General features: G+C 37.7%; 2 protein-coding genes, 3 non-coding genes and 1 pseudogene across 5 annotated transcripts; 5 read left to right on the forward strand and 1 right to left on the reverse strand.

The window, feature by feature from the left end:
- The first annotated feature begins 5,922 nt into the window (after positions 1-5,922).
- LOC112724564 (small nucleolar RNA R71) lies at positions 5,923-6,030 on the forward strand. The gene has a single exon (XR_003163721.1). It is a non-coding gene; the product is annotated as a small nucleolar RNA R71 (small nucleolar RNA).
- A 7,729-nt stretch (positions 6,031-13,759) lies between these two features.
- LOC112726124 (small nucleolar RNA R71) lies at positions 13,760-13,867 on the forward strand. Its single transcript, XR_003165190.1, has one exon. It is a non-coding gene; the product is annotated as a small nucleolar RNA R71 (small nucleolar RNA).
- Positions 13,868-39,848: 25,981 nt separating this feature from the next.
- LOC112721321 (serine/threonine-protein phosphatase 7 long form homolog) lies at positions 39,849-40,626 on the reverse strand. Its single transcript, XM_025772392.1, has 3 exons — positions 40,163-40,626; positions 39,969-40,059; positions 39,849-39,878 (listed from the first exon to the last, which is right to left on the reverse strand). Exons 1-3 carry the CDS (start codon positions 40,624-40,626, stop codon positions 39,849-39,851), a joined length of 585 nt encoding a protein of 194 aa, XP_025628177.1.
- A 4,663-nt stretch (positions 40,627-45,289) lies between these two features.
- On the forward strand, positions 45,290-45,830 carry LOC112721322 (uncharacterized; annotated as a pseudogene).
- Positions 45,831-52,208: 6,378 nt separating this feature from the next.
- Positions 52,209-57,257, forward strand: LOC112720789 (uncharacterized). The gene is made up of 4 exons (XM_025771875.3): positions 52,209-54,046; positions 55,739-55,885; positions 56,157-56,273; positions 56,467-57,257. The coding sequence occupies exons 1-4, from the start codon at positions 52,496-52,498 to the stop codon at positions 57,073-57,075; spliced, it is 2,424 nt and encodes an 807-aa protein (XP_025627660.1). The 5' UTR covers positions 52,209-52,495; the 3' UTR covers positions 57,076-57,257.
- A 12,548-nt stretch (positions 57,258-69,805) lies between these two features.
- LOC112724372 (small nucleolar RNA R71) lies at positions 69,806-69,913 on the forward strand. Its single transcript, XR_003163537.1, has one exon. It is a non-coding gene; the product is annotated as a small nucleolar RNA R71 (small nucleolar RNA).
- The last annotated feature ends 2,176 nt before the right edge of the window (positions 69,914-72,089 follow it).

Genomic DNA, 72,089 nt, shown 5'->3' on the forward strand with positions numbered 1-72,089 from the left:
TTCAAGCATTCATTCAGAGAACAGAAAGTATTGTCACCACATCAAAATAATTAAACTAGTTTCAAGGATGAATTCAAAATCATGTACTTCTTGTTCTTTTGTAATTAAAACATTTTTCCTTTAAGAGAGGTAATGAATTCATAGGGCATTCATAACTTTAAGGCATGGACACTTAAATATTAATGATCATGTAATAAGACACAAACATAAACATAAAGCATAGTAAACAAAAAACAGGAAAATAAGAACAAGGAGATTAAGGAACGGGTCTACCTTAGTGAGGGTGGCGTCTTCTTCTTCTTGAAGAACCAATGGTGCTCTTGAGCTCCTCTATGTCTCTTCCTTGTCTTTGTTGCTCCTCCCTCATAGCTCTTTGATCTTCTCTAATCTCATGGAGAATGATGGAGTGCTGGTGCACGAAATTGTGATCTCCAAGCTCGAACAAATCCTGGTAATGGCTCCAAAGCTTGGTGCTCTGATCTTAATTCATAATTGTCACAACTTCGATACAACTAACCAGCAAGTGCACTGGGTCGTCCAAGTAATACCTTACGTGAGTAAGGGTCGAATCCCACGGAGATTGTTGGTATGAAGCAAGCTATGGTCACCTTGCAAATCTCAGTCAGGCAGATATAAAGTGATAATGGTGTTTCGAATATTATATAATAAAATAGGGATAGAGATACTTATGTAATTCATTGGTAGGAATTTCAGATAAGCGAATGGAGATGCTTTTTGTTCCTCTGAACCTCCGCTTTCCTGCTATCTTCATCCAATCTGTCTTACTCCTTTCCATGGCTGGCTGTATGCAAGGGCATCACCGTTGTCAGTGGCTACATCCCCTCCTCTCAGTGAATAATATGCTCACGCACCCTGTCACGGCATGGCTATTCATCTGTCGGTTCCCGATCATGCTGGAATAGGATTCACCCTCCTTTTGCGTCTGTCACTAACGCCCAGCACTCGCGAGTTTGAAGCTCGTCACAGTCATTCAATCATTGAATCCTACTCAGAATACCACAAACAAGGTTTAGACCTTCCGGATTCTCTTGAATGCCGCCATCATTCTAGCTTACGCCACGAAGATTCTGGTTAGGAGATCTAAGAGATACTCATTCTAGCTTAATTCATGTAGAACAGAAGTGTTTGTCAGGCACGCGTTCATAAGGGAGAAGGATGATGAGCGTCACACATAATCATCACCTTCATCACGTTCTTGGGTGCGAATGGATATCTTAGAAGCGAAATAAGAAGAATTGAATAGAAAACAGTAGTACTTGCATTAATCTTTGAGGAACAGCAGAGCTCCACACCTTAATCTATGGAGTGTAGAAACTCTACCATTAAAAATACATAAGTGAAGGTCCAGGCATGGCCGAGATGGCCAGCCCCCTAAAACATGATCAAAGGATCATAAGGTAATCCAAAGATGCCTAATACAATAGTAAGAGGTCCTATTTATAATAAACTAGCTACTAGGGTTTACATGAGTAAGTATTTGATGTATAAATCCACTTCCGGGGCCCACTTGGTGTGTGTTTGGGCTGAGCTTAAGTGTTGCACGTGCAGAGGCCATTTGTGGAGTTGAACGCCAGTTTTTGTGCCAGTTTGGGCGTTCAACTCTGGTTTTGGATCCTTTTCTGGCGCTGGACGCCAGATTTGGGCAGAAGGCTGGCGTTGAACGCCAGTTTATGTCATCAATTATTGGCCAAAGTATAGACTATTATATATTGCTGGAAAGCCCTAGATGTCTACTTTCCAACGCAATTGGAAGCGTGCCATTTCGAGTTCTGTAGCTCTAGAAAATCCACTTTGAGTGCAGGGAGGTCAGAATCCAACAGCATCAGCAGTCCTTTTTCAACCTCTGAATCTGATTTCTGCTCAAGTCCCTCAATTTCAGCCAGAAAATACCTGAAATCACAGAAAAACACACAAACTCATAGTAAAGTCCAGAAATGTGAATTTAACATAAAAACTAATGAAAACATCCCTAAAACTAACTAGATCCTACTAAAAACATACTAAAAACAATGCCAAAAAGCGTATAAATTATCCGCTCATCACAACACCAAACTTAAATTGTTGCTTGTCCCCAAGCAACTGAAAATCAAATAGGATAAAAAGAAGAGAATATACTATAAATTCCAAACTATCAATGAAACATAGCTGCAATCATATGAGCGGGACTTATAGCTTTTTGCCTCTTGAATAGTTTTGGCATCTCACTTTATCCATTGAAGTTTAGAATGATTGGCATCTATAGGAACTTCAGATTTCGAATAGTGTTATTGACTCTCCTAGTTCAGTATGATGATTTTTGAACACAGCTTCTTTATGAGTCTTGGCCGTGGCCCTAAGCACTTTGTTTTCCAGTATTACCACCGGATACATAAATGCCACAGACACATAATTGGGTGAACCTTTTCAGATTGTGACTCAGCTTTGCTAAAGTCCCCAATTAGAGGTGTCCAGGGTTCTTAAGCACACTCTTTTTTTGCTTTGGACCTTGACTTTAACCGCTCAGTCTCAAGTTTTCACTTGACACCTACACGCCACAAGCACATGGTTAGGGACAGCTTGGTTTAGCCGCTTAGACCAGGATTTTATTCCTTTAGGTCCTCCTATCCACTGATGCTCAAAGCCTTGGGATCCTTTTTATTTGCCCTTGCCTTTTGGTTTTAAGGGTTATTGGCTTTTTGCTCTTGCCTCTTGGTTTTAAGAGCTTTTGGCTTTTTCTGCTTGCTTTTTCTTTTTCTTTCTATTTTTTTTCGCCTAATTTTTTTTTTCTTCTTTTTTTTTTTCTGCAAGCTTTGTTTTTTTGCTGCTTTTTCTTGCTTCAAGAATCATTTTTATGATTTTTCAGATTATCAAATAACATGTCTCCTAGTCATCATTCTTTCAAGAGCCAACATATTTAACATTCTTAAACAACAACTTCAAAAGACATATGCACTGTTCAAGCATACATTCAGAAAACAAGAAGCATTGTCACCACATCAATATAATTAAGCTAAGTTCAAGGATAAATTCGAAACTCATGTACTTCTTGTTCTTTTGAATTAAAACAGTTTTTATTTTAAGAGAGGTGATGGATTCATAGGACATTCATAACTCTAAGACAAAGTTACTAACTACTAATGATCATGTAATGAAGACACAAACATAGATAAGCACATAACATAGAAAACGAAAAACAGAGGAAATAAGAACAAGGAATGAATCCACCTTAGTGATGTCCTTGAGCTCTTCTATGTCTCTTCCTTGCCTTGGCTGCTCCTCCTTCATTGCTTTTAGATCTTCTCTGATTTCATGAAGGATGATGGAGTGCTCTTGATGTTCCACCCTTAGTTGCTTCCAATAATTGTGTGGAAGAAAATGTATCCCCTGAGGTATCTCAGGGATCTCTTGATTTGCAGTCAAATGTTCTACCACTGAGCTATAGACCCTTGATGGAAGCTTTTGTCTTCTCTTTCCTCTTTCTAGAGGTTTCTCTGGCCTTAGGTGCCATCAATGGTTATGGAAAAAACAAAAAAGCTATGCTTTTACCACACCAAACTTAGAATGTTGCTCGCCCTCCAGCAAAAGAAGAAAGAATAGAAGAATAAGAAGAAGATATGGAGGAGATGGATGGGAATGTGTATTCGGCCATATGGGTGGGATTGGGTGGGAGAGAGATGTTGAATTTTGAAGGTAGTGGGTGTATGGATGTGAGTGGTAAATGGAAAGTAGAAGGGATGATCATGAATGAGAAGAGAGATGATGAGGTAGGTGGGGGTACTGTGGGGTCCACAGATCCTGAGGTGTCAAGGCATTTACATCCCTGCACCAATTTAGGCATGTAAAATGCCCTTGCACACAACTCTGGGCGTTCAGCGCCAGGTTGGTGCCCATTTTGGGCGTTCAACGCCCCTTTGCTGCCATTTCTGGTGTTGAACGCCAGAACCATGCTTGTTCTGGGCGTTCAGCGCTAGGATGCTCCCATTCTGGGCGTTCAGCACCAGAACTATGCTCTGTTCTGGCGTTTGAACGCCAGACAGATGCTCCTCCAGGGTGTGATTTTTCTTCTGCTGTTTTTGATTCCGTTTTCAATTTTTATATTTATTTTGTGACTCCACATAATCATGAACCTAAGAAAACATGAAAAACAATAAAAATAAGAATTAGATAAACATTGGGTTGCCTCCCAACAAGCGCTTCTTTAATGTCAATAGCTTGACAGTGCGCTCTCATGGAGCCTCACAGATGTGCAGAGCTTTGTTGAGACTCTCCAACACCAAACTTAGAGTTTGGATATGGGAGTTCAACACCAAACTTAGAGTTTGGTTGTGGCCTCCCAACACCAAACTTAGAGTTTGACTGTGGGGGCTCTAATTGACTCTGCTTGGAGAGAAGCTTTTTCTGCTTCTTCTCCATAGTTGCAGAGGGAGATCCTTGAGTTTTGAATACAAGGGAGTTCTCATTCCATTGAAGGACTATTTCACCTCTGTCAACATCAATCACAGCTCTTGCTGTGGCCAAGAAAGGTCTTCCTAGGATGATGGATTCATCCTCTTCCTTTCCAGTATCCAGGACTATGAAATCAGTAGGTATGTAAAGGCCCTCAACCTTTACTAATACATCTTCTACTTGTCCATAAGCCTGTTTTCTTGAGCTGTCTGCCATCTCCAGTGAGATTTTAGCAGCTTGCACCCCATAGATTCCCAGTTTCTCTATTACAGAGAGGGGCATGAGGTTTATCCCTGAACCAAGGTCACACAGAGCCTTAAAGAGCATGGTGCCTATGGTACAAGGGATTATGAACTTTCCAGGATCCTGTCTCTTTTGAGGCAATGTCAGTTGATCCAGATCACTTAGTTCATTGATGAACAAGGGAGGTTCAACTTCCCAAGCATCAATGCCAAATAATTTGGCATTCAGCTTCATGATTGCACCAAGAAACTTGGCAGTTTGCTCTTCAGTGACATCCTCATTCTCTTCAGAAGAGGAATACTCATCAGAGCTCATGAAGGGCATAAGGAGGTTCAATGGGATCTCTATAGTCTCTAGATGAGCCTCAGAGTCCTTTGATTCCCCAGAGGGAAGCTCCTTATTGATCACTGGACGTCCCAGGAGGTCTTCCTCCTTGGGATTCACGTCCTCTCCTTTCCCCACAGGTTCGGCCATGGCACTTATGTCAATGGCCTTGCACTCTCCTTTTGGGTTCTCTTCTGTATTGCTTGGGAGAGTACTAGGAGGGATTTCAGTGATCCTTTTACTCAGCTGGCCCACTTGTGCTTCCAAATTTCTAATGGAAGACCTTGTTTCATTCATGAAACTTACAGTGGCCTTAGATAGATCAGAGACTAGATTTGCTAAATTAGAAGCATTTTGTCCAGAGTTCTCTGTCTGTTGCTGAGTTGATGATGGAAAAGGTTTGCTATTGCTAAACCTGTTTCTTCCACCATTGTTAAAGCCTTGTTGAGGCTTCTAATCCTTCCAGGAGAAATTTGGATGATTTCTCCATGTTGAGTTATAGGTGTTTCCATAAGGTTCACCTAAGTAATTCACCTCTGCTATTGCAGGGTTCTCAGGATCATAGGCTTCTTCTTCAGAAGATGCCTCTTGAGTACTGTTGGATGCAGCTTGCATTCCATGCAGACTCTGAGACATCATATTGACTTGCTGAGTCAATATTTTATTCTGAGCCAATATGGCATTCAGAGTATCAACTTCAAGAACTCCCTTCTTCATAGGCGTCCCATTACTCACAGGATTCCTTTCAGAAGTGTACATGAACTGGTTATTAGCAACCATGTCAATGAGTTCTTGAGCTTCTGCAGGCGTTTTCTTTAGGTGAATGGATCCACCTGTAGAGGTGTCCAGTGACATCTTTGATAGCTCAGATAAACCATCATAGAATATATCCAGGATGGTCCATTCTGAAAGCATGTCAGAAGGACACTTTTTGGTCAACTGTTTGTATCTTTCCCAAGCTTCATAGAGGGATTCACCTTCTTTCTGTCTGAAGGTTTGAACATCAGCTCTAAGCTTGCTCAACTTTTGAGGAGGAAAGTACTTGGCTAAGAAAGCCGTGACCAGCTTATCCCAAGAGTTCAGGCTGTCTTTGGGTTGAGAATCCAACCATAATCTAGCTCTGTCTCTTACAGCAAAAGGGAAAAGCATGAGCCTGTAGACTTCAGGATCTATTCCATTAGTCTTAACAGTATCACATATCTGCAAGAATTCAGTTAAGAACTGAAAAGGATCTTCAGATGGAAGTCCATGAAACTTGCAGTTCTGCTGCATCAGAGAAACTAATTGAGGTTTCAGCTCAAAGTTGTTTGCTCCAATGGCAGGAATGGAGATGCTTCTTCCATGTAAATTGGAATTAGGTGCAGTAAAGTCACCAAGCATCCTCCTTTCATTATTATTATTTTCGGCTGCCATCTCCTCTGCTTGTTCGAAAATTTTTGAAAGGTTTTCTCTGGATTGTTGTATTTTAGCTTCTCTTAATTTTCTCTTTAGAGTCCTTTCAGGTTCTGGATCTGCTTCCACAAGAATGTTCTTATCCTTGCTCCTGCTCATATGACAAAGAAGAAGGCACAGAAAAATAATAATAATAATAATAGAGATCCTTTATACCACAGTATAGGGATCCCTTTATGAGTGGAAGAAAAGAGGGAGAGACAAAAAATGTGATGTAAAGGAAGAAACACAACTGTACCAATGGAAGAGATGTGAGATGAGATGTTAGGATATGAATGAATAAATAGAATAGGATGGGGGGGTATAATTTTCGAAAATTATTTTGAAAAAGAGTTAGTGATTTTTGAAAAATGGTTTTTGAAAAATGTTAAAAAAAAATTTTTTTTTTCGAAAATTTTTTGAAATAAAAATAAAAATAATTAGTTAATTAAAAAGAAGTTTTTGAAAAAGAGAGAAGATATTTTCGAAAATTAGAGAGAGAGAGTTAGTTAGGTAGTTTTGAAAAAGTTAAGAAACAAACAAAAAGTTAGTTAGTTAGTTGAAACAAATTTTGAAAAGGTAAGAAGTTAGGAATTTAGAAAGGATATTTTGAAAAGATATTTTTGAAAAAGATAAGATGAGAGGATATTTTTTTAAAAAGATATGATAGAAATTAGTTTTGAAAAAGATTTGATTTTTAAAATCACAATTAATGACTTGATTCACAAGAAATCACAAGATATGATTCTAGAACTTAAAGTTTGAATCTTTCTTAACAAGCAAGTAACAAACTTCAAATTTTTGAATCAAAACATTAATTGATCATGTTATTTTCGAAAATTTGATTTAAAAATAGGAAAAAGATTTTTGAAAAATATTTTTGGAATTTTCGAAAATAACTAATAATTTTGAAAAAGATTTGATTTTTGAAAAAGATTTTGAAAAAGATAAGATTTTCAAATTTGAAAATTTGATTTGACTCATAAGAAACAACTTGATTTTAAAAATTTTTGAAAAAGTCAATCCAAATTTTCGAATTTGATGAGAGAAAAAGGAAAAGATATTTTTTTATTTTTGAAATTTTTTTATGAAAAACATGAAAATTATGCAATGCATGAAATTTTTAGATCAAAACAATGAATGCATGCATGAATGATATGAATGTCAAGATGAACACCAAGAACACTATGAATGTCAAGATGAACATCAAGAACATAATTTTGAAAAATTTTTAATGCAAAGAAAACATGCAAGACACCAAACTTAGAATTCTTTAATGCTTACGCACGAAGAATTCAAGAATGCATATGATAAACATGAAAAGACACAAAACAAAAAATCATCAAGATCAAACAAGAAGACTTACCAAGAACAACTTGAAGATCATGAAGAACACTATGAATGCATGAATTTTCGAAAAACGCAAGATGCACATGCAATTGACACCAAACTTATTATATGACTCAAGACTCAAACAAGAAACAGAAAAATATTTTTGATTTTTATGATTTTCTAATTTTTTTTGGATTTTTTCGAAAATTATATGAAAAAGGAAAATAAGGATTCCAAAATTTTTAATATGAATTCCAGGAATCTTGCCATGTTAGTCTAAAGTTTCAGTCCAGGAATTAGACATGGCTCACTAGCCAGCCAAGCTTTCAATGAAAGCTCCAGTCCAAAACACTAGACATGGCCAATGGCCAGCCAAGCTTTAGCATGTAACTCAGATATGACATGTCTGACATACTCATTACCAAAGGAATAGACATGGCTTTACAGCCAGCCAGGCTTCACATGCTTCATGAAACACTAGAATTCATTCTTAAAAATTTTGAATAAATTTTTGAAAACATTTTTATTTTTTTCGAAAACAAGAGAAATTTTTTTTGAAAATATTTTTGAAAGATTTTTGAAAAAGTTTTGAAAAATAAAATAAAAAGAAAATTACCTAATCTGAGCAACAAGATGAACCGTCAGTTGTCCAAACACAAACGATCCCCGGCAACGGCGCCAAAAACTTGGTGTTGTTGCCGGATCAAAAGGGAATCTGGCACTGATGTTACCGGACCAAAAGCTTGCCGAAAACTCAAACAATCCCCGGCAACGTCGCCAAAAACTTGGTGCACGAAATTGTGATCTCCAGGCTCGAACAAATCCTGGTAATGGCTCCAAAGCTTAGTGCTCTGATCTTAATTCATAATTGTCACAACTTCGATACAACTAACCAGCAAGTGCACTGGGTCGTCCAAGTAATACCTTACGTGAGTAAGGGTCGAATCCCACGGAGATTGTTGGTATGAAGCAAGCTATGGTCACCTTGCAAATCTCAGTCAGGCAGATATAAAGTGATAATGGTGTTTCGAATATTATATAATAAAATAGGGATAGAGATACTTATGTAATTCATTGGTAGGAATTTCAGATAAGCGAATGGAGATGCTTTTTGTTCCTCTGAACCTCCACTTTCCTGCTATCTTCATCCAATCTGTCTTACTCCTTTCCATGGCTGGCTGTATGCAAGGGCATCACCGTTGTCAGTGGCTACATCCCCTCCTCTCAGTGAATAATATGCTCACGCACCCTGTCACGGCACGGCTATTCATCTGTCGGTTCCCGATCATGCTGGAATAGGATTCACCCTCCTTTTGCGTCTGTCACTAACGCCCAGCACTCGCGAGTTTGAAGCTCGTCACAGTCATTCAATCATTGAATCCTACTCAGAATACCACAGACAAGGTTTAGACCTTTCGGATTCTCTTGAATGCCGCCATCATTCTAGCTTACGCCACGAAGATTCTGGTTAGGAGATCTAAGAGATACTCATTCTAGCTTAATTCATGTAGAATAGAAGTGTTTGTCAGGCACGCGTTCATAAGGGAGAAGGATGATGAGCATCACACATAATCATCACCTTCATCACGTTCTTGGGTGCGAATGGATATCTTAGAAGCGAAATAAGAAGAATTGAATAGAAAACAGTAGTACTTGCATTAATCTTTGAGGAACAGCAGAGCTCCACACCTTAATCTATGGAGTGTAGAAACTCTACCGTTAAAAATACATAAGTGAAGGTCCAGGCATGGCCGAGATGGCCAGCCCCCTAAAACGTGATCAAAGGATCATAAGGTAATCCAAAGATGCCTAATACAATAGTAAGAGGTCCTATTTATAATAAACTAGCTACTAGGGTTTACATGAGTAAGTATTTGATGTATAAATCCACTTCCGGGGCCCACTTGGTGTGTGTTTGGGCTGAGCTTAAGTGTTGCACGTGCAGAGGCCATTTGTGGAGTTGAACGCCAGTTTTTGTGCCAGTTTGGGCGTTCAACTCTTGTTTTGGATCCTTTTCTGGCGCTGGACGCCAGATTTGGGCAGAAGGCTGGCGTTGAACGCCAGTTTACGTCGTCAATTCTTGGCCAAAGTATGGACTATTATATATTGCTGGAAAGCCCTAGATGTCTACTTTCCAAAGCAATTGGAAGCGCGCCATGTCGAGTTCTGTAGCTCCAGAAAATCCACTTTGAGTGCAGGGAGGTCAGAATCCAACAGCATCAGCAGTCCTTTTTCAACCTCTGAATCTGATTTCTGCTCAAGTCCCTCAATTTCAGCCAGAAAATACCTGAAATCACAGAAAAACACAAAAACTCATAGTAAAGTCCAGAAATGTGAATTTAACATAAAAACTAATGAAAACATCCCTAAAACTAACTAGATCCTACTAAAAACATACTAAAAACAATGCCAAAAAGCATATAAATTATCCGCTTATCAAGTGCTCTTGGTGTTCCACCCTTAGTTGTCCCTTGTTGGAACTTAATTCTCCTAGGGAGGTGTTGATTTGCTCCCAATAGTTTTGTGGAGGAAAGTGCATCCCCTGAGGTATCTCAGGGATTTCATGGTGAGGAATTTCCTCATGCTCTTGTTGAGGTCCATGATATCTTGTTTGCTCCATCCTTTTCTTAGTGATGGGCTTGTCCTCTTCAATGAGGATGTCTCCCTCAATATCAATCCCAGCCGAATTGCATAGGTGGAAGATGAGGTGAGGAAAGGCTAACCTTACCAAAGTGGAAGACTTGTCAGCCACCTTATAAAGTTCTTGAGGTATAATCTCATGAACTTCCACTTCCTCCCCAATCATGATACTATGGATCATGATTGCCCGGTCTATAGTAACTTCAGACCGGTTGCTAGTAGGAATGATTGAGCGTTGAATAAACTCCAACCATCCTCTAGCTACAGGCTTAAGGTCCAGTCTTCTCAATTGAACTGGCTTGCCTCTTGAGTCAACTTTCTATTGAGCTCCTTCCACACATATGTCCATGAGAACTTGGTCCAACCTTTGATCAAAGTTGACCCTTCTAGTGTAGGGGCGTCCGTTTTCTTGCATCATTGGCAAGTTGAACGCCAACCTTACATTTTCCAGACTGAAATCTAAGTAATTCCCCCGAACCATTGTAAGCCAATTCTTTGGATTCGGGTTCACACTTTGATCATGGTTCCTAGTGATCCATGCATTTGCATAGAACTCTTGAACCATTACGATCCCGACTTGTTGAATAGGATTAGAGAGAACTTCCCATCCTCTTCTTCGGATCTCATGTCGGATCTCCGGATACTCATTCTTTTTGAGCTTGAAAGGAACCTCAGGGATCACTTTCTTCTTGGCCACAACTTCATAGAAGTGGTCTTGATGGACCATTGAGATGAATCTCTCCATCTCTCATGACTCAAAGGTGGAAGCAATTGCCTTCCCTTTCCTCTTTCTTGAGGTTTCTCTGGCCTTAGGTGCCATTAATGGTTATGGAAAAAAAAACAATGCTTTTACCACACCAAACTTAAAATGTTTGCTCGTCCCCAAGCAAAAGAAGAAAGAAAGAAGGAGAAGAAGAATAAAAATGGAGGAGAGAGAGAGAGGTGTGTATTCGGCCAAGGGAAAGAAGAAAGGGTTGCGTTGTGTGAAAATGAAGAAGGAATGAAGGGTTTATATAGGAGTGTGGGGGAGGTTTAGGGTTCGGCCATTAGGGTTGGGTTTGGGAGGGAAAAGAGTTTGAATTTTGGAGGTAGGTAGGGTTTTTGGGGAAGAGAGGATGGATGTGAGTGGTGAAGAGGTGATGGGGAAGAGTGATTGAGGTGATTGGTGAGGGGTATTTGTGGAAGAGAGTTATGAAAAGGTGTGAAGAGGGGAGAAGAAAAGGTGGGGATCCTGTGGGGTCCACAGATCCTGAGGGGATCCTGTGGGGTCCACAGATCCAGTGGGTCAAGGAATTAACATCCCTGCTCTAATTAGGCGTGTAAAACGCCCTTAGCATGCATGTCTAGCGTTAAACGCCAGCTTGCTGCTTGTTTTTGGCGTTAAATGCCCAAATGTAGCCTGTTTCTGGCGTTTAACGCCACTTCCATGCTCTGTTCTGGCGTTAAACGTCAGTCTGGTGCTTGTTTCTGGCGTTTAACGCCAGCTTGATGCTTGTTTCTGGCGTTTAAACGCCAGAATGCTCTTCCTCCAGGGTGTGCTATTTTTTATGCTGTTTTTTCATTTTGTTTTTTATTTTTTAGTAGTTTTTGTGACTCCACATGATCATCAACCTAAAAAAACATAAAATAACAATAGAAAATAAATAGATATAATTAAATAACATTGGGTTGCCTCCTACAAGTGCTTCTTTAATGTCAATAGCTTGACAGTGAGCTCTCATAGAGCCTCACAGATAATCAGAGTATTGTTGGGACCTCCCAACACCAAACTTAGAGTTTAACTGTGGGGACTTTGGTTGACTTTGCAGTGAGAGAAGCTTTTCATGCTTACTCTCCATGGTTACAGAAGGAGATCCTTGAGTTTTAAACACAAGGTTGTCCTCATTCAGTTGAAGGACCAATTCTCCTCTGTCCACATCAATCACAGCTCTTGCTGTGGCTAGGAAGGGTCTTCCAAGGATGATGGATTTATCCTTATCCTTTCCAGTGTCTAGGATTATGAAATCAGCAGGGCCTTCAACCTTTACTAACACATCCTCTACTTGTCCATAAGCCATTTTCATGGATTTGTCTGCCATCTCTAATAAGAAATTGGCAGCCTGTACCTCAAAGATTCCTAATTTCTCCATTACAGAGAGTGGCATTAAGTTTATGCCTGATCCCAGGTCACATAGAGCCTTCTCAAAGGTCATGCTGCCTATGTTACAGGGAATTAGGAATTTACCAGGATCCTGTTTCTTTTGAGGTAGAGTTTGTTGAACCAAGGCATTTAGTTCCTTGATGAGCAATGGAGGTTCATCCTCCCAAGTCTCATTACCAAATAATTTGGCATTCAGCTTCATGATTGCTCCTAAATATTGAGCAACTTGCTCTTCAGCAATGTCTTCATCTTCTTCAGAAGATGAATAGTCATCAGAGCTCATGAATGGTAAAAGAAGGTTCAATGGAATCTCTATGGTCTCTAGATGGCCTTAGATTCTTTTGGTTCCTTAAAGGGAAACTCCTTATTAGTTAGTGAACTTCCCAGGAGGTCTTCCTCACTAGGATTCACGTCCTCCTCCTCCTCTTTGGGTTCGGCCACACCAAGTAAGGTAATGGCCTTGCACTCTCTTTTTGGATTCTCTTCTGTATTGCTTGGGAGAGTACTAGGAGGGATTTCAGTGACTCTTTTACTCAGCTAGCCTACTTGTACCTCCAAATTTCTAATGGAGGACTTTGTTTTATTCATGAAACTTAAAGTGGCCTTAGATAGATCAGAGACTATATTTGCTAAGCTAGATGGATTCTGCTCAGGACTCTCTGTCTGTTGCTGAGTAGATGATGGAAAAGACTTGCTATTGCTAAACCTGTTTCTTCCACCATTATTAAAGCCTTGTTGAGGCTTTTGTTGATCATTCCATGAGAAATTTGGATGATTTCTCCATGAGGGATTATAGGTGTTTCCATAGGGTTCACCCATGTAATTCACCTCTGCTATTGCAGGGTTCTCAGGATCATAAGCTTCTTCTTCAGAAGATGCCTCTTGAGTACTGTTGGATGCAGCTTGCAATCCATTCAGACTCTGAGAAATCATATTGACTTGCTGAGTCAATATTTTATTCTGAGCCAATATGGCATTCAGAGTATCAATTTCAAGAACTCCATTCCTCTGAGGCGTCCCATTACTCACAGGATTCCTTTCAGAAGTGTACATGAACTGGTTGTTTGCAACCATGTCAATGAATTCCTGAGCTTCTACAGGTATTTTCTTTAGGTGAATGGATCCACCTGTAGAATGGTCCAATGACATCTTTGATAATTCAAACAGACCATCATAGAATATATCCAGGATGGTCCATTCTGAAAGCATGTCAGAAGGACATTTTTTGGTCAGTTGCTTATATCTCTCCCAAGCTTCATAGAGGGATTCACCTTCTTTCTGTTTGAAGGTTTGAACATCCACTCTAAGCTTGCTAAGCTTTTGAGGAGGAAAGAACTTGGCTAAGAAAGCCGTGACCAGCTTATCCCAAGAGTTCAGGCTATCTTTAGGTTGAAAGTCCAACCATATTCTAGCTCTGTCTCTTACAGCAAACGGGAAAAACATAAGCCTGTAGACCTCGGGATCAACTCCATTGGTCTTAACAGTATCACAGATCTGCAAGAATTCAGTTAAGAACTGAAAAGGATCTTCTGATGGAAGTCCATGAAACTTGCAATTCTGTTGCATCAGAGAAACTAATTGAGGCTTTAGCTCAAAATTGTTTGCTCCAATGGCAGGGATTGAGATTCTTCTTCCATGTAAATTGGAATTTAGTGCAGTAAAGTCACCAAGCATCTTCCTTGCATTGTTATTATTTTTGGCCATGTCTCCTTCTTTTTTGAAAATTTCTGTCAGATTTTCTCCAAAGAGTTGTGCTTCAGCTTCCCTTAGTTTCCTCTTCAGAGTCCTTTCAGGTTCAAGATCAGCTTCAACAAGAATGTTCTTATCCTTATTCCTTCTCATATGAAAAAGAAGAAAACAGAAAAGAAGAGGAATCCTCTATGTCACAGTATAGAGATTCCTTTATGTGAGTAGAAGAAGAAAAGAAATTCGAACACAGAAAGAGGGAGAGGGTTCGAATTTTTAAGAAGAAGAGAAGTGTTAGTAGATAAATAAATAATTAGAAGGAGATGAGAGAAGGAAGAATTCAAAAATTAAATAAAATAAAATAAAAATATTTTTGTTTTCAATTTAAAATTAAAGTTAAAATTCGAAAATATGAAAAAGAATAAAATTAAGATTAAAATTTAAAATAATTAGTTAATGAAAAGAAATTTTGAAAAAGAGGTTAGTGATTTTTGAAAATTAGAGAGAGAAAATTAGTTAGGTAATTTTGAAAAAGATAAGAATCAAACAAAAAGATAAGATTAATTGAAAAAGATTTGAAAATCAATTTTGAAAAGATAAGAAGTTAGAAAATATTTTGAAATTGATTTTGAAGAAGATATAATTGAAATTTATTTTGAAAAAGATTTGAAAAAGAAATTTAAAAAGATTTGATTTTGAAAATTAAAGTTGATTACTTGACTAACAAGAAACAAAAATATATGATTTTAAGATTTAAAGATTGAACCTTTCTTACTAGGCAAGTAACAAACTTAAAATTTTTGAATCAATCACATTAATGGTTAGCATTAATTTCAAAAATATGAAATAGAAATAAGAAAAAGATTTTGAAAATCAATCTAAAATTTTCGAAAATATGAAAGAAAAAATGAGAAAGATTTGAAAAAGATAGAATTTTTAAATTGAAAATTTGATTTAACTCATAAGAGACAACTAGATTTTAAAAATTTTTGAAAAAGTCAACTCAAATTTTCGAATTTTATGAGAAGAAAAAGGGAAAGATATTTTTTTGATTTTTGAATTTTTAATGATGAAAGAGAAAAACAATAAAAAGACTCAAAACATGAAAATTATGAATCAAAACACATAATGCATGCAAGAGCACTTTGAATGTCAAGATGAATACCAAGAACTTATTTTTTGAAATTTTTAAGAAAAGAAAAATATGCAAGACACCAAACTTAGAAATTTTCAAACTTTAGACACTAACAAATTGAAAATGCATATGAGAAACAACAAAAGATACAAAACAAGAAAATATGAAGATCAAACAAGAAGACTTGTTAAGAACAACTTGAAGATCATGAAGAACACATGCATGAGTTTTCGAAAAATGCACAAATTTTAAAAACATGCAATTAACACCAAACTTAAATTTTGACACAAGACTCAAACAAGAAACACAAAATTATTTTTGGTTTTTATGATTTTATTAAAAAAAATTTGAATTTTTCAAAAATTATTTTAAAAAAGAAAAATAAGGATTTCAAAATTTCTAATGAGAATTCCAGGAATCATTCAATGTTAGTCTAAAGCTCCGGTCTAGGAATTAGACATGGCTCACTAGCCAGCCAAGCTTTCAGTGAAAGCTCCGGTCCAAAACACTAGACATGGCCACTGGCCAGCCAAGCTTTAGTAGATACAAATCAGGCATACAACAGCTGAATTGATGAGAGTCCACGGACTCTTGTGATGATAAGTGGAAGCCTCAGTCCAAAAATTTAGACATGGCTTGACAGCCAGCCAGGCTTCAACAAATCATGAAGAAACTCTAGAATTCATTCTTAAAAATTCTGAAGAACATAGAATAATTTATTTTTATTAATTTTTTTTGAAAATTTTTTTCGAAAATAAAAAGAATAAAAACAAAAACTTAAAATTAAAATAAAATTACATAATCTGAGCAACAAGATGAACCGTCAGTTGTCAAAACTCGAACAATCTTCGGCAACGGTGCCAAAAAATTGGTGTGTACTTGGGCTGAGCATTGAAGCTTTCACATGTAGAGGTCTTCCTTGGAGTTAAACGCCAGTTTGTAACTTGTTTCTGGCGTTTAACTCTGCTTTGCAACCTGTGTTCTGGCGTTTAACTCCAGAATAGGACAGAGAGCTGGCGTTGAACGCCAGTTTGCGTCATCTAAACTCAGACAAAGTATGGACTATTATATATTGTTGGAAAGCCCTAGATGTCTACTTTCTAACGCAATTGAGAGCGTGCCATTTAGACTCCTGTAGCTCCAGAAAATCCACTTTTAGTGCAGGGAGGTCAGAATCCAACAGCATCTGCAGTCCTTCTTCAGCCTCTGAATCAGATTTTTGCTCAAGTCCCTCAATTTCAGCTAGAAATTACCTGAAATCACAGAAAAACACACAAACTCATAGTAAAGTCTAGAAATGTGATTTTTATTTAAAAACTAATAAAAATATACTAAAAACTAACTAAATCATACTAAAAACTATGTAAAAACAATGCCAAAAGGCGTATAAATTATCTGCTCTTCACTAAGCAAAAGGCAATTGAGAAAATATTTGGTGGATGGAAAGATTCTTATGAAGCTTTGCCCACATGGTTTGAAGCAATGGTAGCAAAAGAACCATTAGCAGCCATTGAGTACGAAACTGCATATGCCTACCAAGGGGATGAGTTAGTGCAGGATATTCAGGTTCTGACGTGAGTCTCTTGGGCTTTCTATCCTTGCATTAAAGCATTCAGAAGCTGCAAACCATTAGTACAAGTAGACAGCTGATGAGCGGATAATTTATACGCTTTTTGGCATTGTTTTTAGTATGTTTTTAGTATGTTTTAGTTAGTTTTTATTATATTTTTATTAGTTTTTAAATAAAAATCACATTTCTGGACTTTACTATGAGTTTGTGTATTTTTCTATTATTTCAGGTATTTTCTGGCTGAAATTGAGAGACATGAGCAAAAATCTGATTCAGAGGCTGAAAAATGACTGCAGATGCTATTGGATTCTGACCTCTATGCACTCGAAGCGGATTTTCTGGAGCTACAGAAGCCCAATTGGCACGCTCTCAATTTCGTTGGAAAGTACTATTGTTTTTCTATTCAATTCATGCCTACTTCTTCTCTAAGATATCCATTCGTTCTTCAACATGATGAATGTGATGATCCGTGACACTCATCATCATTCTCACCTATGAACACGTGCCTGGCAACTACCTCTGTTCTACTTGCAATAGCTTGAGTGCGTATCTCTTAGCCTCCTGGTTCATGACGCATGGTTGCCTCGCCTGACAACCGAGCCTTCCATTCCATGAGATCAGAACCTTCATGGTATAGGCTAGAATTATTGGCGGCCATTCCTGAGATCCGGAAAGTTTAAACCTTGTCTGTGGTATTCCGAGTAGGATCTGGGAAGGGATGACTGTGACGAGCTTCAAACTCGCGAGTGTTGGGCGTAGTGACAGACGCAAAAAGATCAATGGATCCTATTCCAACATGATCGAGAACCAACAGCTGATTAGCCGTGCGGTGGCAGCGCATTTAGAACATTTTCACTGAGAGGATGGGAGGTAGCCATTGACAACAGTGAAACCTAACATAAGCTTGCCATGGAAAGGAGTATGAATGATTGGAAGAAGGCAATAGGAAAGTAGAGGTTCAGAAGGAACAAAGCATCTTCATACGCTTATCTGAAATTCTCACCAATGAATTACATAAGTATCTCTATCTTTATTTTATGTTTTATTCATCTTCTAATTATCAATTCTCCATAACCACTTGAATCTGCCTGACTGAGATTTACAAGATGACCATAGCTTGCTTCAAGCCGATAGTCTTCGTGGGATTGACCCTTACTCACGTAAGGTTTATTACTTGGACGACCCAGTGCACTTGCTGGTTAGTTGTGCGGAGTTGTGATAAAGAGTTGAGATTACAATTGTGCATACCAAGCTATTGGTGCCATTGATGATCACAATTTCGTGCACCAAGTTTTTGGCGCCGTTGCCGGGGATTGTTCGAGTTTGGACAACTGACGGTTCATCTTGTTGCTCAGATTAGGTAATTTTATTTTAATTTTAAGCTTTTTATTTTCGAAAAATTTTCAAAAAAAAATTATTATTCTATGTTCTTCATAATTTTTAAGAATGAATTCTAGAGTTTCAAATGATGCTTTTATCATCACAGAAGCTAGTTGATTCCCATCAATTTGGCTGTTGTATGTCTGCTGAAGCTTGGCTAGCCATGTCTAATCTTTTTAGACTGAAGCTTTAGACTAACATTGCATGATTCCTGGAATTCTGATTAAAAATTTTGAGTTTAATTATTTTCTCTTTTTCAAAATAATTTTTGAAAAACCAAAAAAATTAATAAAATCATAAAAACCAAATTTTTATGTTTCTTGTTCGAGTCAAGTGTCAATTTTTAAGTTTGGTGTCAATTGCATGTCTTTATTCTTCTTGCATTTTTTCGAATATATGCATTATGTTCTTCATTGATCTTCAAGATGTTCTTGATGATTTCAGTACTCTGATCTTTAATTTCTCTTATTTTGTATCTTTTGTTGTTTCTTCCATGCATTTTTAAATTGTTATAGTCATTAGTATACAAACTTCTGAGTTTAGTGTCTTGCATGCATTGTTTATTTGATCTTAATTACATTTTTTTATTGTTGTTTCTCATCATTAAAAATTCAAAAAAAAATTCAAAATTGTGTCTTTTCAAGTCAGTAACACAGAGAATTGAAGATTCAGAACATTCAGCAGAGGAATCACACAGAAAAAGCTGGGCGTTCAAAACGCCCAGTGAAGAAGGAAAACTAGCGTTTAAATGCCAGCCAGGGTACCTGGCTGGGCGTTAAACGCCCAAAAAGGTAACATTTTAGGCGTTAAACGCCAGAATGCATGCCATTCTGGGCGTTTAATGCCAGGAGAACACTAGAGGGAAGATTTTGTTTTTAATTCAAATCTTTCTCAAATATTCATAATTTTTCAAAATCAAATTTTTTCAAATCATATCTTTTCAAAATCAATTTCTTTTCAATTTTTTATTTATTACTATTTTCAAAAATCCTTGCTACAATTAGTGATTTAATTCAAAATTTTCAAGTTGTTACTTGCCTATTAAGAAAGGATCAAAAGTTTTAATTCTAGAATCATATCTTTTAATTTCTTGTTGGTCAAGTAATCAACTTTAATTTTAAAAACTTTCTTCTTTTAAATTTGATTCTCAATCATATCTTCTCAATCATATCTTCTCAATCATGTCTTTTCAATCACATCTTTTTCAAAATTAAGTTTCAATCATATCTTTTTTATTTCTAATTTCAAAATCTTTTTTTTTTAAAAATCACTTAATTTCTTTCCCAATCTTAGTTTTCGAAAATCATTTACCAAATTTTCAAAATTTCCCTTAATTATTTCAAAATCTTTTTACTTTATTTTAAAAAAGTCTTCCCCTCTTCTCATATCCTTCTATTTATGGACTAACACTCCTCCTCAATGTGCAATTCGAACTCTATCCCTCTTGATAAGTTCGAATTCTTTCTTCTCTACCTTCTCCTTCTATTCTTCTTTACCTCTGACACCTTAAGGAATCTCTATACTGTGACATAGATGATTCCATATTTTCTTCTCCTCTCTTTTCATATGAGCAGGAGCAAGGACAAAGGCATTCTTGTTGAAGCTGATCCTGAACCTGAAAGGACCTTGAAGAGAAAGCTAAGATAAGCTAAAGTACAACTCTCTATAGAGGACCTAACAGAACTTTTCAAACAAGAAGAAGCCATGGCAGCCGAAAACAATAACAATGCCAACAATGCAAGGAATGTTCTTGGTGACTTTACTACACCTACCCCTGACTTCTATGGGAGAAGCATCTCAATCCCTGCCATTGGAGCAAACAACTTTGAGCTTAAGCCTCAATTAGTTTCTCTAATGCAACAGAATTGCAAGTTTCATGGACTTCCATTGGAAGATCCTCATCAGTTCTTAGCTGAATTCTTGCAAATCTGTGACACTGTCATGACCAATGGGGTTGATCCCGAGGTCTATAGGCTTATGCTTTTTCCCTTTGCTGTAAGAGACAGAGCTAGAACATGGTTGGATTCACAACCTAAAGAAAGCCTGAACTCTTGGGAAAAGCTAGTCAATGCCTTCTTGGCAAAGTTCTTTCCACCTCAAAAATTGAGCAAGCTTAGAGTGAAAGTCCAAACCTTCAGAAAGAAGGAAGGTGAATCCCTCTATGAAGCTTGGAAAAGATACAAGAAATTGATCAGAAGGTGTCCTTCTGACATGCTTTCAGAATGGAGCATCATAGGTATTTTCTATGATGGTCTATCTGAACTATCCAAGATATCATTGGACAGCTCTGCTGGAGGATCTCTTCATCTGAAGAAGACGCCTGCAGAAGCTCAGGAACTCATTGAAATGGTTGCAAATAACCAATTCATGTACACTTCTAAAAGGAATACTGTGAATAATGGGACAAATCAGAAGAAAGGAGTTCTTGAGATTAATACTCTGAATGCCATATTGGCTCAGAACAAAATATTGACTCAACAAGTCAATATGATTTCTCAGAGTCTGTCTGGAATGTAAGCAGCAACAGGCAGTACCAAAGAAGCTTCATCTAAAGAAGAAGCTTATGATCCTGAGAACCCAGCAATGGAAGAGGTGAATTACATGGGAGAATCCTATGGAAACACCTATAATCCTTCATGGAGAAATCATCCAAATCTCTCGTGGAAAGACGAATAGAGGCCTCAACAAGGCTTCAACAACAATAATGGTGGAAGAAATAGGTTTAGCAATAGCAAGCCTTTTCCATCATCTTCTCAGTAACAAACAGAGAATTCTAAGCAGAGCCACTCTGAATTAGCAACTGTAGTCTCTGATTTAATTAAAACCACTCAAAGTTTCATGACTGAAACAAGGTCCTCCACTAGAAATTTGGAGGCACAAATGGGTCAGCTGAGCAAGAAAGTTACTGAACTCCCTCCTAGTACTCTTCCGAGCAATACAGAAGAAAATCCAAAAGGAGAGTGCAAGGCCATCAACATTACCCACACGGCCGAACTTGGAGAGGAGGAAGAGGCAATGATTTTCACTGAGGAAGACCTCAATGGACTTTACTATGAGTTTGTGTATTTTTCTATAATTTCAGGTATTTTCTGGCTGAAATTGAGGGACATGAGCAAAAATCTGATTCAGAGGCTGAAAAAGGACTGCAGATGCTGTTGGATTCTGACCTCCATTCACTCGAAGCGGATTTTCTGGAGCTACAGAAGCCCAATTGGCACGCTCTCAATTGTGTTGGAAAGTAGACATCCTGGGCTTTCCAGCAATAAATAACAATTTATAGTTTGCAAGAGATTTGATGGTCCAAACTGGCGTTCCAAGTCAGCATAAAAATTCTGGCGTCAAAACGCCAGAACTGGCAGAAAAGCTGGCGTTAAACGCCCAAACTGGCACAAAAGCTGGCGTTTAACTCCAAGAAAAGTCTTTACATGTGAAAGCTTCAATGCTCAGCCCAAGCACACACCAAGTGGGCCCGAAAGAAGATTTCTACATTAATTACTTATTTCTGAAACCCTAGGCTACTAGTTCTCTATAAATAGGACCTTTTACTATTGTATTTTCATCTTGGTTCTTCTGGTTCTCTCTCTGGGGCCGAAGCCAATGATCACCATTATCACTTTTATATTTTCAACGGTGGAGTTTCTACACACCATAGATTAAGGTGTGGAGCTCTGCTGTTCCTCATGAATTAATGCAAAGTACTATTGTTTTTCTATTCAATTCATGCCTACTTCTTCTCTAAGATATCCATTCGTTCTTCAACATGATGAATGTGATGATCCGTGACACTCATCATCATTCTCACCTATGAACACGTGCCTGGCAACTACCTCTGTTCTACTTGCAATAGCTTGAGTGCGTATTTTTTAGCCTCCTGGTTCATGACGCATGGTTGCCTCGCCTGACAACCGAGCCTTCCATTCCATGAGATCAGAACCTTCGTGGTATAGGCTAGAATTATTGGCGGCCATTCCTAAAATTCGAAAAGTCTAAACTTTGTCTGTGGTATTCCGAGTAGGATCTGGGAAGGGATGACTGTGACGAGCTTCAAACTCGCGAGTGTTGGGCGTAGTGACAGATGCAAAAGGATCAATGGATCCTATTCCAACATGATTGAGAACCAACAGCTGATTAGCCGTGCGGTGACAGCTCATTTGGAACATTTTTACTGAGAGGACGGGAGGTAGCCATTGACAATGGTGAAACCCAACATAAGCTTGCCATGGAAAGGAGTATGAATGATTGGAAGAAGGCAATAGGAAAGCAGAGGTTCAGAAGGAACAAAGCATCTTCATACGCTTATCTGAAATTCTCATCAATGAATTACATAAGTATCTCTATCTTTATTTTATGTTTTATTCATCTTTTAATTATCAATTCTCCATAACCACTTAAATCTGCCTAACTGAGATTTACAAGATGACCATAGCTTGCTTCAAGCCGACAGTCTCCGTGGGATAGACCCAGTGCACTTGCTGGTTAGTTGTGCGGAGTTGTGATAAATAGTTGAGATTACAATTGTGCGTACCAAGCTGTTCGTGCCATTGATGATCACAATTTCGTGCACCAACATCACACACTTGTATGGAAAATATAAAGGAGCTCTTTAAGTTGTAGTATCACAGGACGACAATAAAAATATTGTGCCTCTCGCATTTGCCATAGTTGAGGGTGAGACTGCCGATGCATGGCACTTTTTTCTTAGCCATTTGCGAACACATGTGGTGAATCGAGATGGTATTGATCTTATCTCTGACCGACATGAGTCCATTAGCTCAGCCATAGCTCGTAGCAATGGAGCATGGCAGTATCTGAGAGCTATTCACATGTTTTACATTAGACACATAGCATCCAACTTCTTGAGGAGGTTTAAGGAACCATATGTGCAGAAGCTGATCGTCAACATAGGTGAATAAATTACAATATTTTTATTATTATGTGGCGATGTTGATAATAACAACATTATTTATTATCTGAGTTGTGTTGTTCTTTTGTGGCAGGCTATTTTAGAACGGTGCGTGAATTCAATATGTGTTACCAAAGATTATGTGAGTGGAGTGAGGCTTACAAGCTCTAGCTCGACAATATCCCTCGGTCGCAATATGCTTTGGCGTATGATGAGGGACATCGCTGGGGCCACATGACCACCAACCTAGTAGAGTGAATTAACGGAGTTTTGAAAAGGGCACGCAATCTACCTATCGTATCCCTTGTTAAGGCAACTTTTTACAGGCTAAATGAGTTGTTCACTAGGAAAAGGTCTGAGGTTGAGACTTGTATAAGTGCAGGACATGTATTCTCTAAATATGCAACTGAGAAAATTCAGTCAAATTAGCGTGCAGCGGGAAGAATCCAAGTTAACTTATTTGACCGGCAGAACGAGGTCTTTGAGGTGCGTAAGGTGCCCAGCAGCATGGATTTTGCGGTGAATCTTCGTCATCATCATTGTGACTGTAGCGAGTTTCAGGTACATTGAATTCCTTGTCGCCATGTCCTTGCTTGTTGTGCAAACCAGCGGCTTGATTGGAAACAATATGTGCATGAGGTATATAGGATGGAAGATATCCGAAAGGTGTATAGAACCCGATTCAGGCCGCTAGGAAATCCAACAACATGGCCAATACATCAAGGAGCAAGACTAATACCCAATCCCTACCTCAAGCGAGTAACCAAAGGTCGCCCTAAAAAAACTCGCTTCTTAAATGAAATGGATATGCGTGATGATGAGCGGATATTTTATACGCTATTTGGCATCATTTTCATATAGTTTTTAATATGTTTTGTTTAAGTTTTATTATGTTTTCATAGATTTTAGTGCAAAACTCACATTTTTGGATTCTACTTTGAGTTTGTGTGTTTTATGGTGATTTCAGGTATTTTCTAGCTGAAATTGAGGAGTTTGAGCAAAAGTCTGATTCAGAGACAGAGAAAGAACCGCAGATGCTGTCAGATTCTGACCTCCATGCACTCGAAGGAGCATTTCTGGAGTTACCAAAGTTCAAATGGTGCACTCTCAATGGCTATCGAAAGCTAACATCCAGGGCTCTCCAAAAATATATAATAGTCCATACTTTGCTTTGGAAATGAAGGCCCAAAACTGGTGTTCAACGCCAGCCACCTACCCTATTCCTGGCATTGGACGCCCAAAAGGGAGCAGCTGGCGTCCAACACCCAAAAGGGAGTCCCAAGCCAGCGTTCAACAACCGTAAGGAGTCCTAGCACGTGGAGACACCCTTGACTCAGCCGAAACAATCACCAAGTGGGTCTGAAAAGTGGATTTTTGCACTATAAGTCAAGTCTATCATATTTCTGTAATCCTTAGTTATTAGATTAGTATATATAGGAGAAGATCACTAATGTTTAGGATCTTCTACCTGAACTCTTGCCCACTTTTACATTATTTTCGAATTACATTGTAAAGTATGAGTCACTAACCTCCTAAGGTTAAGGTTAGGAGCTCTGCTGATTCTTATGAATTAATAATATCACTATTCTACTTCAATCTATGCTTGATTCAATTCTAAGATGTGTCTTCGTTCTTCATCCTAACGAATTGGGAGTTTAACTTGACCGTCATCCCTATTCACATGGGTTCTTGCAAGTCCTTGACGGGATATTACTGAACCACAAGTTTGATTATACATCTCTTAGACGGCTAATCCACGGCTTCGTTGGGGACTTCTCGAGACATCAGTTCAGCCGAGGTGCGGGACGATTAAGGCCTTTGTGGTATAGGCTAGAACCAAAGAAGCATCATTCTCTGATCCGGAAGATCCGACCTTGTCTGTGGTATTTTGAGTAGGATCACCAAGGGAATGGACTGCTAAAGCTTCACCTCCGTTCAGATTGGATGACTGCTGACCCGGTGTTTGATCTGAAGTAGAGGAGATTAATGACCGCTAACCCAGCATTAATCATATACAACCTGCCATGGAATGAATCAAACAGAAGTTTGAGTAGATGGTGAGAAAAGTTGATCCAGAAGGAAGAAGCATCTCTGAAGCCTCAACCATTCTCATACTATTAATTTCACATCTATCTAGTAACGCTTTATTTTTTATCTATTTTTATGCATTTTCTCGTGACAACCATAGTTTCTATTCGCCTGACTAAGATCTACAAGATAGCCATTGCTTGCTCAAACCAACAATCTCCGTGGTATCGACCCTCACTCACCTGAGGTATTACTTGGACGACCCGGTATACTTGCCGGTCTATTTGTGTGAAACGTGCGAAGCCAGTTTCGTGCACCAAGTTTTTGGCACCGTTGCCGGGGATTGTTCGGAATTGAAAAACTACCGGATTATCTTGTTGCTTAGATTAGGTACTTTTTACTATTTTGTTTCGAGTTTTTTGTTTTCTTTTCAAAAAATTTTTCAAAACCTTTTCTTTTCTTTATTGATCTTTGTCTTTTGTTTGAGTCTTTTGTTCTTGTTTCTCGCTAAAGTTTCGAACTTTCTGGTGTCTTTTTTAAAAAATTTTCAAAAATAGTGTCTTTTGTTTGAGTTTAGTGTCAATTCTTAAGTTTGGTGTCCCTTGTACGTTTATCTTTTCTTTAAATTTTTCGAAAATTGTTCTTAGTATTCTTTCTTGGTATTCAAGTTGTTCTTGTCTCTTTTCTTGTTTTGATCTCAAAAGTTTTAAGCTTGGTGTCTTTTGGTATTTTTCTTTTTAATTTTTGAAAAAATTAGTGTCTTTGATCTAAAAATTTTAAGTTTAGTGTCTTTTAGTTATTTTTCTCCTTCCTCATTAATTCAAAAAATCAAAAATAAAAAAAATATATTTTCTATCTTTATTCAAACAATTTTCGAAAATCTTGCTTATTTTGATTTAAAAATTTTTAAAGATAGTGTTTTCTTGTTAGTGAAGTCAAATTTCAAATATTATCTTTTTAATTCTTTCCAAATCTTTTCTTTTAATTTGTTCCTATCTTATCTTTCTTTTAAAATTTTAAAATTCGAAAACTTTTTCAAATATTTATCTTATCTTATCTTAATTTTAAATTTCAAAATCAAATCTTTTCAAAAATTAAATCTTTTCAAATCTTTATCTTATCTTGCTTCAATTTCAAAATTCAAAATCAAATCTTTTCAATTCTTATCTCATCTTTTTGACTTTTCCTTTCAAATTTTAAATTTCAAAATTTTTAAAAATCAAATCTTTTTCAAATCTCCTATCTTATCTTATTTTCAAATCTTTCTTAATTAGTTACTTGTTTTCTCTTTCTATCTTTTTTTTAAAATTTCCTAACTAATTCCTCTCCTATTTTCGAAACTTCTCTTCTATTTCTCTCTCTTCTTTTTCGAAAACTACCTTCTAATTTTCAAATCTTTTTAGTTAATTAGCTTTTAATTTCCTATTAAATAAATAAAATAAAAACAAAAATATTTTAATTCCAGTTTCTCTATTTACTTCTTAATTCTTGAATGCTTTACCCCCTCTATTTGAATTCTTCTTCTTATTCTTCTATCTTCATTCTTCTTTCTTCTTCACATCTCACAGGGAGTTCTCTATCCTTTGACATAGAGCTCCCATTCTCTTTCTTTCTTGCTTTCTTTTTCTTGTTTATGAGTAGGAACAGAGATAAATAACCTCTCTTTGATCCTGATCCTGAACTTGAGAAGACCCTAAGGAAGCGTTTACAATAAGTTAAAGCACAACATTCCGAAAGAGACCCCACAGAACTTTTTGAACAAGAAACTGAAAATACAGACATGGCAGTCGAACAGAATAATGGAGAAGATGTAAGGAAGGTTCTTGGTGACTTCACTGCACCGACTTCTAACTTCTATGGAAGAAGTATCTCCATACCTGCCATTAGAGCAAATAACTTTGAGCTTAAGCCTTAGTTAGTCTCTCTAATGCAACAGAATTGCAAATTTTATGGACTTTCACTCGAAGATCCACATCAAATCCTATCTAAATTCTTACAAATCTGTGACACTGTTAAGACCAATGGAGTGGATCCTGAGGTCTACAGGCTTATACTTTTCCTTTTTGCTGTTAGAGACAGAGCTAGGATATGATTGGATTCTCAACCTAAGGAAAGCCTAGACTCTTGGGAAAAGTTGGTCAATGCTTTCTTGGCCAAGTTCTTTCCACCTCAAAAGATGAGCAAGCTCAGGGTGGAAGTTCAAACCTTCAAACAAAAAGAGGGTGAATCCCTCTATGAAGCTTGGGAAAGATACAAGCAACTGATCAGGAGATGTCCTCCTGATATGCTCTCAGAATGGACTATCCTAGGAATCTTCTATGATAGTCTATCTGAGATGTCCAAAATGTCACTGAACCATTCTGCTGGTGGATCACTCCACTTAAAGAAAATGCCTGAAGAGGCACAAGAACTCATTGAAATGGTTGCAAATAATCAATTCATGTATACTTATGAGAGAAACCCTGTGAACAATGGGGTAGCTCAGAAGAAAGAAGTCCTGAAAGTTGAAACTCTGAATGCCATATTAGCTCAGAACAAGATCTTGACCCAGCATGTCAGTATGATCTCTTAGCATTTGATTGGATCACAAGCTGCAACTGGCAGCATGCAAGAAGCCTCCTATGAAGGAGATGCGTATGATCCAGATCAACCTACAATGGAAGAGATGAATTACATGGGAGAACCCTATAGAAACACCTACACCTATAACTCCTCATGGAGAAACCATCCTAACCTTTCTTGGAAGGATCAACAAAAGCCTCAGCAAGGCTTCAACAATAATCAAGGTGGAAGAACCCAGAATAGGTTCAACAATAGACCACCATTCCCACATTCTCAACAATAGATGGAGACTTCTAAGCAAAGTCTTTTTGACTTAGCAACCATAGTCTCTAAACTCTCTAAGACCACTCACAATTTCATAACAGAAACTAAGTCCTCTATCAGAAATCTGGAGGTACAAGTTGGTAAGTTGAGCAAGAGAATCCCTGAGACCCTTTCTAACACTCTCCCAAGTAACACTGAAGTAAACCCAAGGAAAGAGTGCAAGGCCATCACTAAAAAAGCTGAGGCCGAATCTGAAGGGGATACTTTGGCGTTGAACGCCAGTAAGAAAGTCCTTACTGGGCATTCAACGCCCAAAGAAGCACCATCACTGGCATTGAATGCTAGTAAGGAGGTCCTTACTGGGTGTTCAACGCCCAAAGAGACACAATAACTGGCATTGAACGCCAGTAAAGGGATACAAGCTGGGCGTTCAACGCCCAAAGAGACACAAGTCCTAGCGTTGAATGCCACAATAGGGATAGTTGGCGACCTTAAGCCCACTGAGAACTCCTCTATTGAAGAACTGATAGAACCCAAGGTTCATGAGGAGCCCATTGAAGTTCCCTTGAATGCTTGGTTGAAGATCATAGAATCTGAAGAGTACTCTTCCTCTGATGAGGAAGAGAAAACTAGGGAGGAGCAAGTTGCTCGGTACCTAGGAATTCTGATGAAGCTGAATGCCAAGTTATTTGGAACAACGACTTTGGAGGAAGAATCTCCAGTGCTAACCAAGGAACCCAATGCCTTGGTTCAGCAGAAGTTACCTCAGAAGAAGCCGGATCCTGGACATTTCTTAATTCCTTGCACCATAGGTACCATGACATTTGATAAGGCTCTGTATGACCTAGGATCAAGCATAAACCTCATGCCTCTCTCTATAATAGAGTGGCTGGGAATCTTTGAGGTACAAGCTACAAGAATCTCACTAGAGATGGCAGACAAGTCCATGAAAAAGGCTTATAGACTGGTAGAAGATGTCTTGGTAAAGGTTGAAGACCTTTACATCCCTGTTGATTTCATAATCTTGGATACTGGGGAGGAAGAGGATGAATCCATCATCATCAGAAGACCCTTCCTAACCACTGCCAATGCCATCATTGATGTGGCAAAGGGAGAGCTGATTTTACAGTTATGGGAGGACCACATCTTGTTCAAGATACCTACCCCTATCTCTCCCTTTGACAAAAGAGAGACAGTTGTGCAACACCTAGTGTTCTTACCCTCTCTCTCTCAGTGCAGAGCTATACAGAGCCCCCAGACACCAACCCTAAGTTTGGTGTTGGGCAGCCATCATTAAGCACTAAGAACACTGGTACTAAGAAAAAGGTACCAAAGGGCTGGAGGGACAAGAAGATCCCTACTGAAGGACTCTCACCTGGCATGAGAGTTATTTTCATTGACAATCCAGTCATTCCACACACTGTGAACAGGATCCTATCTCTAGAACATGTGAAACTTATCCATGAGAGCACAGGCAAGAAGTTCACTGTAAGGGGCAAAATTCTGAGCCCCTATCCATCTATGTAAGGAGCTAACCGTCAAGCTAGTGACGTTAAAGAAGTACTTGTTTGGAGGAAACCCAACCATAATTAAAGTTATTTCCGTTTTCATTAAGTTTATCAGTTTAATTTTTATATTTGTTTAAGTTTGTGATCATGTGCAGTAGTTAGCACAGAAACAGAAACTGTCAGAGCTGGAAACAGAACACCCTGAAGCAAGTACCTTGTTGGCGTTGAACGCCAGACAAGGGGCCTGAGTGGGCGTTCAATGCCCATGAAGAGTAGCATTGCTGGCATTGAACACCAGCCAAGGAGCATGAAGCTGGCGTTGAACACCAGCCATGGGGCAGAGACTGGGTGCTCAATGCCCAGCAGAGGCACAAACCTGGCGTTGAACACCAGGGAGGAGGCCCCCAATGGGCATTCAATGCCCTCTGAGGAGCATATAGTTGGCATTGAACGCCAGCCAGGAGCAGGAGCTGGGTGTTCAACGCCCACAAGGGAACAGAGAATTCAAATTTCCCAGCCTCCCAGGATCATTAGGTCCCACAAAATCTCCACCTACCCCACCTTCTTCTTTCTTTTACTTTCACTCTTTCCTACACACTCTTACCCATAAACCATAAACTAATCACTTCCATATTTCTTCCCAGAACCATTATAACTCCCACCAACCCCTATCCACTTTGAATTCAAAATTTCCCACCTATTTCCCTCCCATTCATTCAAACCCCACCCTAAAGCCCCACTTGGCCGACTCCTCCTCTCCCCCTTTCTCTACCACTTCTCTTCTTCTTCTACTCTTTTCTTCCCTTTTGTTCTTATTTTGCTCGAGGACGAGCGAACCTTTTAAGTTTGGTGTTGGAAAAGCCTTACTTTTTGCTTTCCATTCCCACTTATGGCACCCAAATTCGGAGAACCCTCTAGAAAGAGGAAAGGAAAAGTAGTTGCTTCCACCTCTGAACCTTGGAAAATGGAGAGATTCATCACTAAAGCTCATCAAGACATTTATGAAGTAGTGGCAAAGAAGAGGGTGATTCCTGAAGTCCCCTTTAGGCTAAAAAAGAATGAGTACCCGGAGATCCGAAGAGAAATCCAGAGGAGAGGTTGGGAAGTCTTAACTAATCCTATTTCAGAAGATGGAATCTTGATGGTGCAAGAGTTCTATGCTAATACATGGGTCACTAAAAACCATGACACTAGTGTGAACCCACATCCAAAAAATTGGAGCACCATGGTCCGAGGGCGACCCTTGGATTTTAGCCCAGAAAGTGTAAGGTTGACGCTCTATTTGCCAATGATGCAAGGAGACCCACATCCTTACACTAGGAGAGTCAATTTTGATAAGAGACTGGACCAAGTCCTTTCAGACATTTTTGTGGAAGGAGCTCAGTGGAAGAGGGATGCTCAAGGCAAGCCTATCCAACTAAGATGGCTTGACCTCAACCATGTAGCTAGAGGATGGTTGGAATTTATCCAACGCTCTATCAACCCTACTAGCAATTGGTTAGAAGTGACCATTGATAAAGCCATCATGATTCATTGCATCATGATTGGGAGTGAGTTGGAGGTACATGAGGTAATACCTCAAGATTTGTACAAGAAAGCTGAAAAGCCTTCCACCTTAGCAAGGTTGGCATTCCTCTACCTTATCTGTCACTTATGCAATTCAACTGAAATTGTCATAGAAGGAGACATCCCTATTGAAGAGGACAAGCCCATCACTAAAAGAAGGATGGAGCAACAAGAGATCCTACACATGCACCTCAACAAGAGCATGTGGAGCTGCCTCAATAAGAAATCTCTGAGATGGCTCAAGGGATGCTTTTTCCTCCCCAAGGCTATTGGGACCAATTACACATTTCTCTAGGAGAATTAGACTCCAACATGAATTAACTAAGGATGGGACATCAAGAGCACTCCACTATCCTCCATGAAATAAGAGAAGATCAAAGAGCCATGAGGGAAGAATAACAGAGGCAGGGGGTGACATAGAAGAGATCAAGCGGTCCATTGGCTTCTCTAGAGGAAGCAGCAGTCACTGTCACTAAGGTGGATCCGTTCCTTTTATCTCTTGTTGCTTACGTTATTTTTTCTGTTTTCCATGTACTCTATCTTATTGTCTGTTTCTAGTGCATGATCATCTTTATTTATGTCTTAAAGCTATGAAATATTCCATGCATCTCTCACCTTACTTAAAAGAAAAATTTTATTTGAAAAAGAGAATTAAGATTCATGAATTTTGAGTTATATATTAAGAATAGTTCAATTATTTGATGTCGTGGCATTGCTTTTATTTTCTAAATGCATGAATGAACCGTGCATATTTGATTTTGGAGTAAAGAATGTTGGCTCTTGAAAGAATGATGATGAAAAGAAGTATTATTGGTAATCTGAAAAATCCAAAAATTGATTCTTGAAGCAAGAAAAAGCAGCATGCAAAAAAAAGAAAAAAAAAGAAATATATATGCGAAAAAAGCAAGCAGAAAAAGAAATAAAAAAGAAAAAGCCAATAGCTCTTAAAACCAAAAGGCAAGAGCAAAAAGCCAATAGCTCTTTAAACCAAAAGGCAAGAGCAAGGATCCAAGGCTTTGAGCATCAATGGTTAGGAAGGCCTAAAAGAAATAAAATCTTGGCCTAAAAAGTTCAATTGAACTCCTCCCCTAACTATATGCTTGTGGTGTGAGAGTGTCAAGTGAAAAGCTTGAGACTGAGCAGTTAAAATTGTAATCTAAAGCAAAAAAAGTGTGCTGAAGAACTCTGGACACCTCTAGCTGGGGATTATAGCAAAGCTGAATCACAATCCGAAAGGGTTCACCCAGTTAAGTGTCTGTGGCGTTTATGTATCCGGTGATAATACTGAAAAATAATGCGCTTAGGGCCATAGCCAAGACTAAAAAAAGAGCTGTGTTCAAGAATAAAAAAGAACTGAACTAGGAGAGTCAATAATATCATGAGGATTCTAAGTTCCTAAAGATGCCAATTATTCTGAGCTTCAAAGGAAAGTGAGATGCCAAAACTATTCAGAAGCAAAAAGCTACTAGTCCCGCTCATCTAATTGACTCTGAGCTTCATTGAAAACTCTGAGATTTATTGTATCCTTCTCTTCTATTTATCCTACTTTGTTTTTGGTTGCTTGAGAACAAGCAACAATTTAAGTTTGGTGTTCTGATGAGCGGATATTTTATACACTTTTTGGCATCATTTTCATATAGTCTTTAATATGTTTTGTTTAAGTTTTATTATGTTTCCATAGGTTTTAGTGCAAAATTCACATTTTTAGATTCTACTGTGAGTTTGTGTATTTTATGGTGATTTCAGGTATTTTCTGGCTGAAATTGAGGAACTTGAGCAAAAGTCTGATTCAGAGACAAAAAAAGGATTACAGATGTTGTCAGATTATAACCTCCATGCACTCGAAGGAGCATTTCGGGAGCTACAAAAGTTCAAATGGCGCGCTCTTAACGGCTATAGAAAGCTAACATTCAAGTTTTTCCAGAAATATATAATAGTTCATACTTTGTTTTGGAGATGAAGGCCAAAAACTGGCGTTCAATGCTAGCTACCTACCCTATTCCTGGAATTGGACGCCCAAAAGGGAGCAACTGACGTCCAACGCCCAAAAGGAAGTCCCAAGCCAGCGTTCATTGACCATAAGGAGTCCTAGCACGTGGAGACACCCTTGGTTCAGCCCAAACACTCACCAAGTGGGCCCGAAAAGTAGATTTTCTCACTACAAGTCAAGTCTATCATATTTCTGTAATCCTTAGTTATTATATTAGTATATATAGGAGAAGATCACCCATGTTTAGGATCTTCTACCTGAACTCTTGCCCACTTTTACATTATTTTCGAGTTACATTGTAAAGTATGAGTCACTAACCTCCTAAGGTTAAGGTCATGAGCTCTGCTGATTCTTATGAATTAATAATATCACTATTCTACTTCAATATATGCTTGATTCCATTCTAAGATGTATCTTTGTTCTTCATCCTAATGAATTGGGAGTGTAACTTGACCGTCATCCCTATTCACATGGGTTCTTGTAAGTCCTTTCCGGGATAGTACTGAACCACAAGCTTGATTATACATCTCTTAGACGGCTAATCCACGGCTTCGTTGGGGACTTCTCGAGACATCAGTTCAGCCGAGGTGTGGGGCGATTAGGGCCTTTGTAGTATAGGCTAGAACCAAAGAAGCACCATTCTCTGATCCAGAAGATCCAACCTTGTCTGTGGCATTTTGAGTATGATCACCAAGGGAATGGATTGCTAAAGCATCACCCCCGTTCAGATTGGATGACCGATGACCCGGCGTTTAATCTGAAGCAGAGGAGATTAATGACCGCTGACCCGGCGTTAATCATATACAGCCTGTCATGGAATGAATCAAACAGAAGTTGGAGTAGATGGTGAGAAAAGTTGATCTAGAAGGAGGAAGCATCTCCGAAGGCTCAACCGTTCTCATACCACTGATTTCACACCTATCTAGTAACGTTTTATTTATTTATCTATTTTTATGCATTTTCTCGTGACAACCATATTTTCTATCTGCTTGACTAAGATCTGCAAGATAGTCATTGCTTGCTCAAACCAACAATCTCCGTGGGATCGATCCTCACTCACCTGAGGTATTACTTGGACGACCCGGTATACTTGCCGGTCTATTTGTGCGAAACGTGCGGAGCTAGTTTTATGCACCACGTGACATGCGTGGTCCTAGGCATTGCAGACTTTGTGGAGGTGAGGGTCATAACCGAACTTGATGCCCACACCGTGCCAGATCTAATGCTAGTGGCTCGGCTCCAAATCCCTAGTTCTCATATTAGAGGTACTGGAATAACTCGGTTGTATCGAATGCTTTAATTGTGTTAGTTGTATTCTTCATTCTTTTGTTTAGTATTGTATCTACTGCTTTAATTAATGGATTTGGATCCTCTAAATTTTGAATTTGTACTTTAGAGGGTAAAGTGTAATCTTCTATCCTTGAATGATTTTTCTCTCATATTTATTCTTGGTCCTACCTACAAAATAAATGGTGAGAGATCACACTTTATTCTCTAAAGTGAAATACAAAATTTAGAGGATCCAAATCCTTAATTAATATAGTTACTTGAAGATATTTGTGTTGAATTATGTTATTGCAACTTTTTTAGAATTAATTTCAAAGTTCACATTGCGAATAGGTCTGGGAATAATAGAAAGTCATCTATGAAGATAACACAACTCGTACAAACTTATATTGCGCAAATCTACTAACTAAATTGCATAATAACTCATTTAAAGATATTTTTCTTCATTTTTGAGCCACCTTGGAACATCCTCTTTTGAGCCTTTTTCTTGATCTTTGAAGGACTCCATTTATTTTGACTTTTACGAATCGGCTCAACCCTAAGATTATAGCCCTTGCCACGAACCACTTAATTGGAGCTGTCATATGTTGCACTTGCATGATAACTATAATAAATAAGAACAATCCTACATAAGATAAAACAACAAGAAATACAATTTTAATTAGGCGACAATACTAGTAACTTACCCGCACCAGGCTCATCAACCTCATCCTTACGCGCACTAGGCTCATCAACCTCATCCTCACCTGCACCAGGTTCATTAACTTCATCCCCACCTACACTAGGCTCATCGAACTCATCGTCTTCCTCCTCGACATCCCCGGGCATACAAATACCTCTTAGGGATTGGCGACATCCAATTCCTCTGTGGACACTCCTATTCGAATCAACAAAATGTCGTGGCATGGAGTATTCTGAAGAGGACTATGATTGATGCCTCAAATCTTAAGACAAACGATCGGGAACAATTTGAGCAGCTGGAAAATTCTCATGTCATGCCTCTTGGGCAACTGGTGTATGATCTTGAGTAGAGAATAAATCATTGACCCACTGATATGACTCTGGACACTCCTAAACCCAATCCATAATGTGTCTATATGCATCTGTTTCCTGTCCTAATAGGTCTTGTAGTTGTGACGATTCTTGCTGCGGTGGATGTGACGGTATGTATTCGTTGCACATGGTGGGTGCCTGGTTGTTGGTCTATGTGTAAAACCCGGTTAATTAATGGCTAATTAATCCATAAATTAAAATATATTCTAGAGGAGGAGAAAATGGGATTTTTATGGTTTAATGTGATAGAAAAATTTAAAACGAGAATTTCGACACCAATTTTAAAGAAATCGGTCCAAGATTGGGCCGAACGGCCCAAATTGGGCCAACCAAACCCAATTTGGGCCCAAGGCCCAGCCAAGTTTCATTTAATTAATGAAGCTTAGCCCTCTCTCCTCCAAGAACACACACTCACGCTGAAATTAGAAAGGGGAAAGGGGGAGGAAACATAAACCCTTGCTCCAACTTCAATTGATCATATCTTTTGATCCGGAGCTCTGATTGACGCACCGTTTGCGGTCACGTGACTGCGGTGTTGAGTTCTACAAAATTCATACAATCAATCTTAAGGTAAGCCACGTTTTCTTCTTCGAACTCCAGTTCTTGATTTCGAGTTTCATGGGTAAAAATGTTGAGATTTTGAGCTCATTTATGTTGTAGGCTCAAATTAACTTGAGGAGAAGGCTTGTTCTTTCCTCTTTGGTTCTTGGGTGAGGTAAGGGATCTCAAACCCTAGTGAAAGTGTTGAACTTGAGGTATTGGGTATTGAGTTATTGTGTTTTGATGTGATATTATGGCTTAGGCATTATATATGTGTGTTTTGGAGCTTGATTGGTGATTTTGGAAGCTTTGGTGTGGAGCCCCAAGCTTGGAAAATCTGTTGGTGGAGTTTGGGATCCTTGGAAGTTGAGTTTGAGAGTGTTTCGGGTGGAACGAAAATCGGCCAAGGTATGATTTTGGTTTCCTGTATCTAAAATGTAATGTTGTGTGAAAACGTAGGCTAGTGGCCTTAGGATAGGGTTTTGTATTAATAAGTTAGTTGATGAATAATATATATGTGTGGTTATGTATGTATTTGGTGGATTATGAGATGTTGATGTAATTGTAGGGTGATTTGGATTTGAATTGGATATATGAATTATGATGATAATGGTTGGTAAGAATGAAATGTTGTATGTGATGTGTATTAATGTGTTTAATTGATGATTATGTGGAGGCTCTTGTTGATGAGCATGGGAGAATGTAAAATTGATATGTGAGGACATATGGTAATTGGTAAATTTGAATGTTGATTGGAAATTGAGATATGAAATGGTGATTTGATGTGGGATTTGTTAGATTGAGATATTGGTTAAATATGGTGTAATTGATGGGTTGATGCTTGAATGAGGTTTGGGAATGGTTAATATTGGAATGGTTTAAGTTTTGGAGTTGATTTTGTTTGGATTTGGTAAGTATATGTTTTGAAATGGGGAGTTTGAGTTTTGGTAAAAATGAAATTTTGACAAACTTCAATGGATCATATCTTGAGCTATTGTTTTCGGAATTTGATGATTTTTTATCAAAAGAAAGATAATTTCATAAGCTTTAAAATGGTTTAAATTTGGTTGAAATCTAAATTTTGCGGAAGGAGATATGATCGTTGGAAGTTTGGGCTAAAAATCTTAATTCTGCAACTTCTGCAGAATTTGTGATTTCTAGTTTGTGTGCGCACGCACACTCCGCGAGAATTTAGTCCTGTGCGCATGCACAGCCTTGTGCATATGCACACGTAGAGATAGGGCTACTGATGGCAGTGCTAGCACGCCCTATGCGCACACACAACTAACGAAGAACTTTGAGCTGTGCGTACGCACAGACCTGTGCGCACGCACACCTTGGGAATGACACACTGGTGGCGGCGCTAGCACACATTGTGCGCGTGCTCCACCATGGAGATTTTGCTTTCTGTGCATGCACACAGACCTGTGCGTACGCACACTTTTAAAAATGCTTATGGGCATGTGCTCGCACACCCCTATGCGTACGCACGCGACCCAATTCTCTTCTAAAACTTCTGTTTTCAAGCTCTTCACATTCCCAACAAGCTCGTAACCTTTCGAGATGTTATTTCATGCTTATAAACCCCCAATTTCATCCTCTAATCTTAAATTGATATAGAATGCCTAGTGATTGAGAGAAAGCTAGGGAAGAGGGTAACTTGTGGAGGAAAAAAAGGGATGTTATGATGAGTTATGATGAGTTGTGATGATAGATGAGGATATGAGTTATTGAGGAGGATGATGGAGTATTGTATATGATATGAGCCTGAATGGCCGAGTATGAGGTGAGCCGAATGGCTGTGTGTGTTGATGATTATGGCTGGTTATGAATTATGATTTATAAGCCGGATGGCTGAGATGTATGTTAATATAAGGCTGTGATTTATATGTATATATGCTAAATTGTGATTACTGTGATTGTTGCATTCCACCTATCTGAGATACAAGTTTTCTTGGGTGAAAGCAGTGGCTAGCCACTACGTGCTCCAGGTGGAGACTTGATACTCTGTTGACCCTATGTCGTAAGTGTGGTCGGGCACTGTGAAAGTCTCGGATGAGCTCGCCCCCGTAAATATACACCAGTGAGGGTGTTGGATATATATGAGATTATGATTTATATTGAGTATAACATGAGTTGGGGATGCACGACAGAGGGACAGTCCAATGGTTAGCTACCAGGACTTGTCGGGTTGGCTTTATAACCGACAGATGAGACTCATCAGCCACTAGGACATGCATGCATCATATGCATTACATGTGAATTGTTTGGATTGCCTAATTGATTGCATCATTACTTGCTAATTACTTAATTACCTTATCTGTTTCCTACTTGTACATTTTCTTGTTTGATATACTTGTGTTTGCATCTGTTACTATTGGCGATTGGGAGGTTTGCAGGATTTGGAAAGGGAATGTTTAGTTAGTCTGAAGACCCTTAAGTTAGTCGCCTATTTACATTTCTTATGGTTTAGCATGTTTATGCGCTTTGATTATAATCTGGAAGTTCTAGGATTGCCTTCGGCTTTCCCAGGACATTACATGTTAGATATTTGGGCACTGTTACCATGCTGAGAACCTCCGGTTCTCACCCATGCGGATTTTGTGATTTTCAAATGCAGGACGTGAGGCTCCTCCCTAAGACATACTGGAGACTCCCTTTTGGCGAAGATCCTTAGTTTTTAGGATTTTATTTTGGTTATTATATACCTGTTTAGATACTATATTCTCCACTGTATATGTATTTTGTATTACTTCTCTTAGAGGTTATTTTGGAGAAACAAGTTTTGTATTTTGTCTTTCGGGTTCTTTTGGGATTTCCATCTATATACGCATGTATACTCTTATTTGCTCGGATCGGCTATCTTTGCAAGCCAAGTCCCGAGCCTTGATATATGTATTTTGGCACTCTTTTGTATATCTTAGCGTCAGTTTACTCTTTATCTGTTTCGTTTACGTTACCGATCAGAGTGTTGCGCGTTTTGATTTAACAGTTTTAATTTACCCCTTTTTCTTCAAAGGCTCCTAGTTACAAACATTTTTTGCAATACTATAAGTACTAGATTTTATTTTTAGAGGTCGTAATACCTCGCCATCTCTGTTTTATGACTTAAGCATAAGACTCTGTATGGTAGGGTGTTACACTGTGAGTATGGTGGTATAAAAGGCTGCATGAATGACAATTGAGATTGGTGTGAACATTCCTGTATGTATGGTGGTGGGTATGGATGTGAATATGGTGGTATAAATGGCTGTGAAAATGTCTGTGCTTGCGGATATGGAACATAATCTAAAGGTGGTTGTGAATAAGGCACGTGCTACGGGTGTGTATATGGTGGTGGATATGGATATAGTGGTGGATAGGGATGCAATTGTTGTTGTTATGGCTGTTGATGTGGTTGTTGCTATGGTGGTGGTGGTTGTTGTTGTTGTTGTTGTTGCTGTAGTGGTAGCTGCCCCGCACAACCGGAAAGTCTCAAGTAATCACCAAATGTGGAAATGTACCAGTCCATGTATTGTTTGGATGGTTCATATCTCTCGACACGTTGACCAGTTAGAACACATGCAGAACTATTTGTCCATGCCGAAATCTAATCTTTATGTTCAATTGCCCAATCTTTGTTTTTGGGACCAGTAAGTACTATGTTATGCGAACCTTTAAGGTTAAAAGGATTTTTTGGGGGGTCCTGATGAAACCCAAACTGTCACCTTACCCTATCGGTTGGATGTCATTTAACACACTCAAAACATATCAATGGCACCGCCGCACTCCATAAATCTGACCCCTCATTGATTTCAAGTGGAATTACATGAGATGGAACTCAGTCTGAGTTGTATGCATCCCATAGAAACTACAGAAATATATCAAAGCACAACGTTATCAATAGTTGTTATCAACTGAATTCAATATCAATACAAAGCACAAATGACAAAACACATACCCCATCTGGGAGAAGATCATCCAACCTTCCCCTCATGTAAGCAGTTGTCCAATGTCTGTATTGGTCTTCGCTCAGTTGATAATTATTCCACCTAACACATAAATGGGAGAAAGTAATTAAAACAAAAATAAAAAATAAAAAATAACATCATATCAAAATTTTACCTACATACAAGTGGAAAGCTAGTATCTAACGGTAGAGGCCTTATTGACGGCATACGTATCCATGCCCACACATGGAACAACACAAGAGGATCATCCATGTCCTTACACTCATATCGTGATGCCTGACACAATGATCTGTACATATGTGCAAGGCATGCGGAACCCCAACTGAACTTCTTAATGTTAGAAAATTGTCGAAGTAATAGCAAAAACTTCAAGTGCACGGTGGCTCCGGACTTGTCACAGAATAATATCGTTCCAAATAGTAACATTATGTGGCATTTCACATACATTTTCTTACTAACCCAATCAGTCAAAGGTAGGCGTCGCTTTAGGCTACGGAACCACGTCAACTTGATCCCGCTTCCTTTATGGTCGTTCGGTCTAAGTGCAGTACCAAATTGCATTAGACACTCATTCTCTAGCCCACTTGTGCTGCTATCAGTCCAACCAGTTACTGGTTGGCCATGAGTCCGGTGTCCCAGGATCATCATGACATCCTCCAACGTAATCATACACTCACCGTGTGGAAGATAAAAAGTGTGTGTCTCAGGATGCTACCTTTCAATCAGTGCATCTATCGTGGGACAATGAGCCATAATCTTACCAATTTGAGATATATAGTAAAACCCACTTTCTCTTAACTGTTCTTCTACCCTAACATCGTAGGAGTCCATTTGATTTAAGTGCCTCGTGCGCAACTTTCTTGAAGCCTAAAATAAATAATGATATCAGTCAATAATTACAACTAACAACAACAACATCAACAATAGTAATAATAATCATAAATATAATTAAAAATAATCATTAAATTAATACTAAATTAGAATAAACATAATTAACAGTTAAAAAATTAATCACTCATATCAATAAAACTAACAACATAATTACTTAATTGATAATTTTCAAATTAGTTACATATAAAAGATTGTCAAGATGTTCTATAATATGGTCTTCAGGGCGTGTGATGTTACGACCTAGTCTTTTTTTTTATTTTGCAAAAAAAAAAAAAAAAGCTTATTTGATAAATATTTTTTACAAAAAATAAATTACTAACTAAAAGTTACTAAAATTGTATGCTAACCATTATTAATATTAATTCTGTTTTTTAATACATTTTTTAAGTCAAACTAAAATGACTAAAACTATACTCTAAATTAATAATAAACCCGTTTTTTAATAAATAATTAAAGTAATTAATTAAAATTGCAATTACCAAAAATAACAAGTCTTTTTATGTAAAAACTTAATAAAATAAAATTAAAGTAAAATCAAAATTATTAAAAATATATACTAACAACAATAATAATTTTGTTTTTAATAAATATTTACAATAAAATTAAAACTACTAACAAAATATGCTAACAACTTTACTAATAATTCTGAGTTTTTAATAAAAATTTAAAAAATACATAAACTACTATAAAATACATAGAACTATACACAAACAACTAACATTAACATTACACTAACTAACAAAATTATTAAACAATTGTTACTAATAACTAGCAACTACTACTCTAAACAACATTAATCAACTAGAAAATAGCACTAATAAATTATATATTTTTAGCATATAATATTATAAAATTATTCGAATAATTAACTAATAATAATGTTAACTAAACTACTTACTTGTATTATACAATGTTAGTTGTATTTTTCTTTTTGCAAAGTAAATTTTGTATCAGAGATGAGTGTATAAGCTTAAGAGATAATATTGGCAGGAGTATGAATTTGGTGCTTTGAAGTTGTAAAAATGAAAGGTTTAAAGCTCTAATATAAAGAAGTTAAAGAAGGAGAAATAAGAAGTAAAAATATGAAACCGTAAAAGGAGTGTTAATCATAAGTAAAGAAACAACTGGATCACGAGTGGGTAGGTTAAAAAAGAAGTACCACGTGTTGACTCTCCAAACAATTTAGCAGTGCCAAATTGATTAACACGTCAGTGCCGTTTTTTAAGAAAACAGCATTGCCGAATTGACACCGTTTTTCGGCACTTCCCACAACGGCGTATTACACGAGTTGGACCATTTATTTTGATTACACAAAATGAAGTCCAATATTTAAAAAAAAAAGTTCTTATTTAATCGTCATCATCATTATCATCATTTTCAAATTCTTTTCTTCTCTCTTCAAGACACTCTCATTCTAAATCCATTAACTGCTATCTCTGCCAACCACCATCATCATTTTTTCCTTACACACTAGCACTGTTGCCATCATCATCACTTCTACATACCACTAGTATTGTCTCTGCTTCATTTACATCAAATATTCTTTTTTCACCCACTAGAAAAATGTTTCTCTCTTATCCTCTTTTTCTTTACCTTTGTATTTACCTCTTTTTGTTTTTCGTGTTTGCTAGTACCACCTTCACTCTTTGTACGACTCATCATACCTTTTTTTTTTCTCCATCGTGCCATCAATATTACCACTATTATTATCTTCAAGTCGTCTCTGCCATCTTCATCGCCAACATCACACCTCTTTCTCTATTGATATTTATTTTTCTTTAAAAAAAATAAAAACAAGGTGAATGTTTCTATTGTTTGTTTGTTATACAAGGTGAACGTATTGATAAAAGTGAAAGCTGAGTTATGAAGCTGTGATTGGAGGTGATGTGGAATTGTGATTAAGGCTAATAATGGAGATGCTAGTGATGATGGATGTTTTTGTTGTTTGTTTGTTATATAAGGTGAACGTATTGGTAAAAGTGAAAGCTGAGCTATGAAGCTGTGATTGGAGGTGATCTGAAATTGTGATTAAGGCTAATAATGGAGATGCTAGTGATGGTGGAGGTTGAGATAATGGAGCCAAAATTTGGGGTTAATGAGGGAGAAGGTGATGATGTTGGTGGCAGTAGATTAAGGGAAGTAGTTGGTGTTAAGTGCAGTGGTAATGAAGGTGATAATATAGTCGGGGTAAAGGGTGATTAGGGTTAGGATTTAGGTTGAGGTTGGGGCTACGGTGCGGTGAGAGATTGTTGGAATTAGAGGTTGCAACTATGGCAACGGTAATTATAGTAAAGGTAAAGGTGACAATGAGAAATGAAAATGAGTTAGAATTGAGGGTTAGAATGGTGTGGTAGTGTGATAATAGTGATGATGGAGAGAAGAGGTAAAATAGAAAGAAAAAAAAAGGATAGGTTTACTAAATATAGCCAACTTGAGCTAACTTTTTTAATTTTAAAAAAAGTGTTCCAATATTTGTGTACGTTTGTCTTTTCTGTTGCACACTGCGCCGCTCATCATCCGTGCACCAGTCTCCACACATGACCTTCTTCTTTCTTTCTCTTTTTTCTAATTTTTGGATAATTCTTTAATAAATTTTGAATTTTTTTCCTAAGTTTTGGATGTATTTTTTTTATATGTTTTAGATATTTTTTTTCTTATGTTTTGGATGGTTCTTCTTTTTAAGTTTTGGAAGATCTTTTTAATAGTTTTAGATATTTTTCCTTAGTTTTCAGATGTTTTTTTTTTATTTTTTGGATCTATCGTTTTGTTAGGTTTTGAATTTTTTAAAATAATTTTGAAAATCTATTTTTTTGTTAGATTTTTTATGTTTTTTTTGTTATGTTTTTGAATTTTTTTATATTAGATTCTGGATATTTATTTTACAATGATTTTACATATTTATTTTCATTTGGTTTTAAATTTTTTATGTTTCTCATGATAATTTAAATTTACGTTGGGTTTAAAAAAATTCAGAAAAAAGGTCCAGCTCTATTTTTTTAATAGGTTTTTTTTTACTAACTTGTTGCAATTGGTTATATATTTAATCGGTTTAATAAAATTGAAAAAAAATATTAACCACATTTTGACAATAAAAAAAATTAAAAGTAGGAATAAAATTAAAATTTATTAAAAATATTAAAGATAAAATAAAAAAATTAAATTTTATATATTTTTTAATTTTTTAAAAATATTAAAAATAAAAAAATATATTTTATTCTATATTTAAATAAAACTTTTAACTAATTTAGCTCAACCAATTTAGTTGAACTTGTTTAATTTGTGAAAATATTTTTTATTTTAATTTTTAATATTTTTATTATTAAGATTTTGTAAGTAAAAAACTAAAAATATAAATAAAACAATAAAATAGCAAATCAAACAAACGCTTCAAATTCACAATAAATTTTTAATTGGAAAGTGAACATTATTGTAAGGACCAGACTTTTAATCGATGCGGTCCAATAATATGACCGTTTAAAAAATAGAATTGATAAAAAATCGGTCTAATCGAACCATTTTAAAAAAAATTTAAAATTATTAAAGATATAGTTTGAACTTAAGCCTTTTTTGTTATTACATATTCCTTTTATCACCAAGCTATGTTATTTCATATTATTTTAATTTTATACTCACTTATATTTAAATTAATTATATCATAATTATTAATATAAATGTTATTAAATATATAAAATAAAAATATCAAATATTTTTATTAAGAGTAAAGTATCGTTTTTGTTCCCAACGTTTGGGGTAAGTCCTAATAAAGTTGTCCCTAACGTTTTAATCGTCATATTTAAGTCCCTAACATTTCAAAATTGACTCAATGTTGTCCTGCCGTTAGGGATCCGTTAACAGAATTGACGGCGGGACAAAATTGAGACGATTTTAAAACGTTAGGGACTTAAATAGGACGAAAATATTGGGGATAAAAATGATACATAGAAATAAATTTTAGTTTTATCCTTCAATAATATCAATTTTTTAATGTACATAGTATTCAATTATTTTTTAGAGGTAAATACCAAATCGGTACCCGAAAGATTTTGGTGCTGACAAAATGGTACCTGACTTTTGTTATTGACAAAATAGTCCTCTGTCCTTAAAAAATTTTAAAATTTGACAAGCGTGTCTCCAAGCTCACCGGAGCAAATCTCCGGTAAGCACAATGCTGACATGTCCATAGTATTTTGATCCCTGGCAAATCACCCCCTAAACCCTAATCCCTCCCTCCCCATCGCAGCCCCCAATGCACACTCTCCCCTTCCCTTTCCCTCCCCATCGCAGCCCCCTTCCCTCTTCTTGCCTCTCATATCATCTCATCTCATCTCATTTCTGCAACGAAGAAGAACAAAAATCTGATACCTCAAAATCCCATCCCTTCAAAGCAATCACAAACCAAAACGAGAATTTGAGAAGAAGAAGAAGGAATAATGGATCTAGCACCAGAGGAGCTGCAATTCCTGAACATTCCAGAAATCTTGAGAGAATCAATCTCAATTCCAAAGAGATCATCGAAGATGTTCTACCTCATAACCCTAACCCTAATTTTTCCTCTCTCATTCGCAATCCTCGCACACCCATTTTTTACACACCCATTCCTCACTCAGTTTCAGAACTCTTAACAGGACTCTTCTCAAGCTAACCATGAATGGACTCTTCTCCTCACAATCCAGTTCTGCTACATTCTCTTTCTCTTCGCCTTCTCTCTCCTCTCCACCACCACTGTCGTCTTCATCGTTGCTTCCCTCTACACCAACAAAGCTGTCTCCTTTTCCTCCACCGTCTTCGCAATCCCCAAAGTCTTCAAGCGTTTGTTCATCACTTACCTCTGGGTCACATTTTTTATTTTCATCTATAACTTTGTCTTCGTGATTTTTTTGGTTTTGCTTATTATAGCAATTGATAACCTTCTCTTCCTCTGCTATTTTTTACGGTTATTGTGGGTGTGTTGGTCATTGTGAATTTGATGGGATTGTGAATTTATTCATCTACTATGTTGGTGCAAGTGTATATGCCCCTCAAGAGCAGCATTCAAATGGAGAATCTGGATGTATGTTCAAAGGGAAAGAAATTTGGGGGGTTTGTAACTGATTTTTTTCTTTTTCTTCTTTTTTTAATGTAATTAATAGAATAGTGTAATACATTTGGAAAGAAACACAAATGATATTAGAAGATTGTAATTTGAATTATGATATTGTATTCTGTTGTGTGTGCTTCTATCTGTGCCTTTATATGATCTGCGATGAGAGGGAGAGGGAAGGGAGCTGCGATGGGAGGGAAAGGGAAGGGAGAGTGTGTGTTGGGGGGCTGCGATGGGGAGGGAGAGGAAAGGGGGCTGCGATGGGGAGGGAGGGGGAGGGGTTTGCATTGGGTAGGAGGTGGGCTGTGATGGGGAGGGAGATGGAGGGGGAGTCTGCGTTGGGGAGAGAGGGATTAGGGTTTGCGGGGTGGTTTGTCAGGTCACCAAAATACGGTGGTCATGTCAGCATTGTGCTTGTCAGAGATTTGTTCCGACAAGCTCGAAGACATGTTTGTCAAATTTTAAAATTTTTTAGGGACTATTTTGTCAATAACAAAAGTCAGGTACCATTTTGTCAGCGTCAGAATCTTTCAGAAGTGCTACTATTAATTCTTCTATATGGGTATTAGATACCTGAAGTGCTCATAATATTTGCAATTTGTTGCAGGGACTACGAGTAAGTAAATGGCTGAAGAAGGGAGAAACTTACCTTCAAGTCGGGAACAGAGCAAATATTGCTGCTGTAGCTATAGGATCTATTTCTTTAGCAATGCCTACGTGTAAGACATTAATATTAGAGAATTGTCATTATGTTCCTAATTTTGTTGCAAATGTTATTTCTGTTTCTATGTTGGACAAACGTGATTTTTATTTTAATATTAAAAATGAAATTTGTTCTACTTATTATGGTGATGACTTATACGTAAATGGCTATCTCCATTATGGCATTTATATTCTTTCCAATTTAAATGGTAATTCTGTCATGCATGTTTTTACTCTCAAAAGAGAGAGGAATAATCAAGTAAATGAATCATATCTTTGGCATTGTAGACTTGGTCATATAGGAGAAAAAAGGATTTCTAAGTTACATAAAGAAGGTTATCTTAACAAATATGATTATGAATCATATATAACTTGTGAATCCTGTCTCAAAGGAAAAATGACCAAAACTCCATTTATGGAACATGGAGAAAGGGCTACAGAATTATTGGGACTAATACATACAGATGTTTGTAGACCAATGAAAATTCAAGCCAGAGGAGGATATTCCTATTTTATCACTTTCACTGATGATATGTCTAGATATGGCTTTGTGTATCTTATGAAACACAAATCTGAGTCATTTGAAATGTTCAAAATTTTTCACAGTGAAGTTGAAAATCAAACAGGTAAAAGCATTAAGGTGCTTAGATCTGATAGAGGAAGAGAATATCTGAATGATAATTTTCTTGAGTACTTAAAGAAAAATGAGATTCTTTCTCAATGGACACCTCCTGGTACTCCACAACACAATGGTGTTTCAGAGAGGAGGAATCAAACTTTATTAGATATGGTTCGATCCATGATGGGTTTTACTGATCTTCCATTGAATTTATGGGGCTATGCTTTAGAAACAGCAGCATATTTGCTAAATAAAGTACCCACTAAAGCAATTTCTTCAATACCATATGAGATATGAAAAGGACGAAAACCAAATCTTAAGCACATTAGAGTTTGGGGATGTCCAGCATATGTTAAAAAATTGCAAAGTAATAAACTTGATGATAGGTCCGATAAATGTAGATTCATTGGTTACCCTAAAGAAACAATGGGTTATTATTTCTATCACCCTTCTGATCACAAAGTGTTTATGGCAAGAGGTGGAACCTTTTTAGAAAAGAAATTTCTTTCTGAGGGAAGACAAGGTGAAGAAATAGAACTTGATGAAGTTCAAGAAACCAATGAAATAGTACAAGCTCAAGAATATGAAATTCAAGTTGAGCAACCAACTTTGGATATACTCAAACTAACACCAAATTTATCATCTTCAAGAGTTGAGGATAACGAACCAATAGTAGTTCAAAGAGAGATTAATGAACCAATCCTTGAACTACCTTTGGAACCGGTTCAACAACCTCCAAATTTGGTACAAGAACTACCTCTTCGACGGTCCACAAGAGAACATCGTCCACCACTAAGGCTAAACCTAATGGTGCAAGATGATGTGGAAAATGGGATCGATTATGATGATAATGATCCTAAGACTTATGAAGAGGCAATGCAAAGTTCCGAAAGTCTAAAATGGCAGAGTGCCATGGAATCCAAAATAGAGTCTATGAGGATCAACAATGTTTGGACTTTGGTTGAACCCTCAAAAGGCAAAACCTATTGGTTGCAAATGGGTTTACAAGAAAAAGATTGGAGCAGATGGTAAGGCAGAGACCTATAAAGCCCGTCTAGTTGCTAAGGGATACCGTCAAAAGGAGGGAATAGATTATGAAGAAACATTTTCTCCTATGGCAATGCTCAAATCTATTCGGATTCTACTTGCTATAGCAGCATACTATGATTATGAAAGATGGCAAATGGATGTGAAAACAGCTTTTCTTAACGAAGAACTCAAAGAAGAAGTGTACATGACACAACCTGAAGGTTTAACACTTCAGTCTGATCATAGTAAAGTTTGTAAGCTGCAACGCGCCATTTATGGGCTAAAGCAAGCTTCTAGAAGTTGGAATATTTGCTTTAATAAGACAATCGAAAAGTTCGATTTTATCCGGTGTGAAGAGGATACTTGCATATACAAAAAGTTTAGTGGGAGTACAGTCATTTTCTTAGTACTCTATGTTGATGACATATTACTAATAGGAAATGATGTACCAGCATTACAAAATACCAAAACTTGGCTATCTCAACAATTCTCCATGAAAGATTTGGGAGAAGCAGCCTATATTCTAGGAATAAAGATCTATAGAGATAGATCTAAAAGGTTGCTCGGACTCTCACAATCTATGTACATTGATACCATATTGAAAAGGTATAACATGGAAAACTCCAAAAAGGGTTATTTACCAATAGGCACTGGAATTACTCTCAGTAGAAAGGATTGTCCTAAAACTTCTGAAGAGAGAGTACGCATGAGTAGAATACCATATGCTAGTGCATGGGAGCTATCATGTATACCATGACATGTACACGTCCTGATGTCGCATATGCGCTAGGAGTAGCCAGTCGATATCAGGCAAATCTTGGTGAGGAACATTGGAAGGTGGTTAAATCCATTCTTAAATATTTAAGAAGAACCAAAGACCAATTCATCATCTATGGAGATTCTGAACTTATACCAAAAGGGTTCACTGACGCAAGTTTTGCCTCAGACAAAGATGATAGCAAATCTACTTCAGGTTATGTTTTCACCTTAAACGGTGGTGCAGTGAGTTGAAAAAGTTCCAAACAAGCTACTGTAGCTGATTCAACAACTGAAGCTGAGTACATAGCAGCAAGTGAGGCTGCTAAAGAAGCTGTGTGGATGAAGAAGTTCATAAACGAGCTTGGTGTGGTGCCTTCAATTAAAGAACCACTTCCATTACTGTGCGACAATAATGGAGCCATTGCACAAGCAAAAGAGCCAAGATCACATCAAAAATCTAAGCATATCTTGAGAAGATATCATTTGATAAGAGAGATCGTTGAACGTGGAGACGTTGAAATTCAAAAGCTTGCTGGGAAGGATAATGCAGCAGACCCATTCACTAAGGCACTTGGATCAAAAGAGTTTGATAAGCACATGTAGGAATTAGGATTGAAATATATGACTGATTGGCTCTAGTGCAAGTGGGAGATTTTGTTGAAAATACATGTATGCCCTAGATCCAATCTGTCATTGGCTCTAGTGCAAGTGGGAGATTGTTGGAGATAAGTGTGTATGTCCAACAAAATACTATTGTGAATTATTATTATTATTATTTCTTTTTATAAGAATAAACTTTTATAATTTATGATAGTGTCCTTAATTAAAATTAGAAACGAATAATTACGATAGGGATCGTAATAATGAGATATACATTTTATAAGTACTTTTAATTTAAATTGTTCTTAATCGTAGAATCACTAAAAATGGGACATTAGTGATTCGGATATATAATAGTCTTCATTGGATGAAGATTAATAGATCTCATTTATTAAATTATATATATAAATGGTATATATAGAGATATAACCATTGAACTGACTCACTCTAAGAATTCCTAATGGTTATAGTTACCGTATATTTGTCAATAGGATATTCTTATGATGAACATAATATTAGAATTTTCCTTTGACATGCGACTATCATAGTAATTGACAATGTATTTGTTATACTTTGATTCCCGACACCTAACACCCTACGGTGTTAGTTGAATGGACATTGAGTATGATTTAAATACTTGTAGAATTAATGATTAGTCAAAATGGAATTTATCCACTATGGTAATGAGTTTGAGCTCTACGATTATAATGAATGAAATAAACAATGCCTTGGCCAAAGGGTTTGAATGAATTAAGAAATGAGTTTCTTAAGTTATTCATAATTCATTATAATAATGGTTACAAGTTAGAGTTTGACAATCAAATCGTACTCTAAAAGTTAGCCAAGAGCTGAAAAGATGGAAGGAGTTGTATTTTTTGTTCATCTTGGGTTCTTAATAAAAATATTATTACTTCATACTATCGGGTCGTCAAGGAGCGTTGTTAGACGCCAACCTTGATTAGTAAATTTAGTATGACTAATTTACTACCCGCTTAGTATTGAACCTATGTGGTCACACACTAACGAGTGTTCTAATCTTTGGTAAATAATCATTTAATTATTATTTTGATTAGATCAAATAAATAATTATATTAATTCAAATGGAATATTATTATATTCTTTGCTAGCACCATGAATATAATAATATGATAATTGAGAATATTAAATAATTAATTATTTATTCTATGATGAGTTTTAAATATGGATAAGATTCCAACTGATTCTGTTTTAAATTAAGTTGTAATTTGATTCACAAATCAGTCACCAATCTCATACTATATATATGTGTATATGATAAAAGAAAGAACACACAAGTTTTTCTTTTACCTCCACATACACAAATATTCCAATTCTTAGTGAAGAATTGCTGGTGCAAGGAGTTGCAAGAAATTTCTCAGTTAAATTCATTGGTCAAGGAGTTGACAACAAGGATCAGTCTCGGTGTGGATACACATAGTACCTCGTACTATCGAAGGAGAAAGTTTTCATTCACTAGGGTACTCAGGTATTGGCATCTAACCCATCTTATTTCAATAAAATTTTAAGCACAAAATAGATCAATAGGATTACTTTATTACTTCCGCTGCGTGTTATGAACACTTGTAATCCTACAATCACATCTAAGTAAATTACACTTAATCACATTACTTTTATTCTAAATAAATTTAATTTTTTATAATTTTACACTTAAAGTTATAAGTTAATATAAAAATATAAAAAAATTTATTTAGAATGAAAATAGCATGATTAAGTGTAATTTACTTAGATGTGATTAAAAAAAATTGAATACTATGTACAGTAAAAAATTAATATTATTGAAGGATAAAACTAAAATTTATTTCTATGTATCGTTTTTGTCCCCAACGTTTTCGTCCTATTTAAGTCCCTAACGTTTCAAAATCATCTCAATTTTGTCCTGCCGTCAATTCTGTTAACAGATTCCTAACGGCAGGACAACATTGAGTCAATTTTGAAACGTTAGGGATTTAAATAGGACAATTGAAACGTTAGAGACAACTTTAAAACTTATTCCAAATGTTGGGGACAAAAACGATACTTTACTCTTTTATTAATTACAATATCATTATTTTTTTATGATTTTATGATATTTATTAAATATTATTTTTTAATAAAAATAATATAATAAATATAAATTAATTAGTTAGTTATAAAAATAAAAATAGTTATTTTAGTATGAAAATAAAATTAAAATTTTTTTATTATAAATAAATATTAAAATTATATATATTTATTTAATAATAATTAGATTATAATTTGTTGATTATAATTTATTAAATTTTGATTATTTTTAAAATATTAATAAAATTATTTATTTTAAATTTTAAATTATTTTATATTTTTTATTTATGTAAGATTAATTTACTGATTTAAGTCATTTAATCGATAATTTATTAGTTAAATTAATAAATTAATAAATCAACAATATGATCGATTCGATCCCAGATTCAATTTTTATAACTACAGTGGAAACAGAGAAAGTAACAAAAGCAGTCCCCGGCTCGACGCTATAAACTACAAAGAACCTCGAGCTCTTTCTTACTTCTTTTTCCACCTCCTTTTTACAATTTTTCAAATCAAAATGAAAGAGTGCCCCCACCATATACGATCACAGTGACTCTATTACTTCGCCACGTTACACACACTCTCACCCCCATAAAAGGGCGCCATTTGCCTTTGCCTCTTCTCTTATTTTGAAAAAACTTCCCAAACCCAATCACACAAACAAAAAACCCTGCTTCTCCCTTCTCTCTTTCCTTTAAAACCCTAAAACTCAATACCAAATCGGTCTTATCGCGCCCCCACCGTAACCCCTTACGATGGTCCCTCACTCCTACACCCTCGATTCCCTCTCTAAATCCCAGGACCTCGCTTCAACCATCGCCGCCGCATCAACACCTTCCCAAATCGTCTCCACCTGCGCCTCCATCGACTCCTTCCTGCACTCCCACACACCCGATCAGTCCCGCCACTTCTTCTCCCTCGCCTTCCCAACCCTAATCTGCAAACTCTTCGGCTTTGACGACCCCAGCAACCCTAACAAACCTCCCTCCCCCGCTGGCTGGATCGATGTCGCCATTTCCTCCAACGACTCCGACCTCTCCGCTGCACTCTCCAGTCTCCTCTCCCCCGCCGGAACCCTCTCCTCCGCTATCTCCGCCGTCGACAACCTCTCCCTCGTCAAATACGTCTTCCCTGCCGAGCGCCTTCCGGAGTGGGCCCGCTTCCTTCTAATCTCCTCCTCTTCCTCTCCCGCCGGTGTAGCCTCCGGCGGCCCCGGCGCACTCTCCGAACTCTGCCCCTCTCTCTTCCAATCTAGGGTTAAAGAATCGCCACCTTCTTCACAAATCCAGCTCAATGTTTTCGAGTACTTCCTCTTCTGGTTCGCGTATTACCCTGTTTGCAGGGGCAAATCGGAGAATTCACACCTTGTCGAGGTTAAGAGTGTGAAGAAGTTTCGGTTAGAGAATTGGGCTCATTCGATTCCAGTTTTTGCCAGCGCCGTTAAACGTTCTGGTAGTGCCGAACAGAAAACTGAATCGAATTTGTATATACGTATTCTACGGTCGTATCTGAGCGCGTATGTCCCAACCTACGACCTCAACGCACACCAACCCTACCGTAGCTCGATCCTTCACTACAGTGGCGGTTTTGATGCCAAGGTTGTGGCGCGTGCTCAGTTTCTGGTTTCTACCTTAATTCATTTCTGGCTTGTTGATAACGATTTCTCGCCGTTTCCTTTGAACGATTGCAAGTTCCTCGGCGTCTCTTTCCGGCTCCGGTCGGTACTGGGAGAGACTCCACCGACTCCAGGGCTCGGTGAGGTGGTGAAAGTTTTTGTGAGGTATTTGAATTTGAGCACTGTAGCGGTGATTGAAGCTCGCGACGGTGGAGGTGCCAGCGAGTGTTGTGGGAGCCCTAGATGGAGGAATTTGGGTTCTTCTTCCTCATTTGATGCAGTGAGGGCGAAGGAATTGGCTTCGAAGTACAATTCTCTGCGGTGTTGGAACCCATGGGCGCAGAGGCCTCTGTATAGATACCTGCTGAGAACGTTCTTGTTTTGCCCTATGGCAGCTTCCGTGAAGAATGTTTCTCAGGTTTTCTCGGTCTGGATTAGTTACTTGGAGCCTTGGAATGTAACTGAGGATGAGCTTTCTGAGCTTGAAGCTATTGCCAATGGGTCTGCTTCTGCTCAGGTGAATGAAAGGAAGGAGAATTATGTTGCCAGAAGCCGTGGTTATACTCCACAGTGGCAGGATTATGTGCTGTCTAACTACCTATACTTCAGTTCCCTGGTTATGCATTTTATTGGATTTGCTCACAGATTTCTTCATAATGATGTTGAACTTATAATCCAGATGGTGCTCAAGGTTTCTTTCTCAACCTTCTTTTATGTTTTTCATTGTTCCATATTGTCAGAATTTCCAATGTTGGGCAATCTATGCCTTACTTTCGTAAGTCCATGTTGTGGGCTGGGATGTTCTATGATTATTTGACTTGCTTATGAATTTGATAGGGAGTTGGGTATTTACTTATATAGTGTTTCATGTTTAGGACATATGGTGGAACTGAAAGTCTAAAACTGCAGCTGATTCTTGAGCACACTAGCAACTGTATAACAAGCTATATTCGGTTCCTTTCATGTTACAGAAAATTGTATTCCATTGTTTCATGTTTACCGGTTGTAGTGAGTGACTGGGTGATTTGCATGTTCTTAGTTATAATGGCTGTAGGTCCTTGCATGTTATAGTCTCATAGCAAAATCAGGTTTTTAAAAGTGGCTACTAAGTTGGATCTGTATGAATGATCCCCGGTGGTAAATAATATTTACAGCTCAGTGCAATGAAGTTTGTTCAGACCAGGAGCTTTTGTCCATCATGATTGTGATATAAAACATGGGAATATTGGAAGCATTGAAATGTGGTGCTTTTAGATGTTATGGAAGTCTTTTTCAATTTTCTTGCTTTACCATCCCTGGCAGCATGGCCCAGTGAGCGGGGTGAGTAGGAAGTTAAAATCTAGGAATGCTGGATGCATTCAAACATGGCTATTAACTGATGTTGAAGTCTATGTCAATTTTCCCTTCGGCCCTGCAACACATTGGCAAGGCTTTATAGTTTCTAGCAGTGGCATGCATGGGTTAACCAAGTCATTTTAGTTTCCAAATCATTGCTGGTCTTACCTGATTTTTAAGCAGTATTTGATCGGAAAAAAGTATCTTTAAAACTTGTGTAAATTTCATTGCACTGTTTAGATAAGCTATGTTGTATGCAATGGAGTTTTGGCCGGCAAAGGGTGAACCTGTACACAAGTTCAGGATGGCCAAAATGAAGATTCTTCAATGGATTTAGTCATAGGCTTATGGATGAAATCAGGAATGAGAATATAAAAGAGAAAGTTAGAGTAGCACCTGTTGTTGAAAAGACGATGGAATCTTGTCTTAGGTGGTTTGGACATGTGGAGAGGAGGCCATCAGAACATCCAGTGAGAGTAGTGGATCATATGGAAGATAGACCAATAGTTAGAGGCAGAGAAAGATCTAAAGAGGCTTTGTGTGAAGTGTTTAAGCAAAATTTCTGAATGAACAATCTCAGACGTGATACATAGGAAGCAATAGCATTATTTGATTGATATAGCTAACCCCTCTTAGTAGGATAAGATTTTGTTTTCGTTATTGTTTGTTGTTGTTCTAGTAATATTAGTAACTATAAACCTTGTGTCTAAATAAAAGCACTGGTTTATTGTTTAATTGGCATTTTGGTCTGAGGCACAGAATACTATTCACCTAACCACATATGAAATTGCTAGTAAATATTTTATCTAGTTTGTTAAAGTTTACAAGGAAAATAATCCATTTAGTGTTTTGGTAGTAATATCTGTGAACTGGTTAACTGTTGAAAATACATTTAGATTGCTGCTGTAACATTTAGAAAGTTTCTGTGATCAAGTTAAGTTTTGCCCTTATGTGTGTATTGTTGCTGTTATTGTAGACTTTTGAGGCTTGATGGAATCTTATTATAGTGATAATATATCTTTTATGTCTACTTGAATGGAACTTTCAGGTGTTAGACATGTTGACGACATCAAAAGAGCTCATCGACCTTTTGAAGAATGTGGATACGCTTTTCCACTCCAAACAGGCTGGACCAGGCAAACCAATGTTGAACAACTTGTACAGATATGTTCCTAGTATCCATGAGCAGTTGCAGGTGGGCTTAATTTTCTCTCCTGTTTTTACAGTTCCTGCAAGTATGCTTATCTTTCAGTTTAGTAGTTATTTGCCCTGTGTTTGAGCTAAAAGTTTATTCTATACTTACTGTTATAGGATGATTATTATGAATTATGCGACTTTTCCCACATAGTTAATATATTTTGTCATGTGCATCTGAACTTGATCAATTTTGCTTCTCACCTAAGCGCTGTATTAAGTTTGACCTCTTACCTTCACAATTGTTAAAAAGAATAATACTGGTTTTTCAGGACTGGGAAGATGGTTTATGTGAGACTGATGCTGATGGCTCATTCTTACACGAGAATTGGAACAAGGATTTGCGACTGTTTGCCGAGGGGGAGGATGGTGGACAACAGCTTCTTCAGGTCCTTTAATTCTGCTATCAAATATATACATATTTTCTAACTAGATTACAACAGTCAAAGAGTGTATTTATCTAAGTTGTACCTTTTTTTGGGTAAAAAAGTCAACCAGACCCGTGTTTCTAACTAAAATGATATATGTAGTTGATGGTACTAGGTTTTCATCCTTTGTTTTTTTTTTTTTGGGTCCCTGCAGCTGTTTATACTACGTGCAGAAGCTGAGTTGCAAGCTATGTCTGGGCATGTATCAAGCCTTCAATGCATAGATTCATTGAAGGAAAAGTTGGGGTACTTATTTGATGGACACACAATGATATCATCCCCAACTTCCCCGGAACCAATCCATCATCAACATTGTCGTGATGACATATTCAAGCCAAGAAGAGCTGGCAACCATGCGTATGTAGATGTTAAGTATAAAGGCGACTGGATGAGACGTCCAATATCGAACGACGAGATTGCGTGGCTTGCAAAAGTGCTGATTAGGTTGTCTGATTGGATGAATGAGAGTCTTGGACTGAATCAAGCGGCGGAGGGGACTCAAGTAAGCCCTGCCATCCCCTATGTGGAAATTACACCTGATGTTGCCCATGTCTGTGGCCCTTCGGAGGCCCTGAAGGTCTTTTTCTGCGCAGTTGTGTCTTGGCTTTTCTTTGTTGGTGCTGGCTGTTTGGGTTTGATGCGAAGATGTGGTCTGAGGGTGAACCTAAGGGTACTGGCCTCCAAGAAATTTGTAATGGTTTTGGTTTTATATGGTTCATTTAGCATATTGAAAAAAATCGTACGAGTTTTGTATAGCATGTAGTGAAGAATATGAATTGGATGTTGGTATACAGAGAAGTGTAGAAAGTGCCGAGGTTTGTTCCTTTTTTTTATTTTTCCCAGTTTCTGCTCTGTAAATAATAAGTTTTTTGTTTGGCCAAAGGAAAAGGAAAAAAAAAATCAGTCCTTCCTTCTATATAAAGGGTATGTGCAGTTGCAAATCCATTTTTTTTCCATTTCACTTTATCGTTAGTAATTTTAAATTGGGTTAAGTACTTTTTTCCGTCCTGTCTGTGATGAAAATCAAATTTGTCCCAGATTTTTTTTTATTATTAAATGTTTTAAAATAATTTTTTTTATAAAGAATAATAACGATTTGACGTTTTTTCCTTAAAACAAAAAAACCCTTTTCTTTCACTGACGATCGGGATTCCTGCTAGTGAAGAAATTTTTATAAAATTATAATTGCGTTGCAAGTATAGTTTCTAAACTGACAAGAATTTCTTCGTACAAAAACTTGTTTGTCACTTTAAGCAAATCCAATAAAATTGATAACTGAAGTATTGAAACCTCGGGTCGTCTCTCAAGGAATTGCAGGGAAATGTGTTTATTATTGGTTATGAAATTGTATCTTTTTGAGTTTTTGAAATAAGGAAGAAGTAAATTAAATGGCAAAAAAAATAAATTAATAATTAGAAAACTTTTGGCAAGGTATGAGAACTGGAAATCCTATCCTAGTTATCCTTATCAGGTGTGATGAGAATTGTTATTGCTCCCACTTAGTTAACCCTTACTAAATAAAGAAAAGTCAAGTGAACTAATTAAATTGATTCTCAAGTCCTAGTCAACTCCTGTGGAAAGACTAACTTTAGAGCGATCCCATTCAATCAGCAATTCACGAATCTCAATCAAATGCTGAATCTGATAACTCAAGTGTTACCAATTACTTAACCAAAGCCAAAAGGGAAAAATAAATCTAAATTAAATTGAAAGCATCATAAATAGAGTAAAACAATCATTAATCTGAAATACCTCAAATTGTATTAAATAAAGATATCAATTCTAACATAGGAAAGTTCATAAATCAAATTTGGAAAGTAAATAAACTAAGTGATAAAGTAAATAAAAGTAGAAGAGAAATTAAATTAAAGGAACATTGAACCTGGAATGAAGAAATAACCATAAACTGAGAGGAATCCTAAATTTAAGAGAAATCCTAAATCCTAATCCTAAATCCTAAGAGAGAGGAGAGAGCCTCTCTCTCACTCACTCTCTCTCTCTCTTTCTCTCTAAAACTACATCTAAAACCTAAAATTGCGTATTATCAATGTTGTATCTGTTCTCTTCTTTGATTCCTCCATTCTCTGGCTCATATTCTGTGTTTTTGGGTTTGGATTTGGGCCAAAAAGGGGCCCAGAAATCGCTGGGGGCGACTTCTGCAAATTACTGCACGTGGTGTCCGTCACGCGTGCGCGTGGGTCACGCGTTCGCGTGGTTTGGAGTTTTTCTTTGTCACGTGTCCGCGTCATTTGTGTTCTGCTCTAGGCACGCGTTCGCGTCGTCCACGCGTGCGCGTCACTGTCATTTCGCGCTAGACACGCGTTTGCGTCATCCACGCGTACGCGTCGCTGCCTTTTCCTCAAAACTCCATTTTTGTGCTTTCCTTCCATTTTTGTAAGTTTCTTTTATGTCCTCTAAGTCATTCCTGCCCTATGAAGCCTGAAATTACTTAAAACACAAATCACGGCATCGAATGGTAATAAAGGGTGATTAAAGTAAATAATTTTAAAGCATAGGAAGCATATTTTCTCATATATCATAATATAAGGAAGGAATTGTAAAACCATGCAATTCATATGAATAAGTGGGAGAAGAATTGATAAAAACACTTAATTGAGCACAAAATGAATCATAAAATAGGGGTTTATCAACCTCCCTACACTTAAACATTAGCATGTCCTCATGCTAAATCCAAGAGAAAGAGTGAAGGTGGAATGGTGGAATCTTATGCAATGCAATCTATTCTAAATGCAAGCTACCTAAATGAGTCATGCAATTCTAATTACTATCCACCTATATATATATAGAGCTTACATGTTAATTTGATTCATATTTTCAAGGAATTATATATGCATAGCCAAGCCAAAATCATGTTAAAACACTTTCACAATTGAGTTGAGTTAGAGAAATCCACAAACTTGCAAGACAATTAAATAATTAAATTTGGATATATGGAGATGAGCTACTGAACCCTCACTGGATTTGTGTTTACTCTCTAGTCACTCAGTGTTTGGGGTTGATCACTCTTATTCTTTTCTATTCATGCTTTCTAAAACTTTGTTCTTCATCTAACCAATCAACAAATATACAATGTATGCATACAAATATCATGAGGTCTTTTTTCAAGGTTGTAATGGGGCCAAGGTAAAGGTGAGGATACATATGAGGCTAAGTGAGCTATAAATTGAATCCTTGATTAGTTTAAGATCTCACCTAACATATACATACTCTATATAATTTAAAGATTATCCTAGTGAGAAGATGTGGCTGCCTCAGCAGAGTCAGTGAGAAATGGCGGTCGGTAGCCCAAAGCCTGGAACTTCCTACTGTGAGGGATAATCTTCTTGCAGTCTGCGGCGGTTGACTTTTCATCAGCAATCTCCCAAGGCACCTCAGCTCGGCGGCCCAGCTGAGTAATCAAGTAGGGAAAGGGCAGAGTGCCTCTAACATGGACCCTGGCCATGTAATACCGGATAAAGCGGGGAAGATATAGGTCCTTGCCCTCCATCACACACCAAATGAGGGTGATCATGGCAGCTGGCACCTCTGTCTCATGAGTGCTCGGCATCACGTAGTTACTTAGAATCTGCTGCCAAAGCCGATCCTCATCATTCAGATAGATAAGCTTAATTCCCTTTGGGTTTGTTATTGTCTTACCCATGACCCATGGGACGGTAGGATCAAAGGCTATAGTCCGTTTCACTGCGTCCCAGTCAGATCTCATGAATCTCATATCCTCTTCAGCCTTTTGGTAACCATCTGGTTGATCTGATTTAGGCTGGAGGGTGAGGATTTTCTCAATTACTTTTTCAGTAACCAGAATCTGTTTTTCTCTGAATTGTACTGCATCCAGGGACGTTTTGAAGTAGTTGCAGTAGAATTCTCTGACCAGGATGAGTTGACTTCAGTCAAATTCCTCTCCAAGAAGAACCAGCCTCTCTGTTTAATTTGTTCTGAGGTGTATTGTTTGAGTTCTTCTGGAATTTTCAGAGTCATTTCCAGGTATAGGTTCCTGGAAGTTTCAAAGACCGGATATTTCAGCTCACAGTATCTGTTGGCAAACTTTACTGGGTCAGTGGCAAGCACCAACTGATCAGCGTTTTCCTGCGGGGTAAAATTCTTCTCCCGCCAGGAATCGTCATGGAGGATATCCAATATAGAGGTAGAGGATTCGCCTCTTTTTCTTTTTCCAGTGGTTGCTTTGCCCTTTTCTTTGCTTTTAGGGTCAGACATCATGAAAAGCATAAATTCCAGGATACAATTTAAGAAACTAAAGCAGGAAAACACGTAAGCAAATAGGATTTTATCAATATAAGCATAGAGTGGCAAAAGAGGAATACAGTAGCAATATAAGCATGAATTGAGTTAAATAGATGTAGAATTATGGATTGTATGCAAGTTAAAAGTTGGAGAAGAAAAAATCACAATCCAAAATCTATGATGTGCGGAATTGTTGTTAATCAGGAAAAACAGTAATCATGCCTTGAAGTTGTTTTAAAGTGGTTAGTTGAAAGCTAATAGAAAAGTTAGAAAGTTAAAGTAGTTAAGAGTTAAAAATGAAGTTAAAGTAAGTGGCATGGTGTTGTGATTTCCAATTAACTAAAATTGCACAAATTTGAATAACAAGTAACTCAAATTCAAGTAGATATTGCAGATTATTGACGATTAAACATAGAAAAGAATTGCAAAATTAAAGTGAAATCATCAATAATGTTATTTAATGAATAAGGGAATCAGAAAGAATAAGAAAGCTAGCCCGTGCATTCATGAATTGCTTTTGGTTGAAACCAACTAATTCATGAATGGGAGTTGGGTGAAACAATTTGCTAAAAAAAAAAATTGGACAGCATTTCGGCTAAAAATTGGACGTTTCCGGGTAATAAACAACAGCAAAAACAGTTCATATGATAATAAGGTAGTGCAGGAAAGAGTAAAAAATAGTAATTCACAAGAATTCAGAATAAACAAACTCAATCTGCATTAAAGAATGGTAAAGAACAGCATATGAACAGCATTATCATCACAGCAAATTCAAAATTGCGAAACAGATAAAACAAGTAACAAAAACGGTGCAATTATCAGGCCTAAATCCACTAACCACATCGTAGCTACCTAACCACCTATAATCCACTACGATCATGCATCTCTAACTATCCTAATTTGAACAGAATTTGAAAAAAAAAACATACGACTAACTAACTAACTTGGGACAGGAATCGGTGTTTGGCGTAACCTGGTGGGCGGAGGTATAGAATTTGGATTCAGGGAGATGGTGGTGGTGGTGGTGACACGGCGGTGCTGGGAGGCGGTCACGGCGGCGGTTCGGTGGAGGCAGGGTGGTGGTTTGGTGGTTGGGGAGGAAAAGGGTTATGGGGGGAAGGAGAAGAAGGGGCGAGGAGGGGAGGGTTGGGGGCATGGTGGCCGGTGGTTCTGGCGGGGTGGCGCGGTGGTGGGGGCGAGGCGATGAGGCGGGGGGTCGTGGAGGGGGGGAGAGTGGAAGGGGAGAAAGAGGGAAGAAGAAAAGAGGGAGGAGGGGGTTCTGCGAGGGCGGCGCGGTGGTGGGGGCGCGGCGAGGTGGGGCGGGGTGGTGGTGGCTGGTCGGTGGTGGCAGAAGAGAAGAGGGAGAGTGTAGAGGGGAAGGGGGGGGGGTTTGGGGACGCAAAATGGTTAGGGTTCCATGTCGAAGGGGGTTAGTGTATTTAAATCCATGCGAATGCGTGGAGCACGCGATCGCGTGATTGGGGTGGAAAGGAAATGACGCGGACGCGTCATTGACGCGGTCGCATGGGTGAGGGATAATGAAAGTGACGCGTACGCGTGGGGCATGCGTACGCGTCGCTCAGAATTGTGCTAAACGCACAATTCCAGCGTCGTTTTGACGCAGCTCTCTGTTTCCATTTAGGGGGCAAGAATATTCACGCGACGCGTACGCGTCACCCACGCTTTCGCGTGGTGTGTGTGTGAAGTGAAAGTGATGCGTTCGCGTTACCGACACGATCGCGTGGTCCAAATTGTGCCTAACGCATACCAGCCGCACGATTCCAGCCCAACTTTCTGGGCGTTGGACTGTTACGTCGATTTTTGAATCGACGCCCACGCGGGGCCATACGCATGCGTGGGTTGCTTTTTTTTTTATATATATGCAAAATGCAGATGTCATGAATGATCCTAATGAAATTAAAGTAAAATAAAATAAAATGAAACAAAAATCAAACAAAACGAAACAAAATTAAAGTTGAAAAAGGAACGATCATACCGTGGTGGGTTGTCTCCCACCTAGCACTTTTAGTTAAAGTCCTTAAGTTGGACATTCTGGTGAGCTTCTTGTTATGGTGGCTTGTGTTTGAATTCATCCAGATATCTCCACCAATGTTTGCAATTCCGATATCCTCCGGGGTCCCAAACTAGGCATGTAAAGCCTTTTAGTAAATTTAAATAGGTTTTCAGGCTCCACGATTGTTGACTATCAGGATAAATTCCAGGATCCCAAACCTTGCTTCTGTACCCATCTTTGTCTGGATCTACATTTTTCCAGCCCGGGTAGTATGGAATTTAAATTCTCACTAAGATGACCAAACATCTTTCGAGATCCATTCACTCGAGCTCGAAACCAATCCTTGCACCTCAAATTGAAGCGTGGAGCTTTATTGAATCCTGCATACCAGCTTGGAGTGCGAGCCATTTCTCTCTTACTCTTAAAGCCACAAAGAGCTCTAAGCTGGCCATCAGTTTCAAGCAAACCATATTCAAGTAGAAAAGTAAAGATAAAGGCTAAGGATTTTACCCACTTGAAGTTTTGGTATGCGAAATTGTTACTCAGGTTGTAAAATTTGTTGTTCGTTCTCTCCTTGGCAATGGCGCCAACAAACTGGTGCACAATACCATGGTCCAAACATAACTTCACAACTTCGCACAACTAACCAGCAAGTGCACTGGGTCTTCCAAGTAATAAAACCTTACGTGAGTAAGGGTCGATCCCACGGAGATTGTTGGTATGAAGCAAGCTATGGTCACCTTGTAAATCTCAGTCAGGCGGATATCAAATGGTTATGGAGTTTTCGAATTATAATAAATAAATAGAAAATAAAGATAGAAATACTTATGTAATTCATTGGTGAGAATTTCAGATAAGCGTATAGAGATGCCTTCGTTCTTCTGAACTTCTGCTTTCCTGCTGTCTTCATCCAATCAGTCCTACTCCTTTCCATGGCAAGCTTTTTGTAAGGGCATCACCGTTGTCAATGGCTACATCCCATCCTCTCTGTGAAAATGGTCTAAATGCTCTGTCACGGCATGACTAATCATCTAGAGGTTCTCGATCATACTAGAATAGGATTTACTATCCTTTTGCGTTTGTCACTATGCCCAGCACTCGCGAGTTTGAAGTTCGTCACAGCCATCCCTTCCCAGATCCTACTCGGAATACCACAGACAAGTTTTAGACTTTTCGGATCTCAGGAATGGCCATCCATGGGTTCTAACTTATACCACGAAGATACTAATAACTCGGACTCGGTCCCCTGTATTAGATATCTAAGAGATACTCATTCTAGCTTGGTTGCATGTAGAACGGAAGTGTTTGTCAGGCACGCGTTCATAAGTGAGAATGATGATGAGCGTCACATAATCATCACATTCATCATGTTCTTGGGTGCGAATAGATATCATAGAAGCGGAATAAGTTGAATTGAATAGAAAACAGTAGTACTTTGCATTAATTCATGAGGAACAGCAGAGCTCCACACCTTAATCTATGGAGTGTAGAAACTCTCCGTTGAAAATACATAAGTGAAAGGTTCAGGCATGGCCGAATGGCCAACCCCCAAAACGTGATCACATGATCAAAAATATAATCCAGGATGTCTAATACAATAGTAAAAAGTCCTATTTATACTAAACTAGCTACTAGGGTTTACAGAAGTAAGTAATTGATGCATAAATCCACTTCCGGGGCCCACTTGGTGTGTGCTTGGGCTGAGCTTTAGCTTTCCACGTGCAGAGGCTTCTTTTGGAGTTGAACGCCAAGTTGTAACGTGTTTTTGGCGTTCAACTCTGGTTCGTGACGTGTTTCTGGCGTTTAACTCCAGACTGCAGCGTAGAACTGGATTTCAACGCCCTTTTGCGTCTTCTAAACTCTCCCAAAGTATAGACTATTATATATTTCTGGAAAGCCCTGGATGTCTACTTTCCAACGCAATTGAAAGCGCGCCATTTTGAGTTCTGTAGCTCCAGAAAATACACTTTGAGTGCAGGGAGGTCAGAATCCAACAGCATCAGCAGTCCTTCTTCAACCTCTAAATCTGATTTTTGCTCAAATCCCTCAATTTCAGCCAGAAAATACCTGAAATCACAGAAAAACACACAAACTCATAGTAAAGTCCAGAAATGTGAATTTAACATAAAAACTAATGAAAACATCCCTAAAAGTAACTAGATCCTGCTAAAAACATACTAAAAACAATGCCAAAAAGCGTATAAATTATCCGCTCATCACAACACCAAACTTAAATTGTTGCTTGTCCCCAAGCAACTGAAAATCAAATAGGATAAAAAGAAGAGAATATACTATAAATTCCAAACTATCAATGAAACATAGCTCCAATCAGATGAGCGGGACTTGTAGCTTTTTGCCTCTTGAATAATTTTGGCATCTCACTTTATCCATTAAGGTTCAGAATGATTGGCATCTATAGGAACTCAGAGTTCAGATAGTGTTATTGATTCTCCTAGTTCAGTATGTTGATTCTTGAACACAGCTACTTTATGAGTCTTGGCCGTGGCCCTAAGCACTTTGTTTTCCAGTATTACCACCGGATACATAAATGCCACAGACACATAACTGGGTGAACCTTTTCAGATTGTGACTCAGCTTTGCTAAAGTCCCCAATTAGAGGTGTCCAGGGTTCTTAAGCACACTCTTCTTTTGCTTTGGACCTTGACTTTAACCGCTCAGTCTCAAGTTTTCACTTGACACCTTCACGCCACAAGCATATGGTTAGGGACAGCTTGGTTTAGCCGCTTAGGCCAGGATTTTATTCCTTTAGGCCCTCCTATCCACTGATGCTCAAAGCCTTGGGATCCTTTTTATTACCCTTGCCTTTTGGTTTTAAGGGTTATTGGCTTTTTGCTCTTGCCTCTTGGTTTTAAGAGCTTTTGGATTTTTCTGCTTGCTTTTTCTCTTTTTTTTTTCTAATTTTTTTTTGCTCTTTTTTTTTCTGCAAGCTTTTGTATTCACTGCTTTTTCTTGCTTCAAGAATCATTTTTATGATTTTTCAGATTATCAAATAACATGTCTCCTTGTCATCATTCTTTCAAGAGCCAACATATTTAACATTCTTAAACAACAACTTCAAAATACATATGCACTGTTCAAGCATTCATTCAGAAAACAAGAAGCATTGTCACCACATCAATATAATTAAACTAAGTTCAAGGATAAATTCAAAACTCATGTACTTCTTGTTCTTTTGAATTAAAATATTTTTCATTTAAGAGAGGTGATGGATTCATATTCACTACTTTAAGGCATAGACACTTAGACACTAGTGATCATGTAATAAAGACACCAACATAGATAAACATTTAACATAAGAAAACGAAAAACAGAAAATTTAAGAACAAGGAATGAGTCCACCTTAGTGATGGTGGCGTTTCCTTCTTGAGGAACCAATGATGTCCTTGAGCTCTTCTATGTCTCTTCCTTGTCTTTGTTGCTCCTCCCTCATTGCTCTTTGATCTTCTCTAATTTCATGAAGGATGATGGAGTGCTCTTGATGTTCCACCCTTAATTGTCCCATGTTGGAACTTAATTCTCCTAGGGAGGTGTTGATTTGCTCCCAAAAATTCTGTGGAGGAAAGTGTATCCCTTGAGGTATCTCACGGATTTCTTGATGATGAGCTTCCTCATGTGTTTCTTGAGCTCCATGAGTGGGCTCTCTTGTTTGCTCCATCATTTTCTTAGTGATGGGCTTCTCTTCCTCAATGGGAATGTCTCCTTCTATGAAAGCTCCAGCTGAGTAACATAGATGGCAAATAAGATGAGGGAAAGCTAGCCTTGCCAAGGGGGAGGACTTTTCGGCTATTTTGTAGAGTTCAAGGGAGATGACTTCATGAACTTCTACTTCCTCACCAGTCATGATGCTATGAATCATGATGGCCCGATCCACAGTAACTTCAGATCGGTTGCTAGTGGGGATGATGGAGCGTTGGATGAACTCCAACCATCCTCTAGCCACAGGTTTAAGGTCCAGGCTTCTAAGTTGAACCGGTTTGCCTTTTGAGTCAATCTTCCATTGAGCTCCTTCCACACATATGTCCATGAGGACTTGGTTCAACCTTTGATCAAAGTTGACCCTTCTAGTGTAGGGGCGTGCATCTCCTTGCATCATAGGCAAGTCAAATGCCAACCTCACATTTTTCGGACTAAAATCTAAGTATTTCTCCCGAACCATGGTGAGATAATTCTTTGGGTTCGGGTTCTTACTTTGATCATGGTTCCTAGTGATCCATGCATTGGCATAGAACTCTTGAACCATTAGGATGCCGACTTGTTGGATGGGGTTTGTTAGAACTTCCCAACCTCTTCTTTGGATTTCATGTCGGATCTCTGGATACTCATTTCTCTTGAGCTTGAAAGGGACCTCGGGGATCACCTTCTTCTTGGCCACAACATCATAGAAGTGGTCTTGATGAGCTTTAGAGATGAATCTTTCCATCTCCCATGACTCGGAGGTGGAAGCTTTTGTCTTCCCTTTCCCTTTTCTAGAGGATTCTCCGGTCTTAGGTGCCATTAATGGTAATGGAAAAACAAAAAGCTTATGCTTTTACCACACCAAACTTAAAATATTGCTCGCCCTCGAGCAAGAAAAGAAAGAATAGATGAAGAAGAAGAAGAAAATATGGAGGAGAGGAGGGAGATGTGTATTTGGCCAAGAAGGGGAAGAGAGGGTTGTGTTGTGTGAAAATGAGGAAGAATGGAGGGCTTTATATAGGGAGGGGAGGGGGTTTAATTTCGGCCATATAGGGTGGGTTTGGGTGGAAAATTGATTTTGAATTTTGAAGGTAGGTGGAGTTTATGAGGTAGGTTTATGGGGAAGAGTGGATGGATGTGAGTGGTGAAGTGATGATAGGGAAGAGAGATTGAGGTGATTGGTGAAGAGTTTTGGGGAATAGTGTTTATTGGGAAGAGAGGATGAACATTGAGAAGAGGGAAGAGAGTGAGTGGTGGTAGGTGGGGATCCTGTGGGGTCCACAGATGCTGAGTTGATCCTGTGGGGTCCACAGATCCTGAGGTGTCAAGGATTTGCATCCCTGCACCAATTAGGCATGTAAAATGACTTTGCATGCAATTCTGGCGTTTAAACGCCGAATTGATGCTTGTTCTGGGTGTTCAGCGCCCAGATGCAGCATATTTCTGGCGTTGAACGCCAGCCAGATGCTTGTTTCTGGCGTTCAGCGCCAACTCTTCCTCAGTGTGCATTTCTGGCGTCTGAACGCCAGGATGCTGCTTGTTTCTGGCGTTCAACGCCAGATCCATGCTCTGTTCTGGCGTTGAACGCCAGCCAGATGCTCCTTACTGGCGTTTAAACGTCAGTAAGATCCTCCTTCAGGGTGTGATTTTTCTTCTGCTGTTTTTGATTCCCTTTTCAATTTTTATATTTTTTTTGTGACTCCACATGATCATGAACCTAATAAAACATGAAATAACAATAAAAGTAAAATTAGATAAATAAAAATTGGTTTGCCTCCCAACAAGCGCTTCTTTAATGTCAATAGCTTAACAGTGGGCTCTCATGGAGCCTCACATATGTTTAGAGCATTGTTGAGACTCCCCAACACCAAAGTTAGAGTTTGGATATGGGAGTTCAACACCAAACTTAGAGTTTGGTTGTGGCCTCCCAACACCAAACTTAGAGTTTGACTGTGGGGGCTCTGGTTGACTCTGTTTTGAGAGAAGCTTACTGTGCCTCTTTTCCATGTTTACAGAAGGATGTCATTGAGTTTTAAACTCAAGGGAGTCCTCATTCAATTGAAGGACTAGTTCACCTCTGTTAACATCAATCACAGCTCTTGCTGTGGCTAGGAAGGGTCTTCCAAGGATGATGGATTCATCCTCATCCTTCCCAGTATCTAGGATTATGAAATCAGCAGGGATGTAAAGGCCTTCAACCTTTACTAATATGTCCTCTACTTGTCCATAAGCCTGTTTTCTAGAATTGTCTGCCATCTCTAATGAGATTTTAGCAGCTTGTACCTCAAAGATTCCCAGTTTCTCCATTGCAGAGAGTGGCATGACATTTATTCCTAACCCCAGGTCACATAGAGCCTTCTCAAAGGTCATGGTGCCTATGGTACAAGGTATCAGGAACTTTCCAGGATCCTGTTTCTTCTGAGGCAATCTCAGTTGATCCAATGCATTCAGTTCATTGGTGAATAGGGGAGGTTCATCTCCCCAAGTCTCATTACCAAATAAATTGGCATTCAGCTTCATGATTGCACCAAGGAACTTGGCAACTTGCTCTTCAGTAACATCTTCATTCTCTTCAGAAGAGGAGTACTCTTCAGAGCTCATGAATGGCATAAGGAGGTTCAATGGAATCTCTATGGTCTCTAGATGAGCCTCAGATTCCTTTGGTTCCTCAAAAGGGAAACTCCTTATTGATCACTGGACGTCCCAGGAGGTCTTCCTCCTTGGGATTCACGTCCTCCCCTTCCTCTTTGGATTCGGCCATGATGGTTATATCAATGGCCTTGCACTCTCCTTTTGGATTTTCTTCTGTATTGCTTGGGAGAGTACTAGGAGGGATTTCAGTGATCTTTTTACTCAACTGGCCCACTTGTGCCTCCAAATTTCTAATGGAGGACCTTGTTTCATTCATGAAACTTACAGTGGCCTTAGATAGATCAGAGACTAAGTTTGCTAAATTAGAGGTATTTTGTTCAGAGTTCTCTGTCTGTTGCTGAGTGGATGATGGAAAAGGTTTACTATTGTTAAACCTATTTCTTCCACCATTATTAAAGCCTTATTGAGGCTTTTGTTGATCCTTCCATGAGAGATTTGGGTGATTTCTCCATGAGAAATTATAGGTGTTTCCATATGGTTCACCCATGTAATTCACCTCTGCTATTGCAGGGTTCTCAAGATCATAAGCTTCTTCTTCAGAAGATGCCTCTTGAGTACTGTTGGATGCAGCTTGCATTCCATTCAGACTCTGAGAAATCATATTGACTTATTGAGTCAATATTTTATTTTGAGCCAATATGGCATTCAGAGCATCAATTTCAAGAACTCCCTTCTTCTGAGGCATCCCATTACTCACAGGATTCCTCTCAGAAGTGTACATGAACTGGTTATTAGCAACCATGTCAATGAGTTCTTGAGCTTCTGCAGGCATTTTCTTTAGATGAATGGATCCACCTGTAGAAGTATCCAATGACATCTTAGCTAATTCAGACAGACCATCATAGAATATGTCCAGGATGGTCCATTCTGAAAGCATGTCAGTAGGACACTTTTTAGTCAGTTGCTTGTATCTCTCCCAAGCTTCATAGAGGGATTCACCTTCTTTCTGTCTGAAGGTTTGAACATCCATTCTAAGCTTACTAAGCTTTTGAGGAGGAAAGAACTTGGCTAAGAAAGCCGTGACCAGCTTATCCCAAGAGTTCAGGCTATCCTTGGGTTGAGAGTCCAACCATATTCTAGCTCTATCTCTTACAGCAAAAGGGAAAAGCATGAGCCTGTAGACTTCAGGATCTACTCCATTAGTCTTAACAGTATCACATATCTGCAAGAATTCAGTTAAGAATTGAAAAGGATCTTCAGATGGAAGTCCATGAAACTTGCAGTTTTGTTGCATCAGAGAAACTAATTGAGGTTTAAGCTCAAAATTGTTTGCTCCAATGATAGGGATGGAGATGCTTCTTCCATGTAGATTGGAATTAGGTGCAGTAAAGTCACCAAGCATCCTCCTTGCATTATTATTATTTTCGGGTGCCATATCCTCTTCTTGTTCGAAAATTTCTGTAAGGTTATCTCTGGATTGTTGTATTTTAGCTTCTCTTAGTTTCCTCTTCAGAGTCCTTTCAGGTTCAGGGTCTGCTTCAACAAGAATGTTCTTGTCCTTACTCTTGCTCATATGAAAAAGAGGGAACAGAAAAATAATAATAATAGGGATCCTTTTTGCCTAGGTATAGAGGTTCCCCTGTGTGAGTAGAAGAAGAAAAGAATGCAATGTAAAGAAGGGAAGTAGAGAAAATTCGAACACAGATGGAAGAGGGGGTTCGAATTTGTGTGAGATGAAGTGTTAGTAGATGAATAAATAAATAGAAGGAGATGAGAGAGAAAGAGAATTTTTGAAAATAAAATTTTGAAAAGGGGTTAGTGATTTTCGAAAATTAGGAATGAAATCAAGTTAAGATTAAAAATTGAAACAATTAGTTAATTAAAAAGAATTTTTGAAAAAGAGGGAGATATTTTCAAAAATTAGAGAGAGAGAGTTAGTTAGGTAGTTTTGAAAAAGATAAGAAACAAACAAAAAGTCAATTAGTTAGTTGAAAAAGATTTGAAAATCAATTTTGAAAAGATAAGAAGATAAGAAGTTAGAAAAGATATTTGAAAATCAAATTTTTGAAAAAGATAAGATTTTTAAAAAAAAGATATGATAGAAAGATATGATTAGAATTAGTTTTGAAAAAGATTTGATTTTTAAAATCATAATTAATGACTTGACTCACAAGAAATCACAAGATATGATTCTAGAACTTAAAGTTTGAATCTTTCTTGACAAGCAAGTAACAAACTTGAAATTTTTGAATCAAAACATTAATTAATGAGAATATTTTCGAAAATTATAAGATAAAATTAAGAAAAGATTTTTGAAAAATATTTTTAAAATTTTCGAAAATAAATAAGAAAAATGAAAAAGATTTGATTTTTGAAAAAAGATTTTGAAAAAGATAAGATTTTTAAATTGAAAATTTGATTTGACTCATAAGAACAACTAGATTTTAAAAATTTTTGAAAAAGTCAATCCAAATTTTCGAAATTTATGAGTGAAAAAGGGAAAGATATTTTTTATTATTTTTGAATTTTCAATGATGAAAGAGAAAAACATGAAAAAGACTCAATGCATGAAAGTTATGGATCAAAACAATGAATGCATGCAAGAATGCTATGAATGTCAAGATGAACACCAAGAACACTTTGAAGATTATGATGAACATCAAGAACATATTTTTGAAAAATTTTCAATGCAAAGAAAACATGCAAGACACCAAACTTAGAAATCTTTCATGTTCAGACACTATGAATGCAAAAATGCACATGAAAAACAAGAAAAGACACAAAACAAGAAAACATCAAGATCAAACAAGAAGACTGGCCAGGAACAACTTGAAGATCATGAAGAACACTATGAATGCATGAATTTTCGAAAAATGCATAAAATTTTTAGAAAAAATGCAATTGACACCAAACTTAAAAATTGACTCAAGACTCAAACAAGAAACACAAAATATTTTTGATTTTTATGATTTTATGATTTTTTTTGTGTATTTTTTTTTCAAAAATTAATGTGAGAAAGAAAAATAAGGATTCCAAAATTTTTAATATGAATTCCAGGAATCTTGTGCTCTTTAGTCTAAAGCTCCAATCTGAGGGTTAGACATGGCTTAATAGCCAGCCAAGCTTTAGTATGCTATTACATGCATTGAAGTGATTAGTTGAATCCTCAGTCCAAAGGAATTTGGACATGGCTTTACAGCCAGCCAGGATTCTAC

This window comes from Arachis hypogaea, chromosome 11 (assembly GCF_003086295.3).
Source record: "Arachis hypogaea cultivar Tifrunner chromosome 11, arahy.Tifrunner.gnm2.J5K5, whole genome shotgun sequence".
Lineage (NCBI taxonomy): Eukaryota > Viridiplantae > Streptophyta > Magnoliopsida > Fabales > Fabaceae > Arachis > Arachis hypogaea.

Bases quoted from the DNA above. Each gene is read 5' to 3' on its own strand.
- LOC112721321 (XM_025772392.1), bottom strand. From the start codon at position 40,626: ATGATGATCCTGGGACACCGGACTCATGGCCAACCAGTAACTGGTTGG. The intron at 40,060-40,162 runs GTTAGATACTAG...TTTATGTGTTAG, and splicing joins CCGTCAATAAGGCCTCTACC to GTGGAATAATTATCAACTGA. The intron at 39,879-39,968 runs GTATGTGTTTTG...ATATTTCTGTAG, and splicing joins ATGATCTTCTCCCAGATGGG to TTTCTATGGGATGCATACAA.
- LOC112720789 (XM_025771875.3), top strand. From the start codon at position 52,496: ATGGTCCCTCACTCCTACACCCTCGATTCCCTCTCTAAATCCCAGGAC. The intron at 54,047-55,738 runs GTTTCTTTCTCA...TGGAACTTTCAG, and splicing joins TAATCCAGATGGTGCTCAAG to GTGTTAGACATGTTGACGAC. The intron at 56,274-56,466 runs GTCCTTTAATTC...GGGTCCCTGCAG, and splicing joins GTGGACAACAGCTTCTTCAG to CTGTTTATACTACGTGCAGA.